A 72,089-nucleotide genomic window follows, 5' to 3' on the forward strand; every position below is an offset into this window, starting at 1 on the left:
TAGAACTAGAAAGAATGACACATAAGGACCACAGCTGCACAGGGCTAGTCTGATTAGCACACCTATAACACAGAGAATCTGAAATGCAGCGCAGGTTGCCCTTTCGGGATGTGCGCTGAAATTTAGGATCTCTTAACAGTACCTGCGCTGGGCCAGAAACGAGACTCTATCCAGGTTCCAGGTCACAGTTTGCAGTTCAGTATTTGGTTTTTGGCCGAGTAAAAGCAATCAGTAATTCAACAATCAGGGGTAGATCTAAGGAGGATCTAAGAGCTATCACAAGGGCAATCAGATAGTTTGTGAATCAGTTGTTTAAATCGTAAACAGATCTAGTGAATGGATTGAAGCAGCAGATGTCTACTTTGCATTTGTTATGGAAAATGCAGTTCGAATGCCACTTATAAGTTTATGAAACAAACAAACAAAGAATGATAAACAAACAAACTAATTAGCTCCCCAGTGGAGTCGCCATTTTGTTACAGGGAAAAGTGTTTATTTAGAACTGCTCTATCCCACTAAGGTGTGACAGCTGCCTTAGAAACAAACAGAGAAAAACTACTTTTGTATTTCCTTTATGAACTATAGATAGAGAGGAATAGAAAGAACCAACCTGTGTCTTGCGCTAGTCCTTTGATCCAATCCTTCTCTTCTTTGATAGTCTCCAGCTACCTGCTCCCTTACTTGCCCAGCTTCACAAAGTACCTGTAAGATCACAGAAGAATAAAACTATACAAAGACATGGATCTATATTCATAAACAACTTAGGATCAGATTTAAGTTAACCATACAAATGTAACAAGCATCAATGATACAAAAGCATGGAGGAAAACTCAAATAGCTTTTATTGATAAACAAGAAAAGATCCAGGAGGAGTTACAACTAGTGGTTCCTGACCCAGCATCAACCTCCCAGCAAAGAAGCCCCTCTTCACCTGAAACAAAGCATAGATCACCCAACAATCTGATGTTTGTCTCAAAAAACCAACAGCAATTCCTTACAATATGCCAAATTCCCGCCCCCGAATCTCTGGGATGAGGGATCCATATATAGATATCTGTAAGGAGGATGAGTCAGCTTGCGATTTGATTAGTGTCTTCTCTCTGTCAGTTCTTGCTTCCACTTGGAGACTGAAGGCCTCTTACTCATCCTTGGTCGAATTCAGTGAGGCAAGTGTCACTGGAGAAGATTCTGGAAGCTTCCATTGTCTCTCCACCTCATGGAATGACACTGCCATTTGTCATTTCTTTCCATCGCACCCCACAGAAGGGACTTTTGAAATGCAACGCACCCTCACAGTGTATTTAGGTGCAATGCAATGCACCTAGCCAATGGAGCAGCTGAAATGATCCTGTTTTGACTTATTCTGAGCAGTTTCTGGTGGAGAACTTCTCGGAGAAGCTGTAATCTGTTGACCTTGTTCCTTTAGGGGTTAGAACAACACTTTTAGGGACTTAGGAGCCCTTGGTTTATGGACATTTCATGCTTGGAGTTGTAGGGCACAAAAATGTCTATAACATTCATGGTAGACCATAGGCACCCTAAAAACCCATTCCAACCTTCATCCACCTTTTTCACCCACTCTCACACCCTCAAAATAGTGAAAACTGCTCTCGGCCTCTTATAGAACACTGTTTTTCCTCCTGTTTCTTGTGTCGTCCTCTAGATTTTCATCTAGGCTTTCTTTTGAAGGCTGAGTGTGGGAAAAGCCTCCAGAAGGCCACTTGAGACCTCCTAGGATCCATCCACACCATCCTACATCCTCTCAATTACTAAAACCGCCCTCCAATGCTACCTATTCACTGCCACACTCACACACAATAAATTACAAGCATGTCAATTTCACATAAAAAAACATAAAATCCAAAAATATGTTCTTTTCTTATTTACTTCCATAAATAGCATAGTTAGATGTTGTTTACTTCTTTGAGTAGGTAATGGCATTTCTTTCATGGTTTTCATATTCCTTTCTGCAAAAGTAGAATTAGTTGGTTGATTAGGGTTTTCTAGGCTTGCTTTACATTTCAATATTTCTCCTTTCTGCAGTTAGAATAGCACCTGTAGAGTAATCTTTCTTTCCTTCCATCACATATAGAGCTTCTTCTGGAATCCATAGAAGTTGGCTTGAGCTCCTAGTGATCTCGCACTGGTTGACCAAGTGACAACCTGCAGTGAGAAGTAGTACTTGTGCATACAACACCGATGCTTCCAAGTTTGTTATGAATTATTGGGTTGATAAGAGTAAAGTAGGCAGCCCAGGAGTTGCAAGATTATTGCTGCAATACTAGTGCTCACCATAACTTTCAAGGGGATTGAGATTTTTCACTCTTCCCTTGTGTGTACGTCCAATCTGCGACTTCCCCCCAGGTTAAAATTTCTTAAGTGGCAACCTTAGAGACCATAATATTAGGGCTATTACCCAAGGTGACAGTGGAGGGGAAGTCTCTATTGTACCTGAAATGATGTTGGCTAGATTCAGTTAGACCTTTTTAGAGGTATTCTTCAATGAAGATGGCATAAGTGAAATTACCTACACTAGGTCATGTACATTAAGCAGGTTGTCAAGGTAATTGGTTCCACCTGCTCTATTATTTACTTTTCACATTGATCTCTGTGACGTTGGATTTCATCACTAACTAGTGATCTTGTTGTGAAATGTTTGTTTGCATGGTTTGATTCCTTAAATTTACTAGTGTGTGTTATTTTCTTGTTTTTACTTTTTACAGACCTTAGGTGTGGATTGTGAATATTATTTGAATTCTTAATAAAAATTCATCATGGTTGATTCACTGAGGCATTCACGTAGAATGCAGGGTTTATCCCCTGAGTATATGCCTAGTCAATTTGAAAAGATTAAAACTAAGAAGTCAAAATCAATAGGATCTAGGACCTCAGATCAACCTGAGACATCGTATCTAATATAGTAGAAACTGAAGCGATTCAACCTCAAGAAGTAGAATCAATCTTGGTTCAATATGGGCAAGAAGTTACTGAAGTTATTCAAAGAGAATATGATACTAGAGAAATTTCAGACACAGAACTAACTGAACCAAAAGTTGAAGAACCTAAATCTAATATTTATAAACCTGAATCACCTTGAGCTATTATAATCCCTACTCCTGCACCACCTTTACCTCGAAGGAGGCTCATAATTACATCTGGTCTACCTCCTAGTCTTATTAGTATTAAAGGTATTACTGGAAGAGAGGAGGAAGAATCACCATGTACTCCTGTTACTACTGATGAACCAACAATTTTTCTAAGGCTTCCTTTTGATCCTTTCTTACCAAATATTTGGTATTCCATCCCCTTGGACCTTTTAGGTCAAGGTCTTCCATGTTATCACACTCCTTTCTACTTTTCACCAAGATGAAACATGTAAAAAATTCTTCCTAGGAGTCAACTTATTGATACCTCTATGTATACTAGGTCTTAAGAGTCATTATTGTATGGTGGTCCTTCAGTTCCTGCTAGGTACTAGTCACTTACTAGAAATTTTTCATGAGTCACTCCTTCCCTCAAGTTTCCACTTGGTCATCTAGTTTATCTACCTCTACTGTTCAAAGTATGACTTCCATGCCTGAAGTACCTTTGGCATCAGACCAATATGTTAACATGGTATCTAGTAATTTAGGTAATCCTTAAGTAACCCCACTTGGTGTTTGTTATTCACTTGGGGGAAACTACCTTATCCCCCTCTTAGAGGACAACCTATTGTCAGGTCATATCCTACGATTGGAGGACAAACGTTTTCCAAAAATTATGCAAATTTTGGTTAGGTACCTTAGGTCAGTCCAATTCAACCTGTTGTGTCTCAACCCTTGATTGGTGCTCCTTACCATGGGATGAATACTATTTGGAACCTCTCTTTTGCTCGACAACCTATTCAAGTTGATCCACAAGTTCTAGTTTATAAACCTGTTCATCCTATTGGATAATCTTTCCACAAATACCTATTCAAAGTATTTTAGTACTATCCAAAAACCTGTCAAGGCGATTCCGCAAACACCTATCCAATAGCCTATCCAGAGAATTTTGCAACCGTTTTTTCAATAAATAGTTCAACAACCTATTCATATTCATCCTTAAACACCTATTTGGTCTACTATTCAAACATATTTTCAACAACTGGTTCCAATTTCATCTCAAACACTTATCCTGGGAGTATCACAAATGATTGTCCAAGTTACGCCTCATATACTAGTTCAACAACCTACATAGGCTATCCCTCAAGCATATGCTTGTCAAATTGGTCCTACTTTCCAGTATGCAACACCGATTCCTATCAGAAAATGTAATATGGGATAATGCAAACACCGTATCAAGGTCAATCTTTTCAAAGCCAACCTTTTCAAGGTCAAGCTTTTCAAAGACAACCTTTTCAAGGCCAAGCTTTTCAAGGTCAAGCTTTTCAAAGCAAACCTTTACAAGGTCAATTTTTAAAAGGATAACCTTTTCAAAGTCAAATTTTTCAAGGTCAACCTTTGCAAAGTAAAACTTCATAGGAGCAATACTACTTGGGCTAAATGGTTCAAATTCCACCTTTTTAGAGTCAACCATACCCTAGTCATACTTCTCAAATTCCATTTCAACTGTAGCCTGGTATGGGTCACCCTGGCTACCCTGGAGGAATGAAAATACCAACTGCACAAGCTACTATAAGATGTCATGGGTATCCTCCTCCAAAGTTTGGAATTAACCCTCAAAGTTATCAAAATATATAACAAGATTTCAACTGACAGTTACTGTTCATCGCAACCTTAGATTTTCTAGATTTATCCTAGCTGACAAATGATCCTATCTATTATTATCCATGTTGGCTGAAAATTCCTACTAAGTTTCCAACTAATATATCGACGTTTAAAGGTAAATTAGAAGAGGACCCCTCAAATCACGTTATGACATATCATCTTTGGTGTGTGTCGAATTCATTGATCAATGATTCTATCAGATTATGCCTTTTCCAATGAACTTTAACCGGTTCAACAACAAAATGGTACATTGAGTTACCACATGCCTCTTTTCATAATTTCAACTCTTTAGCAACAACATTTTTGGACACATTTTCAACTACCAATTCGATATGACATTGGTACTAAACTTTTGACTTTCGTAGAACAATCGACCTCTACTTACATTTCATATCACATACATGAATGGAGACGTTGGTGTCGTTTAGTCAAAGTTTATATTCCAAATCAAATGGTTCAAAAAATCATTAGTTCCTGAAATTACCAAGGATGTTTCTAAAGGAGGTTTTGTAAAAAAAGAGTAGGTAATTGCTCGTGCCTAGTACCTAGACCTTGTCTATACACAATCTGACTCTTTGTACAAAAAAATCCCAAATCTACCTCACCCAGCAATTTCAGATCAACTAGACTCAACTCCTATAGGATCTCACACTGTTGATGGTGTAATTAGTTCCATTAGCCATTAGTCTAAGGGTAAAAATAAGAATTCTAAAAACAATAAGAATTTCGCTATACAAGATTCACTTAGTGAAATTTTTTTCTCTAGATACTACTTCTGAAATTAATGTCGTAGGATCATCTATTGGAAAGAATCAACCATATGGAAGTAAAAAGAATGGGAAAGTTAAAACAAAGAAAGATTCTTCTTAGAAAGAGAAACCAACCAAAAAATGAACCTTCTGATGAGAAAAAGAAACCTCGCTATCCCTATTTGATCTATAATGAAGTTCATTATACAAAGGAATGCCCAAATCGAGTAGAGGTTAGTAAATTCATAAAAGGTTATCCAACTCTTGTTGTTTTTAAGGATCCTTTCCCCTCTCAAGAAAGTAAAATGACATAATCCATCTTCTTCTTCCACATCTGAAGATATCATGATGATGTATTCGTAAGTTATGGTAGCAACAAGATCTAAAAGTTATGGATCTAAGGGTCCTATAGTAAATGGAAATGATGCTATTCCATCTAATCAACCTTCCAATTCAATTCCTTGTCCTTTTGAACCATTACAGATTGAGAAACCAAACTATGACATGGTGATTCGACCGTCTCCCAAAGGTGTTGTTCGAAAATCAACTTTCAATCCACATGCTAGAGTTTCTCAGAACTACAACATTGTTGAATATTTGGCAATGTCTCCTTCAACAATTTTATCTCTTGAAGTGTTGCAAACATGTCCAACACAAAGAAAGTTACTTTTGTCAGCTATTGGAGCAATTGATCCTCAATATTCTAATCTTATCATCTTTGATCTTGAAATTCATATACCTAGGCTCCCACATCATCTGACATTCCAAATACCGGTTTTTTTCAAAACCAAACGAGTATTTCGTACAGTAATTGATGAAGGAGCCTCTACATGTATCATGTCTATTGCTTGTTGGAAAGCTTTGGGTTCTCCAACTATCAATAAATATCCTACCACTCTGAAAGCCTTTGATGGAAGAGGTTTTTATCCTTACGTGATATTAAATGATATACCATTAATGTTAGAAGGTAATACGTCACAATTGAGGTTGAAGTTGTTGATTCCAAAATCAATTACAACCTTTTGCTAGATCGAAGTTGGACTTACTCTACGTTTGCAGTGGTCTCATCAATTTTCTGCATGATACATTTTCCTCATCAAGGGAAGTAAAAGTAAACCAATTATATTATTATCATCCCGACCCTAAATCTACAGATAATGTACCTTTTGTGGGGAAAACAATTACTCCCTATGAGGATATTGGTGTTGGTTTGCTTAAAGATTCATCACTGAAGGGAAATTTTGCACTCCTTCCACCAAAATTTCCTTCTAATATTTCCTAGGTTAACATGATCTCATCAAGAACTATGGAATCTTCTAATGTTTGGATTGTGCCTTTAGAATATGAATTGACCTCATATGGAAACAGGATTCCTTTAAGCCCATTCGAATTATCTTATTAGGTATTTCAAATGTTTTTCAATACACCACCCTATGAAATTGATCAAGTGAATGTGATCACTAATTATTATTCTCAATTATCCTAGTTAGAACCAATATCATTCCCCGATCCTTTCGACAATACATTTCCAACTGATGAAAGTATTATGGAAATTATGACTTTGGATGAAATGCCATGGGACGACTATCATCATCGTTCATATTTTCTTCCTAACCTTGATAAAATCGAGAATTAATTTTCTACCATATTTTCACCTAAGATCATAGATAATCCTGAATGTCCTATGTCAATTCTTCAATATGAATATGAAAATAACTTAGGAAATATATCTACAACCATTCCAATTAATATCTCAGTCAAATCTGGAATTATCAAGAACATTCACATAGGTGCTTCGTGCTCACTTGAAGAAATTCAAATGTACAAAGCCCTATTTCAAGAATTTTGTGACATTTTTGCCTGGTCTTATGAGGAAATGCTAGGAATTGACCCGAGTATTGTTGTTCATTAAATTAAGACTTACCCATATGTTAAACCTATTAGGAAAATATTACGTCCAGTGCATCCATGAAAAGTTGTTGCTATCAAAGTTGAGGTTGAAAAACTACTTAAAGCAGGTTTTATCTATCCTATTCCCTTGACTGATTGGGTTTCCAATATTGTTCATGTTAACAAAAAGCAAGGGACCATTAGAGTATGTGTAGATTATAGGGATATTAATAAGGATTTTTCCAAATACAACTATCCTAGTCCCTATATTGACCAAATCATTGACGAGTGTGCTAATAACGAAATCTTTTATTTTATGGAAGGTTTTTAAGGATAAAACCAAATCAATAATCTCCCTCTTGATAATAATAAAACCGCGTTCATTTGTCCATGGGTAACTTTTTATTATTGAAAAATACAATTTGGATTAAAGAATGCTGACACAACCTTTTAAAGGGCCATGTCTTAAAACCCTATTTGGATGATTTACCAGCTCATTCACTGAAATAGAAAGATCATCCAAAGCATTTGAGAGATATTTTTATCAGGCATTGACACTACAATATACACTTGAATCCTCACAAATGTGTTTTTTGTGTACAATCTGGACAATTACTAGGATTTTTTGTATCAAAAGAAGGCATTCATGACGATCCACTTAAGGTAGAGGCCATTCTGAATTTTCCTCCTTCCAGCTTTCACCAACTCCAAAATTTGCAAGGGAACGCAAATTTTTTACATCGATTCATCTTGAACTATGTTGAGCTCACTAAAGATTTTACTCAACTATTAAAAAATGACATCTCATTTACATGGGATGAAGTTTCTTAAAAAGCTTTTGATGCGCTCAAACATGCATTGACTCATACATCGTTGTTACATCTACTTGATTATCATCGATATTACTCTTTGTATTTAGTTGCATCCGATGTCACGATTGGCATGGTTTTAGTTCAAGAATATGAGTTAAACAATGAACGTGTGATATATTATTTGAGTAGAAATATTTCGAAAGCTGATATAAAATACACACATGTGGAAAAACTGGTCATGGCAGTCGTTCAAGCTGTCCAAATATTTCGTCACTACATTTTATTATGTAAAACAACAATGATTTCAAATTGCAAACCTATGGTTTACATTTTTACGAGGAAGTTTCTAGGGGAAAAATATCCTAAATGGATAGTTATTGATGAGCCCCAAAAATGGGTAACTATATGGGCTCATTCTCCCTATTATTTTCATTTAATCCACCATTCTCAATAGTTTTGTGCATGTTTTTGAATATATTTATGTCAATAGAGTGAATGGGGATAGTCACTTTGCCATGTAGTCTAATGAATGTTTATTGCAGAATTTTTGGACAATTTTGGACAAAGACAAGGAAATTATAAGCAAATGGTAGCCAAACTCAAGGGAAGAAAGGAAGAGGACTTATAGGAGGGGTGTGTCCTTCATTAATGACTCCTTCCTTGAATTCTCCATTAGCAACTCGGAGTACAAAAGGCCCACATTGATGATTCCAAGGGGTAACTGAGCAAGTCAAGTAGGGTTGCTGTTATCTTCAGTTCTAGGAAGTCAAGTTCCTTAATTTTAGGAGGAGTGTTGGGAGTCCCCACTTGTATAAATAAGAAGGCTTTGAGCCTCAGTAGGTTAGCCAGTTCTTAGTATATTTTCACACTTTTGTGCAGCATTGTACTCAACTCATTTTCAAGCTCTTTTTGAGACAGTTTTTATGTGATGTAACTGCTATTTTTGATAATGAAGATGAATGAAGTTTTGAGCCAGCACTGATCTTTTTTTCAGAGGGTTGAAGCTCTTGGGTTAGGGCCTAACCCAAGTTTCCCAACACCTCCTTTGTGTACTTATATGTTTTTTTTTTCATTCATGGGTTAATTTCTGTTGCATATACTCATTTTACTTCATTGGATTAGGTTGCTTTTGATGGTTAGAATAGTTGTCTTTGATTCAAGTTGCTTAAGTAAGTTGCTATAGTGACAGAAAAAGATCCAAAAAGGCTACTAGCAGGTCTTGATCTCCTTTCTCCCTCCTTGGGACCATGATCTGAGGTCAAGGCACTACTGCTGCCACCAAAAACACAGTTTTTGCTCTTTCATGCAACTGCTAGTGTGATACTTTGACTTGGAAAAGTTAAGATTTGTTTAGATTTCATTGCTAGATCATTTTATGCCTTTTTACCATAGTTATCTCGCATGCTTTTCTGTTCATAAAGTACTGTTCAACATTTTTCTGGTTTTAGGTCAGAATTTAGGTTAAAATAGACAAAACTCTGTTTTTTGGTTCTTGCTCTGGTCAGTTTTGAGAAGTAAGTATGCAGATATCTTGTAGAAAATTCCAGCTCATCATTCCTCCATAAAACATTTAGCACCATCTCACCTCTCATCTATCCCCTAGCTCATCCGCCACATTTCGCCAATCTGTCCTAATTTCTGCATTTTTTCCATAAAGTTGTTTTCTTACCATTTGAACAAATCCAACCATCTCCTTCGTCCCTGATCTTCCTTGACAAGTTATAGACCCCTTAAAACCTTCATCCAGCCTTCATTTCCCCTTTTCCATCATTTTTCCACCTTCAAACCTCCAAAAACCACTTTTGGCCTCCTCCTATAGATCCTCCTGAAGAACCTCCTGTAGATCCCCTGCAGCCTCCTGTAGAACTTCCTGTGAGTGATTTTTTGAAGTCTGATCACAATGGAAGTATTTAGAAGGGTACTAGGGGCTTCTTAGAACCTCTCCACACCTTTATCACCATCTGCAAAAGCCAACTCCATCTTCATTCACCACCAAACCTCTGCACAATCGCAACCAGTCAAATCACAAGCATAATAATTCCACATAAGAATACTCAAAAGTAAAAAAAGATGATTTCTTCTCATTTCTCTTCAGAAGTAGTTTGAATAAATGAAATTTACCTTTTCAATAGTCAATGGCACCCATTTCAGTAGTTTCCATCTCTTTTCTTACAAAAGTAGGGTTAGTAGGTAAACTAGGGTTTGCTAGGGTTTGCGTTTCATTTCAATTTCCATTCTCTTTCTACAAGTAGAATAGCCCTTGTAGAGTTAGTTTCATTTTATCATAGTTAAATATTCTTCTGAGAACTCATAGAATTTGGCTTAAGATCCTAGCGAACTTGCGCCAACTGATCAAGTGACAGCCTGCAATAAGAGCTAGTACTTGTGCATACAGCACCGTCGCTTCCAACTTTGTTACGAAATACTGGTTTGATAAAAGTAAAGAAGGAAGCCCCAGGAGTTGCAGCATTATTGCTGCAATACTAGAGCTCACTAGTTATTCTGCAAGAATTTGATTTAGAATTCATAAAATCTAAGTCTAAGAAATCATAGATGTTTGCTGAAATTTTATGTGACTTTCCGTATTCTGAGACAGGAACCGCGGTAAAGGATTCTCTTCCAGATGAATCATTCTTTATTATCAGTACTTTATAACCTTGGTATGGCGATACTATAGTATATCTTTAAACTCATACTTTTTGGCCAGAATTAACTCGAACCGACCATCACCATATTCGGTACCAATCCCAACAATACACTATTATTGGCAATACACTTTATCGTCGTGGGCTGATTCCATCTTTAGACATTGTTTGACTCATGAAGAAGCCGAAAAAACTTTGAATGACTGTCATTATGGAGCTTGTGGCGGTCGTATGTTAGGGTTTGCCACTGCCCAAAAAAATCTTGCGTGCTGGGTATTTCTGCCCTTCGATGTTTCAAGATTATATAACCGCGATTTAGGAATGCTACAATTGCCAAATTTATGATTGCAGAATATGTCCACCTCCAAATCCTCTTCACCCAATCATTGTTTTTGGTCCTTTTTCAAAATGGGGCATCGATTTCCTTACATGTAACCCTCACTCTACTAGGGGAAATGGGTATATTATCCTAGCAGTGGATTATTTTACAAAATGGGCCGAGGCGATGCCTACATATAAGGATGATGGCGAAACAAAAAATATTTTCATATTCGATCATCTGATTTCTAGGTTTGGTGTTGCACAAGCCATAATCATGGACCATGGTAGCCATTTTTGAAATCTTATGATGATCGAACTTACTGCGAAACTAGGCTTGTGTCATGAGAGTTCTACTCCATATTATTCACAAGCAAATGGCCAAGTAGACTCTGTAAAAAATGTTTTGACTACCATGATTAAACGGATTGTCAAAATTCATAAATGAAATTGGCATGTGATACTTTTTCCAGCCTTGTGGGCATATTGTACCTCAGCAAAAAATTCAACTAGTTTTACTCCCTTCCAATTGGTTTACGGTTTGGAAGCAGTATTGCCTATTGAATGTGAAATCCTGTCATTAAAAATGGCAATCAAATTATCACCAGCCACTTCTGCAGAGGAGGAACATTTTTTATACTTAGTATGATTAGAGACTCGTCATAATGCTGGATTAGCTAGTGAGACTCATAAGAAATGAGTTAAGGAACATTTTGATCAAAATGTAAATGCTCACTCATACTCAAAAGGTGACCTAGTCTTGGTTTATGATCAAAAGCATGATAAATTAGGTGCCGATAAATTCGAGCCCATGTGTGATCCAGGTGGATATTTGCGTCCACCTACCTATTCCACGTGGACCCCCACCATTATTTCTTTCAGTTTTTTAGTTTCCTTAATTGTAGTACAATTTACTATTTTTGGCAATTTTTTGGGTCCTGAACATTCGGAGCCATTTTGAGGTCCTAAATGACGTTTTTTTGGCAATATTTCCCAAAGAAATTATACTGAAATCATGTTTTTATTTTTATGCCTTAGAGAGATATTTCCAATGAGGTATCATGCACATCAAACGGATATAATATGACCAAGTTATGGCCCCAGGAAGTTCGCTGCCCAACTAACCCCAATGGGGCCCATAAACTCTTGGTGTTACATCTCCTTGGGTTAGGGTTTTGGTTTTTTAGGGTTTTCTCTTATTGTTCAATAATAAAAAGGCCCTTGGGCATCATTATAACTCATTTAAGAGGCATGTAGCTGCCACATCTCTTCTCAGAGATAAGCTACCATCACCCAAGCTAGTCTCATGTCCATTCTATTTGTAAGCATATTTCATTGTTTGATATTAATGAAAGATAATGTTATTTCTACTGCATCTCTATATTTATGGTTCTATTTGTAATTTATTATGTTCCTATTCAAATTTGGATCAATGGTATCAGAGCGGTCTCCTCTTTCTATGTTTTTCTTTGCATGTCCCCAACGAGGTCAGGATATAAGGAGTCAGGGCTTGAACTGGTCGAACCTTTGCAAGACTAGCCTCGGAAATCCTGAAGAACTCCCATGGGGGAAGAAAAGAAAGATGAGGGAGCATGAGATCCTATCAAAATATTGCTCGAGGAGGCCCTCGAGAAACAAAGGAATGTGATGATGGATAACTTTGCCCAGATCCTTCAATGGTTGCCCACCAGTGGCGCATCCACATCCAACAACCACTTTGGAGGCTCCACACCTTTTAAGGTACAAGTAAAATTTGACATTCCCATATTTGAGGGCCAAATAGATGCAGACGTAGTAGATAAATGGTTGAATCTACTAGAAGGATATTTTTTCTGTTCATGATTTTTCCAGCCGAGAAAAGATTACTTTTTCTCTTCTCAAAGCCGCCCCCCACGTCAAGGACTAGTGGGAAACCTATTGTGAGCAGAAGGATGAAAGTACAACCTCACTGTTTTCAGCTGCTTCCACTTGGAATTCATTCTGGGATGCCATCAAGGAGTAGTACTACCTTATCAGGAGCTACAAGGATAAATACATAAATTGGACCACGCTGTGGCAGAGAAGGGACCAAGATGTGCCAGAGTTTACCAATGTTTTTCATACCCATCGCATGAAGTTGGGTATCAAGGATTATGAGAAAAATTTGGTACTCAAGTACCATGGATACCTACATAGATACATCCTAGATGAGATGGAGTTCCTGGATATCTCCTCATGTGTACCTATATGCCGTCAAGATCGAGCATAATTTTAAACATAAGAAGTGAGAATTTTGATCTGTGAATCTGAAGCAAGGGAAAGGTACCACCAAACTGCAAAAAAAATGACAAATCCAAGGCGGGATAATCAAGGACAACCCACCAAGGCCACAAGCAAAGGACAACACTACGAAGCCGAAGAAGGACACAGGAAAGTGGTGTGAGTTACATAAGAGATCCACCCACAACATAAGTAAATGTCAGGCCAAGTGGATCGAGCTGAAGGCTTCAAAATTAGATGCATGTTTTGACTCTGAGTTAGAACTTAACAAAGGGAATGACAAAGGGAAGTAGATTATTAATGCAGAGCTCAATGTCACCATCACCATCACAAAGATCCAAAAGGAGGAACCCAAAGATCTAGAGGAGGAGGAGCGTCTCTTCCACTCCCAGATTTGGGTAAAGGGTTCCCCACTATAGTTCATTATCGACAGAAGGTGCTAAAAGAACCTCATTGTAGTAGAGGTTGTGAAGTGGCTTAGCTTACCAACCACATCACACCCACAACCATACACCATCCGGTGGCTTCACTAAGGACGAGATCTGAGCGTGAGCCAATAATGTCGCTTTCCATACAACATCGAGCCCTTCACGGATGAGGTATTATGTGATGTTTCTCCCCTTGACGTTTGTGATGTATTATTAGGCTAACCATACTAGTGGAAGCAACATGTTGTGTATGAGTCAAGGCCTCATGCTATTATTGTTACGTTGGGAAATGAGTTGTACAGGATACTAGAGGTAGCACCACCTACAGCCATCTCTCTGGTTACTGCAAAACAATGCAGTAAGCTCATTTAAAAAACTTGGAAATTTGTTTTCCTGATGATACACCCTCAAGGAAAGAAGAAGACGATGGCCACAACCTTTAGACAGGGCCCCTTTACACGATAACAACAGATGGAAAAGGTCATAGAGGAGTACGAGGACATCTTCACCTCCCTCAAGGGGTGCCTTTGCACTATCAGGTCATGCACTCCATCGATCTGACCCCAGGTGCACCATTACCCAATGGACCAATCTATCGACGCTCTATTCTAGAGAATGATGAAATCAAGAGGAAAATTTTGGAGATGCTATAGAAAGGTCACATTCGACCAAGTTCATCGCCCTGTGGGAGCTCGATCATGTTGGTACAGAAGAAGGATGAGACTTGGAGACTCTGTATTGACTATCAGGTGCTGAACAAGATCACTGTCCGAAATAGGTACCCAATCCCACGGATTGATGACCTTCTGGACCAACTCAAGGGGGAAGATATTTCAACAAGATCAACTTGAAGTTTGAATATCACCAGGTACTAATCGAACCCTCCGATGTGTGGAAGACTACCTTCAAAGCCAAGGAGGACCTTTTCAAATGGTTGGTTATGCCTTTCAGGTTGACATATGCTCATGCAACATTCATGAGGCTTATGGATGACATCTTGAGACCATTCACCAACTCATTTGTAGTGGTATACTTGGATGACATCCTGATCTTTAGCCAGAGTTGGGAAGAGCACCTCCACCACATCCGACAAGTTCTCCAAACACTGCGGAAACACAAGTTGTGTGCCAATTTGGAGAAATGCACTTTTGGCATGACCTAGGTTCAGTATTTGGGATACATTATTGATGAATTAGGGATGCATGTGGATCCAGCTAAGATCCAAGTCATTCGGGATTGGCCATCCCCAACCACTTTGATGGAGCTCCGCATGTTTTTGGGTCTTTCCAATTTCTACCGCAGGTTCGTGTTGGGTTTCCCTCATATCACTTGGCCCTTGAGTCAAGTCACCAAAGGAGGAGTGAAAGAAAAATTATTTTGGTATGAATCTCAATAGAAGGCATTCATAGTGTTGAAACATATCCTTTGCTCTGCACTAGTGCTCACATTACCAGACTTGCGAAAACCATTTGAGATCAAGATAGATGCCTCTGACTATGCTATTGGGGCAATCCTTACTCAATAGGGGCATCTAGTGGAATATCACAATGAGACACTTTCAAACACAGTCTGGAAGTATCCCAGTTATGATAAAGAGATGTGTTCCATTGTGTAGGCCTATCGACAATGGAAGCATTACATTTTGGGGAAGGAAATGGTCATCCACATAGACCACCGATCCTTGTAGTTCATACAGATGCAAGGGAAGTTGTAGAATGATTACCATCAGAAGTGGTCCACATACCTAAAATAGTTTCATTTGAATATCAAGTATAAGAAGGGAAACAAAAATAATGTTGCAGACTGCCTTAGCCAACCACCGATCATGGCGTTAACCACCGTGCTCAACTCTTGTGGGCACAAGACTTCTGATTGGCCACTTCTTTACAAAAGCGATTCAGAATTCGGCCACAGATACCATACACTCTTGAAGGGTTAGCAAGTTCCAAATTTTCACCTTTAAGATGCTTTATTATGCCACATGGGACACCTTTGTGTTCCTTCAAGCGAGCGTGTGGAGATGATTTGGGAAGCGCACTACAGTTGGGCCGCTGACCATTTCAGGGTCAAGAAAACTATGGCAGTGGTGCAAAAGTATTTCTATTGGCTGAATCTTTGATAAGATGTCGGGAAGTACATCAGATCCTACACTACCTGTGCCATTTCCAAACCAACCATCAAGAAGCAAGGTCTCTATACTCTACTGCCTACCCCTAGTCGACCTTGGGAATCCATATCCATGGATTACATGTCAGGCCTTCCTTCTACTAAGCATGGCAATGACTGTGTTTTTGTGGTCATCGACAGATTCTCGAATATGGCCATTATGGAGACTTGAAAGAAGAGTATCACAGCAGAATCCATTGCTAAAATCTTCTTTGAACAAGTGTGGGTACACTTTGGGATCCCACAGTCTATCATCTCAGATCGGGACAACGGGTTCCTCAGTACATTTTGGTCCAGTATCTAGTTAATGCTGGACACCAATGTAGTGTCCTGCTCTAGTTGACTGACAGTGATATGACATTAACATTTATTTAGACCTAAGGCTCGCACTTTATTCTTTGAGGACCTTAGGTTGAGGATCCATACAAATGAATCTATTATTAAAGGTTGTGATGTTTATGTATGTTCTCCATTGATATTACGATGATAATAACATTAATGGTTATGTATGTTCTCTATTGGTATTTTGATGATTGTAGCATTAATGGTTATGCATGTTCTCTATTGATATTATGATGACTATAGCATAAATGGTTATGTTTATTCTCTATTGAAATTATGATGATAATAGCAGTAAAGGATATGTATGCTCTCTATTGATATCATGATGATGATAGCTTTGATGGATAGGTATGTTTTCTATTGATGTTATGATGATGATAGCTTTGATGGATATATATGTTCCAATTATGTTATGATGATGATAGCCATGATGGATGTGTCCCCTATGTTAGCTACTTACATTAGTTCTAGTTCACAATGAACAATGATGCAAATGACTAGGTGATGTTGATGATGCTATTATGGAAATGACTAACAATGAGAAACTTTGTTATTGATGATTATTGAGTATGACAGGAAACCACCAAAGGCACTCGCATATGATGAGTCGATGACACTTGGTTTGATGGAAATTAATATTTTGTCTTTGAAATTCTAAGTCAATTTTGAAACCTGCTATATATATACATATATATTCTGATGATATTTTAGTGGTTGCAGGTACAAATTAGTTGCTTGGCTGAATGAATCACATATGGGTGATGGGGTTGTACAATTGGATGGAATTGCATGGGAGGGGTGGGACAGTGTCCCTAATCGCACCTGCTAGCACTCCTGTCGTGACTTGGGCTGGAAAGGTTGAAACACCTTTGCTTTGAAGATCACGATGTCATGGGGGTAGGTCTCAAATTTGGGTCAATCATGAGGATTTTACTGGGGGTGCGCATCAAGGTGGATTCCTTGATCCCTGACACCATTAGTCTCACTATGGCAGACAACATAAGAGATGATAGTGGTTTGCATCATTGCACCTATACTTTCCCCTCGTAGCCACTGGATGCTTGAAGGGCAAGTGGCATGGAACCCTTGGAACTTCAAGGGAATTTCTTGAAGGGCATGACCAACTTAGCACCCTTGGCATCACAAATAAACTGTTAGGTGTGGCACCCTTGGAACTTCAAGGGAAGTTCTTGAAGGGCATGACCAACTTGGCACCCTTGGAATCATTAAAAATAAATAAATTAATAAATATAATCAAGATATGAAAACCTTATAAATTCACATCAAGTGGTAATTGATGTTAGAACTGAGGTAATTAAATCAAGAATAAAATTTGGGTTAAGGGGATCATAGGAAGAAATAAAATATTTTACCTTGAAAATTCTACCTTTCCCATGTTGGAAAATATTAGGTAGATAATGTACATAAGTAACTTAATTAGGTAAAAGGGGGAAAGAGGGACATAGATGTAAGTATAAATATTTATCCTAAAATAGTTAAACCTAATTAAGAGAAGAGGGTGGTGAATTAAAATAAGATTAATAAATTAAATTTTAGAGGAATTTAGAGAACCTCCATGTGGCAACAACCAACATAAGAATATCCATCTAACAGGAAAATTGAGTTAAGTTAGGAAGTAGTTAGGGGATCAAATCTATGACTTATCAATTAACTTTAGTAATGAACACAATATAAGGAGTAGAATAGGGGGATCAAGAGACAACTAGGAGAAGAAATAGGAAGTTTCGTTTGTGGGGGGGGGGGGGATATAATTCTAAATTAAAATTTAAGTAAATAATTTTGGAGATCCTTGGTGAGAGAGTGACACATGGGTGGGTGAATAATCAAACTATTGGATTAACAAAAATAATTAATTATGCATGAAATGTCAAATGTCACCTATGAAGACTCCTATAAAAGAAGGGGCAAGCCATGGGAGAGAGGACTTTCCTTTTACCCTATTGTTGGATGGATGAGACTATGTCAGAGTACTGACTATGAGCTATATTGAGTTTGGTGAGGTAGAGGACTTTAGAGAAGGGACTCTTAAGCCAAAGAGTGCTCTCCTCTACCAACTAATACATTTCCTCCATTATACAATCCCATTGCAGCTCGGGGGTCTGCGGGGAAGGAGAGTACCCAAGGAATAGGCTGGGAGGTCAACCGGTGGGTCACTGCATTCAGATTAAGCACGTCAACATTCACACTTAGAGGTGATAGACAACAAAGGAGTGCATGTAGTGGAAAGTCAAGATTGAATCTCGTCTCCTGGTGAAAAATACCTATGTTATTATAACGTTATTTCATATGACTTCATCATGACTAGGTTAATAATATGTAAAATAGATGATATGTGTAATGCAATGAAATTCATGGATGTCTTATATAATTGCTTAATATTTTTGAGTTCCCAATGCTAGTTTCTTATGGTTGTATTCTTAGTTTTAAAAATAATATATATATATATATATATATATATATATATATATATATATATATATATATATATATATATATATATAGAGAGAGATAGATAGATAGATAGATAGATAGATAGGGTTAGTCCCTACAAACAAGCTCCCTAAGTCCATGACTTTCCATCCCCAAACTGATGGCCAGATAGAGGTCATCAATAGGATGATCGTACGCATTCTGCGCATGTACAAATCAAAACCTCCACTCACATGGGATGAGAGCCTCCCCTATGTCCAACAAAACTACAACTAGGATATCCATAGCTCGACTGGCCACTACCCTTTTCAGGTGGGTTTGGGATTCCAGCCACTATGTCCCATTGATGTGGCCATACCATTTGCAGCGACTCACGTAGATTCGACTCATGTCTAGTTCGAAGTTGACAAGGAAAATAACTTCATTGAGCACATTGAAAACATCCTCCAATAGGTCCATGACATATTGGACAAAGCTAATGCTAAGTACAAGTAGTGGCATGATCAGCATCAGGTGCCACACAAGCTCTGAGTGGGCAACAAAGTTTGGCTACATTTGCAGAAGGAACGCCTCGCTAGGCCCCACCGCAAGATTCACCCGCTTAGATATGGGCCATACACCATCACCAAATTTGTGGGAGATAGTGCTTTTGAGCTCAGCATTCCCCCATCCCTTGGCCTGCACCTAGTGTTCAATGTGGATCACCTTCGGCCATACTTTCCATCATTACTGGACACATACGACATTGCAGAACAACTCACACCAATAGAGTTAAATCCATACTGCATGGAACAAGCTGCAACTGATCGAATCATGGACACACAGATCAAAAACACTCGCCAACAGAAGATCCAACTGTATAAAGTTGTCAAAGTCGGTTAACTCCTACACCAAGGAAAATGTCTTACTAGGGACAAAGTCCAACAGAAGGTTCCTCATCTCCTGGAGGAACTCAATGCAATGGATACCATTGATTCCTAAGGGGGGAGGGATGATCTAGGTGGATATTGGTGGCCACCTGCCTATTCTGCGTGGACCCCAAACATTGTTTCTTTCATTTTTTTTGGTTTCCTTAATTGTAGCACAATTTACTATTTTTGGCAGTTTTTCAGGTCGTGAACTTTCAGAGCCATTTTGGGACCCTAAACAATATTTTTTTGGCAATATTTCTCCAAGCGCTTTCAATGAAATCATGTTTTCAGTTGTATTCCTTAGAAAGATATTTCCAATGAGGTATCATGTGCGTCAATTGGAGATAATATGGCCAAGTTACAACCTAGGGAAGTTGGCTGCCCAACTATCCCCAACGGGGCCCATAAACTCTTGGTGTTACATCTCCTCGGGTTAGGGTTTTGGTTGTTTAGGGTTTTCTCTTATTGTTAAATAATAAAAAGGCCCTTGAGCCTCATTTTAACTTAGTTTAGAGACATGTAGCCGCCACATCTCTTCTTAGAGATAAGCTACCATTGCTCGAGCTAGTGTCATGTCCATTTTGTTTGTAAGCATATTTCATTATTTGATATTAATGAAAGATAGTGTTTTTGTCGCATCTCTGTATTTATGGTTATATCTATAATTTTTTTTGTTCTTGTTTAAATTTATATCAATGTGTCATGATCCTTATATTGTAAAACACGTACTGGAAAAAGGGGCTTATGAGCTAGTTAATTATGACAACATTTATTTAAGAAAGCCCAAAAATGTTCTTTATTCGAAGAAATACTATGCTTAATTCACTCCGTGAAGACTTTGCACATTTCTTTATCATATTTTTATGTGCATGTGGCAATTTTACCATATTTTTATGGTTTTCTGATACTTCTCCTACTTAGCTTGTGTTACACTTGATTTGCATATGTCGACGCTTCTTCAAACTTACATTGGATTTGCCAATGGCCCTAGTCATAGTACTCAGATTTTTTCTTTTGTAGCTTGGGCTATTTATTCACCCACTAATGAGTTAGTTAGTATTCATAGAATATTCTTTGGTTGAACAACGAATAACATCGTATAATATAGTGCAATTATTGAGCTATTGTCTGACACCATTTCATTTGGTATTCATTGATTGATCATTAGGTTAGATTCTCAACTCATAGTATTACATTTAAACGATGTCTATTCAATAAGAATTTCCACAATGTTAAGAATTTTTTTGTAGGTTCATTTTTTGGAGAGAGAATTTGATTACATTGAATATCAACACATTCCAAGACATTTAAACACATTAACTGATGCATTGGCTAATTATGTGTTAAATTGACATTTGTAACATCTGTAAGAAAGAAAAACAATATCCATCCACATATTGTACAAGATAAACTGAGATAATAGTAGTAGTTTCCATTAATCAAAATGTTTGTAAAAAGTGTGGCTTTACAAAATGTCATCCAAGACATATGAGATCTCGTGGCCTTTATTATCTAAACATGCTGATATATCAAAAAAAAAAATCTAGCCCTAGGACTAGTAGCTAAGCATAGTGATCATGGTAGCAGATGACGACATGAGATACTTGTCGTAGCAAGTGACTAATTGACCCAGGAACTCCCATGTATGCCTTTGGTAATGGAGAGGAAAATCATCGATCCCAACATCTGGGATATCTAGAGTCAACCTCTCTAGGTTGTGCTCAAGCTCAGTTAAAGCCTCTGCTGCATCAGGGTTCTGTACCACAAGAGTTGTTGGATGCTCGCCACATTTGTCAAATAAACGTAATGTTGTTGGTATGATCGAGACTACATCTGCATGATTATTTTAGATAGTTTTGGATGTCAAAAAAAAAATCGAAAAACACAAAACAACCAAAATGTGAAATTTTTACCTATGTCACCACCCTACACTCCTCCATGAACGGGGATATATGGATCACCAGTTTAATCCATGATGACATATAGAAATTCCTTGTTCATGATGACCTAGCATTCCAACCACCCAAAAAAAGTCAGGAGTGCATCTCACACTTTGGCCATCACTACCTCTGTGGTGTGCCATCAACGAAACCCACTTTAGCATACAAGCATCTCGAGGTCCTCCTACATATATAGATACCTGTGGGGCAAGAAGAGGAATCCTTTATAGATAAAATGAAACCACGATGGCACCATATCCAAACTTTTTTAGTTTTCCAATCTTTACTCTAGCCAATTTTCCTTTGAGATTGGCAACAACCCCTTCACACCAAGTGAAAATTGTAGGCTGCAAACACTCCACATAAATATGCATTTGAGCCTTAGTGAGAAAATGATCAGGTGATCAAAATTCAAAGTTTCTGGATCAACATCGAACCTAAATGACCGCATAAATCTCATCTTCTTGATTTGGGTGCAACTCATTTCACGAAAAATGGGCATCATATGCTCCCGGAAACGAGTTCTGTTTGTTTTCCCAAATGGGAAAATTTGGTAAGAAAAGGTATAGGTTTCCCAGTCAGTAGTCCATACAAATGCCTAGCCATGTTTATTGGGCATGGTTGACTGGGCTTCATTGGGCCAATCATGTCTCGCCACTTGTCCAAATATCATTAGCGTTGATTTCAGTGATTTTCATTGGTGGGTTGGTGGGCAACCACAGGCTGCCACATGGCCCAACCAGAGGCTGCTATGTGGCAGCATGGGCCCACTTGTTGGATTAAGGGGGCGTGACCAAAGTTTAGAGTTATTCATGTCATGCCAACCAAAAAAACCCTAAATGGTGGCCCTTTCGGCAACAACCTACGTAGCGTAGGCTGCAGTCTCACCTGAAGTAGTATTAGGGGATGCTAGAACTAGGTTTTTGCATCTAGAGGCTTGTGTCATGGTCTTCCAAAAGTTATTATAGCTTAGATCCACCTTTGTGTAGACATATTCCTTCCACCTACCTACTACTTCAATTCTATCGAACATACATTCAGACCTTCACGAAGGTTTTCACTTGTATTTACCAGCATAAAAGAGACAATGTTACTACTTTTGCGCAATAAACTAGGTATTTTGTAGCCCTTACAATCTAGATATGCATGTTGTGTGAATCTACTTTTTTTGAACAGTTAACCTCAAAAAATATATCTTATGTCTTCCCTATCTTCACGAAGGGGGTTAATTATACTTATTATGCATAAACATTACAGATCTATCCTTTTTGTGCATAAATAAAGCATTAAGTCACATAAAGTAGATCATAGAGTGAAGATTCATAAACTTAAACAGAAGTAATTAAACAAGGAATAGATGCACAAAATTGCTCAAAAATAGTAGTTATTAAGATATAACATTTAGATACAAACTTCTTATCCCTACACACTCAGCTGCAGGGGCCCACACACTCAACTGCGAACTTACCAAGGTCTCTGCGCACTCAGCTGCAGGAGCCTTCCCCTTTTGCCTAAGTACAGGAAACAAACCTTTCCTGCCTTAGCAACTTTCCCTTACAATGATTCTCTATCAAAAATTATTCTCCAAAACTCGCTAAGACTCAACCATATATAGCCTTTTCATTATAATACCATGTCCTGCGGACTATGGGTGAGTCTCAAAACTGACCTATCACCTACCCATACAAGGGACTAATGCCTCTTTGACTCTTACTTAGCTTCACGCTTCGCTTCCTCATTTTGAGGAGACTTTATATTCTTTTACAAAAACTATTACAAAACTTGACTTTACTGACAAAATTTGACCCTAGGGATCCCATCCCAACAAGCCCCCAACACAAATATGGTGACTCGCCCTCAAGTCACTCAGTTGGCTTCTCCACTTTGTGGTGGAGTTCATTGAACTCCATCTTCAAGACTTCAAGGTCTGCTATGCTCTGTACGATGGCCTACTGCACTTCTTCGACCAACTTCTCTGTAGTTGGCCCCTCCATCGCGAGGCGCATGGTCCTCTATGTCTGCTGGAAAGTCTTCAAATTCTCTTGGATAGCTAGAGTAACCTGGCTCACTTCCTCTATCCATGGTTGAACTTGAGTCTTCAAAACTTGTTCTTTGTGCTGCATCTACTCAATCTGTGCCTATAGCACCTTCATTTCCTGTAAGCGCATGGAGCGTTGGATTTGCACCAAAGTGAGCATTGTCACCCTGATCTCATCGACTTTCTATTGCGCCTCTTTAACCTCTGTACCCAATCTCTGTAAGTTTGAGTCCTCCTGCAAAGTGGTCCATAGCTCGATTTCATGTTCAAATATAGAATTGCAGCTTGTTACTAGACTATCCAAGGTAGTCATATGTTCCCTGATGGTTGTGCCGCACTGCTCCTTGACCTTTGGTGGAGTAGTCAACTGCAGTTCCAATTGCAGTTCCGAGATCTTCATCTGAAAATCAAAAGTCACTCATCCTACCTTTTCTTTGGATTGTCATAGTGCAACCGCCAATTTTTGAACCTTTTTTGACGTAGCCACATCCTCTGGAATGTGTAGCTCTGGTATTGAGTTACACACTTATGTAATTGCTCCTTCTAGGCTCTAACTTTGCATTGCAAGCTCTTCTTTTTCCTTAAGAGCTTGAACCTTCTCGGAGAAGATCTATTCATTGTTCTTTCTAACTTCTATTATCACTGATAGCACACTGTTCTCTGATCCGAAGCTCATCTGAGACCCCCTGTTGAAGTGCGTGGAGGGCCCAAAGTGGTAGCGCGTCTAAATTCATACCTACTCCTATGATTTTTCCAAGCTGGGTGTTGTCTTCCTCTGACTCTGTGCACAATGTTCTTTCTGTCAAGGAAATGACTCTGAGGTCTAGCGTCTGTTCTGGTTCCATGACGCTCGCACTCGCTTGTTGCAGGCTCACTTGAACCCCGCTCACTTGTGCAACACTCGCCTGAATTCTGCCTGTCCAAATCTGAAAATTGCGCAGATCCTTCTGGACTGTCCCCAGTGTCTACATGTACTATTTCTCAAACTTTGGCCACAATTCCATTGTTGTATCTCAAACCTTCTCCCTAATCTCATCCAAGTCCCCTTCAGTGAGGACCATTGGATCTGCGTGTGCCTATTTGTCTGATTTTTGCTTCTTCCTTGGTCCAGAAATTGTCTCCTTTTGGCGCTTTGACAACCTGAAAGGAGTTCTCTGCGTGTCACCCCCGCCTCCTTCCTACTCAGACTTTTGTTGCTCTTTAGTATGCTGGGAAGCTGATGCTTCAACTTCAACTGTGGTTTATTTTGCAGCACGCTCTTTATTGACAGCTGCCTTAGCAACAACTTCTTTCTTCTTCTACTCAGCCAATTCCTGCTCCACTGCCTATGATGCTTCTTTCCATTTCTACGCAGTTTTCATTTGTGTGAAATAGATTTATCTACCTCTATTGGTACCTATGCCAACATCCGTGGGTTGTCACCACTTTGCTTGCTAACTCCCCACAATATCATGTACATCCATCTCCGAAACTAGGTATGGCAGCTTGTGCAAGATCTTCTTAGGGTCTCACCTTGTGCAGATGGATACATTGTGAAAGTCAACCTTAAATTCCGTGAAGGCTGACAACTACTCAAACAAGGTTGGAGACAACCTTAGCCTCTGACTTATCACTGTGCAGAGGTCCATCTCGACCAATATCTAGAAAACTTTGGACTCCATGATCCTCTCTAGATCCTTTGTCGCCCATAGCGAAGCGAACTTCGCTACCTCCAGTAAATATTATTCCAGCGGAGGGAACTGAATATCCTCTAGTAGCAACTAGTACAATCAGCAGCAGGAGCCAGGCATAGTGAAATGCCTTGCTTTCCTCCTGTGCTTCGTGGCAGTTTGCTAAGAACTCCTTGTTAGAAAATTATATATTATAGAGCAATGGAACAAATAAAATATTGCATAAATATAAACACAAAAAATGCATAAAACAAGAGAGACACAGATATACGTGATTCACCCAATTTGGGCTACGTCCACGGAGAAACAGCCAATCCTTCTTTTTTTATATATTATCCAGCAAACTGAAGAGATACAACCTATAGCAGATCCGCTGTAACTCCCTATTCACTTTAAATCTCCTCTCTCTTCCTCACTCAGAATACAGATATGCATAGACGTAATACAATTCCCTCATATATAGTGAGGGGTTGCCTTCTAGGGAAAAAAACCATAAACTAAACATAACTTCTACCATTAGATCATCTGCCTAATGAACGGCCCAGATTGACTAGAAAATTACTAGACTTTTACAGGGAAATTTTACATCTATTTTTAGCTTCGGGGGCACTGCCCTCAAACCCCCGCTGGGGGACTACTGGCCCCTGGACCCCCTAGCCGGGGGGGATTGTCCCCCTCGAACCCCCGCGGGGGGGACAAGTCCCCCTCGCACCCCCCCGCGTGGAGGGGTGTACAATCTTCCTGGGGTATACATCCGGTTGAGACCTTTGAATATAGAAGATAATCAGGCTCCACACCCAACAATCTCCCACTTGGATACTGGTTATAGCAACTCCATCGCTGCTTCATTTGCTAGACAATGACTCCACTTTGGACCTAGTTCTTTCTCATCTTCTTCATCATACTTGAAGACCAATTGAAACTGAGCAGATTCTCAGTTTCTCCCTGGTTACAACTTTTGTTAACATATCTGCAGGATTCTGGCTAGTGTGTATCTTTTCCAGCGTCAACTGTCCATCTTCCAATGCTGACCGTATGAAATGGTACTTGAGTTGTATATGCTTAGTCTTGGAATGAAATGAATGAAATGCAGAGTTCTTTGCAAGATGTATGGCACTATGGCTGTCACTGTATAACCTACCCAACTCCTACTTCTTACCCAATTCATCCAAAAACCTTTGTAACCAAATCATTTTTTTACTAGCCTCTGTAGCAGCAACATACTCTGCTTCTGTTGTTGAAAGTGCAACAACACTTTGGATTTTTGAAACCCAACTGACAATTGTTCCACCTACAATAAATACATATCCTGTAGTGCTCCTCTTGTTATCTCTATCACTTGCCATATTTGCATCAATATATCCCTGTAGAGCAATGTTTGAACCACCAAAGCATATTGCTTGATTTGTGGTACCTCTCAAATACCTGAGAATCCACTTCACTGCCATCCAATGTTCTTTTCCTGGATTGTTCATGTACTTTCTTACAACTCCCACTGCATGTGAAATATCAGGCCTTGTGCAGACCATTTCATACATTAAGCTTCCAACTGCTGATGCATATGGAACTTTAGACATATGAGCCATTTCTTCCTGAGTCTTGGGACATGCCTTCTTACTTAATTTGAAATGGCTAGCCAAAGGTATACCAACTAGTTTTGCATTCTACATATTAAACCTTTTCAACACCTTTTCTATGTACTCACTTTGAGACAATGTTAATTTGCAATTCTTCCTGTCTCTAGTTATTCTCATACCAAGGATTTGTTTTGTAGCACCCAAATCCTTCATTGCAAATGAGTTTGCCAATTTTCTTTTGAGCACATTTATCTCTTGCATGTTAGAACCTACAAAAAGCATGTCATCTACATACAATAACAATATAATATAGCTTCCATCATTTTTCCTTTTGAGATAAACACAATGATCAGAGTGACATCTAGTATAACCTTGTTCAGACATAAACCTATCAAATTTTAAATACCACTGCCTTGGAGCCTGTTTTAAGCCATACAAGCTCTTCTTTAACCTACACACTAGTTTCTCCTTCCCTTTTACCTCATATCCTTGTGGCTGCTGCATATATATCTCTTCCTCAAAATCCCCATGGAGAAAGGTTGTCTTTACATCTAACTTCTCAAGATGAAAATCTTCAGCTGCTACTAGACTTAGAATAGTTCTGATTGAAGTCATTTTCACAATAGGAGAAAATATCTTATCAAAGTCTATACCCTTTTTCTGTGCAAACCCTTTTACCACAAGTCTAGCTTTATACATTTTTCTACCTCCATCTTCTTCCTTCAACTTGTAAACCCATTTATTTTGCAATGCTGTTTTACTTGCAGGTAACCTGACTAAGTCCCAAGTCTGGTTATGTGCTAAGGAATCCATCTCTTCTTTCTGTTAGAGTCGGTCTAGTTATCCCTCCATCAGAGATCAAAGCTCTTTTGCATTTCATGATTAGGTGTCCCACCAGTTTTGATCAGTTGCATTTCGTTAGGCATGCCATAACTCTGATGGAGTGGGTTGTGTCATTCATTCCCCCGTGCTTGGCACTGCTGGTTCAGGCCTGTTTATTAAAATAAATCTTCAAAGGTCATTTACAATCATGTTTTGAATCTTTAGGTCTTAGGTCTAGGGTTGAGTCAATTTTGTCTTGAAAAGTATTAGAAGACCAGCAGGCCAGAGGGATGACTTTGATAGATCATCACTTCAATAATTTTCATCATTGTACAGCTGAATTAGGACTTCTCTTCAAAACTCTGTTTTGAAGATAAGTCGCCATCTCATTTTTGTAAAAATTGTCAAAATTTTCAGTTCTCCAATCGTTCAAAGTGCAGCCTTGGTCTCCTTTGCCAGAGCATATCAGAGCTATCCCTGCAAAAAATTATCAGAGAAAATCATTATTTCAACCAATTTTAAAGGGGAAATCAAAAAAGTCAAAGCCTATTAATTTTCAAAAAGTGTCAACAGCCAAACATAAGAAAATGGGTTTTGGGTTAAGCAAAAATCAACAAGGAGTCTATATGAAGATATTTCTCCTCATTTGCAACCCATTCTACATTCCAAAAGCAAAGAGCATTGTGTTAAGGTGATTTTGTGAATTTGAGGGCAAATCGGGCTGTTTCCAGGGCGCGCTACGCATCAGGTTGGGCGCGCTACGCATCGGTGGCGCGCTACGCATCAGGCCGAAATTCTCAGTGTGATTTTGCACGGGCGCTACGCATCAGGGGCGCGTGGCATGTTGGGTGAGGCGCGCTACGCATTGAAGTGTATGCCCAGAAACTTGGCCAAACTGTTGGAAATAATACTGAGAGGGGGGGGTGAATCAGTATTATCTAATTCTTTTAATGAACCTTCCTTATTTGATCTTTGAATTATATTTGCATGTCAGTACCATAAAATAATGTGCTTGAACAAAGAAAACAGATAGTCACACCAAAGAACACAAGATGTAAGGTCGAAACCCAATGTGGGTGAAAACCACCTGCTGCAATATGTCTCTATCTTCTTTCAAATTAGAAACTTCTTTTACAATGGTTTTGTACTGGTGCAGTCCTTTACCAGTACGCAGGCTGCAACCTGCAGAGAGCTACAACTCTCTCTCGTTTTCCAGTCTCTCCTGGAAGGGAGCTACAACCCCCTACTTCTTTTCTTACAAGGACCACTTTTCATAAATTTTCAAACTGGATCCATAAGCATCAATTGATCATCAAGTATGAGAGAATCACCCAATCAACTGTAGTAACTAGATCAACAGTAATAGGACCAAACCCAGAACACAACAATGATAAACAAAGATTTTAAGAGAAGGAAGCACCCTGCTCCACTGCTAGCCTGCTTCCAGACTCACCCTGCTCAACTGCTAGCCTGCTTCCCGGACTCACCCTGCTCAACTGCTAGCCTGCGTCTCGGACGCACCCTGCTCAACTGCTAGCCTGCGTCCCTCGCTCTGAGTCTATTGAATTGCCTGCGTCCCGACGCACCTGAACCCTTCTGCGCCTGCGTCCCGACGCACCTGAACCCTTCTGCACTTGCGTCCCAACACACCTGAACCCTTCTGCGCCTGCGTCCCGACGCACCTGAACCCTTACTGCACCTGCGTCCCTCCGGGCATAGATGATTTCAAGACTTCAGAAGTAACCCAGACAGTCAGATCTATAGATCTGAACATGCGCCGAAGAGATCTCGGTCCATCAGTAGATTCGCCTTGTTTAGATCTAGACCAGATCTAGCCCTCATAAGATATTCAACCAAAACCATGCTTAAACCAAATGATCTCCTTTGCTTTATATAGGCAAGCTCCTCCTCAAATCATGGAACAATACCACGAGCCGACACCATAATAACACAATACCGTCGGCTAGATGCCAAGAGTAAAACACAAGAAACCCCCACGTGAGCTTTTCTCTGCCTTGAAATGTGTGCACTGGGTGGACGCACCTCCTGAATGGCTGGCCTGCGTCTCTGGATGCGGTCCCTGCAAGGTGTACCTGCGGGTACGCACCTTCTGAACAGATATCCTGCGTCCTTCTTATTTTTCAATAAAATGAGAGCCTTGTCATGGGAGTTGCCATCAAGTACAACATCTGTAACATATAGCCATACCAGAGAACATAATGCCAACAATCTCCCCCTTTGGACTTGATGGCAACCTTACAATCTTCAGCTTCATTCTCCCCCTTTGACATCAAGGGCAAAGGGGTATGCTCCCCCTAAGATCATGCTCCTCCTGAAAATGAACCAGATCTGCAACAAAGAACCATAATCCACCATGAAAGAGATAGAGACATATTGCAGCAAGATCTCCTTCTGACCATCCTCCATAATGCCAACAATGCATTATATGCTCCCCCTGAACCTGTGAGCCAACCATGACTGAACCATTTCCTGAGTCTGTTCTGCTCCCCCTAAGCCTGAGCCAACCATGACTGAACCTGAGTCTGTTCTGCTGCCCTTTCTTCATATACGTGACTTTGCAGCCTGTAACTCGCGTATATACGCGACTTGTCTTCATTATATCAGCGTATGCAAGATGGAATACTGAATTTCATCACTTTCAGATTCCCCTGTGTCTGTTATGTCCGCTGTTTGAATTATGCCACACCTTTCTGTCTCTGTCTTCTTCAATTCCTGCAACTGTGATGATGTATGGTCCTTTTGTTTTGAATTTTGAAATCTGCTCCTGCATTCCCTTGCTTTATGCCCATAGTTGTTGCATGTATAACATCTTACATTTTTCATGTTCCTTCTATCACAATCAATTGCTTTGTGTCCATATGCATTGCAGGCAAAACAATATCCTCTGAAATACCTGGGATGCGATGATCTGTCTTGAACCATTCTACTTCTACATCTAGCTGCAACATGTCCAAGATTATGACATACATAACATTCAACATTTTTTAGTGGAGGAAATAATCGTCTATCATAGTTAGGAGTAAAGGATCTTCCTTGAGGAATTTCTTTCCTTGGTTGTTCCTTGTTGAGCATTTCAGATTTCTCATTAGAGTTTCTTGCCTCACCTTGTGAACTAGATTCACCTTCAACATATTCATGAAAACCAAGACCAGTCTTGATAGCAGGAGACCTTTGACTATTAAGAATATCATCCAAGACTTTAGTACTATCTTGAAATCGTAAAAGCTTATCCTTTTCTTCTATTTTACCTTTCAAGATATTTACCTCAACTTGATGTTGTTCTTCCTTTTTCAGATATTGATTCCTTAGGTCTTCTTCAGCCTTTCTTCCTTCTTCCACTTGTCGCTTTAGTTTGATCACTTCATGTTCTTGATCTTCAAGATCTTCTTTGTTCTGTTCTCTTGATTTTTTAAGATCTTCTTTTAGAGAGAGGATCCTTGATTTAAATTTCTAAATAGTTGTACTCTGATCCTTTACTATATCGTGCAATTGCTCCCTTACCCTAATTTCTGTCTCCAATTGTTCTTTTAATTTGGCAACTTCTTCAGTTTCTGCATTCTTCTCTTCATGTGCCATGAGACTTTTAATATCTTCGCTATTATTGGATGAAGCATTCTTCTTCTTATGTTCCATGAGACTTCTAATATCTTCACTATCATTGAATGAAATTTTAATATGGGTATAATAGCTTCTACCATCTTCTTCAGATATATTTCCTTTGTTTTGAGGACATCTAGCAGCATAGTGACCAACTCTACCACATAGAAAACATTTGAAAGGTAGCTTACCTTTGAACCGTCCAGTTCCCCGTTCAAGATTCTTGACAAAATTTACCTCATCTTCTTCCTCTGACACTTCGAATGCGGCCTCTGGTGGTACCTCTTGTCGCATTTCAAAAGCAGTTAAGATCCCATGAAGTTGTGACATGGTGATTTTCTGCACATTTTCTTTTTCTTCTATGGCAGATACTTTAGAGTCAAATTTAGCAGACAGAGATCTCAAAACTTTTTCAACTAAGACAACTTCCTCAAATTCTTCACCCAGATCCCTCATACAATTCACAATCTCATCCATACGCAGGAAATAATTAGCTATGCTTTCATTATTACGCATCTTAAGAGTTTCATACCGTATTCTGAGAGTTTGAAGCTTTGCTCTTTTTACCTGATCATCTCCTTCGTAGCTTGTGACGATTTTGTCCCATATTTCCTTAGCTGATTTGAAATGCATGATCTTCATAAATTCTGATTGAGTCAAACTACTCAATAGGACAGTAACAGCTTTGGCATTGAGCTCATATTGCTTTTTCTCTGCTGGATCTGTAGGAGTTGCTGATGGGAATTTGTATCCTCCTTCTATGATTCCCCAAACTTCTGCTCCAAGTGATTGTAGATATGCAGTGGTTCTTATCTTCCAGTGAGTAAAATTGTTCCCGTCAAAGACTGGTGGCCTGATGTGTGCCTCTCTTTCTGGATTAGCCATTCTGATGGATCTTTTCCTTCAAGCGATCAAGCTTCCTCAGAAGGACCTGCTCTGATACCAATTGTTGGAAATAATACTGAGAGGGGGGGGGGTGAATCAGTATTATCTAATTCTTTTAATGAACCTTCCTTATTTGATCTTTGAATTATATTTGCATGTCAGTACCATAAAATAATGTGCATGAACAAAGAAAACAGATAGTCACACCAAAGAACACAAGATGTAAGGTCGAAACCCAATGTGGGTGAAAACCACCTGCTGCAATAGGTCTCTATCTTCTTTCAAATTAGAAACTTCTTTTACAATGGTTTTGTACTGGTGCAGTCCTTTACCAGTACGCAGGCTGCAACCTGCAGAGAGCTACAACTCTCTCTCGTTTTCCAGTCTCTCCTGGAAGGGAGCTACAACCCCCTACTTCTTTTCTTACAAGGACCACTTTTCATAAATTTTCAAACTGGATCCATAAGCATCAATTGATCATCAAGTATGAGAGAATCACCCAATCAACTGTAGTAACTAGATCAACAGTAATAGGACCAAACCCAGAACACAACAATGATAAACAAAGATTTTAAGAGAAGGAAGCACCCTGCTCCACTGCTAGCCTGCTTCCGGACTCACCCTGCTCAACTGCTAGCCTGCTTCCCAGACTCACCCTGCTCAACTGCTAGCCTGCGTCCCGGACGCACCCTGCTCAACTGCTAGCCTGCGTCCCTCGCTCTGAGTCTATTGAACTGCCTGCGTCCCGACGCACCTGAACCCTTCTGCGCCTGCGTCCCGACGCACCTGAACCCTTCTGCGCCTGCGTCCCGACGCACCTGAACCCTTACTGCACCTGCGTCCCTCCGGGCATAGATGATTTCAAGACTTCAGAAGTAACCCAGACAGTCAGATCTATAGATCTGAACATGCGCCGAAGAGATCTCGGTCCATCAGTAGATTCCCCTTGTTTAGATCTAGACCAGATCTAGCCCTCATAAGATATTCAACCAAAACCATGCTTAAACCAAATGATCTCCTTTGCTTTATATAGGCAAGCTCCTCCTCAAATCATGGAACAATACCACGAGCCGACACCATAATAACACAATACCGTCGGCTAGATACCAAGAGTAAAACACAAGAAACCCCCACGTGAGCTTTTCTCTGCCTTGAAATGTGTGCACTGGGTGGACGCACCTCCTGAATGGCTGGCCTGCGTCTCTGGACGCGGTCCCTGCAAGGTGTACCTGCGGGTACGCACCTTCTGAACAGATATCCTGCGTCCTTCTTATTTTTCAATAAAATGAGAGCCTTGTCATGGGAGTTGCCATCAAGTACAACATCTGTAACATATAGCCATACCAGAGAACATAATGCCAACACAAACATCACTAAAACGCCTCTTCTCAAGCATCAAATCATAGGTAGGCTTACATTCACGGCTTGTTCTTGGTTTTTGGACGGTTTATGTAAGAGATTATGATATATGTGCCATGGAAAACCAAGTATAAAAACCCTCCTTGTTCATTAATTTGCTATAAAGATTTGAATGCCAAGATTGTTGTAGGGTTTCAAAAGTAAACCAAGGTTCTCATTTTCCCATTTCCTTTTGATTCCCCATCCCCTATATTTACCAATATTTTCCCCAATAATTCCTCCTAAACCCCTCCCTTCTACTACAAACATATTTTCATACCCTACCTCATCCCAAACCCTAAAACTTCAAGATTTTCATGTCCCTTCCCTTCCCTAAATTCCTTGTTTTATTTCCATTGTCCCCCATTTCCCTAATGTTTCCCCTTTCCTAACAATTCCCTTGTATATTTGTGTCCCCTTGGTAACAACATTTTGAGGAAAAGGAAAAGTCTTCAGTCAAATTTTGCACACAGTTGTATATCAGCATATATAACATGTCAGAGACCGAGTCAGCTTATGAGTAGGATTATGATAGTGATTCTACACGAGAGGTAAGCGTGCCAAGGAGGTATCACAAAGGTGGCAAAGGTGGTCGGCATGTCAGGGAGGAGCCCACCTCTTTGGCTCAATTGCAAGCTTGTCCACTTGCAATGGACTGTTTTCGGTATCTATCATGTTTTGAATACTGTGAGCGGATCTCACAGATCCAGCATCATCGGGAACTAGTCCGTTTATTTGTTCTATATTTGCAGGATGGTCATGTAAACCTTGCCAGAGTGAATTTCACCTTGTCACCCGAGACTATTGCTCAGACCACTGGGATACCAAATGTAGGGGAGGAATGGAATAAACGCCAGCAGTTAGACATATTTCACTATGAGCCATATATTAAGCCCAGATGTGTAAGACACTTGACTGCAGTTTTTCCTTTCAGATTCCTAAGGGATGAGTATGCACCATTGATGAAACTCATCATTTGATATTTCAGTTGCGAGGGAAGATTTTCACATCTCTACGCGTACCATGTCCGTTTGTTGATGCATTTTACAAGGGTACGTATGATGAACATTCCATTTTTCATGTGTCGCAACATAGAGAGGATGGTGCCTTTAGTACAAAGGAAGAGCCCAACACATCAACATAAAAGCATATATCATTATGCATTGATCAAAATCATAGTGATGCATCAGTTGGCACAGCAGGACATTACTTGGGAGGATTTTATTTCTCGTGACCTTTTCACAGTGCCACAGCCACCCCCTGAGATTGTTCATGACGAGGGAGGGCCTTCACGTCAGTTTGATATTCCTGAGATAGAGCATGTCAGCGCTCCAGCATGTGTGACATATCAGTGAGGACATAGGGCCTTATTTGCATCTACACGACGAGTACTATCTCCACCCGGGGTGGAAGGGGTCTCGTTGACTTCATCAGCACAGCGAGTGTTATCTCCACCTCGTGTGGAAGGGGCCTCGCTTTCGACATCAGCACCGCAGGTACAGGATAAGGGAAAGAAGCCCAAGCATGAGGAAGGGCCTTCAGGTGAGCCATCAAGTTTTGTTACTAGTCATGATGAGACATCTTCATATATCAGGTATCTAGAGCAGCACAATAAATAGTTAGAGGACGAGCACACACTTATAGAGCTGCAACGAATCCGTGAAGACCATAGGTTGGCCCGTAAAAGACCGGGTGACTTGACACCTGTGGCGCGGAAATTTATGCTTGAGAAGGTCAACTAACACTTGGAGGGGTTGTTGGTGAAAGCCAATAGAGACAAAGACTTGCTTCGTCATATGAAGAATCATTACGGGGCCCGCATGCATGTTTGCAAAGCAAAAATTAAGATCCTTAAGAGGCGATTGAGCAAGGCACTAAAACGGCGAAAAAGGCCCGATCCACTCCAAATTTTGGCCGAAGCCTCTTTGACTGAGCATAATACTTGATTAGGGACCCCCAGCCCAAATTTCAAGAAATTTGGGAAAAATTGTGTCAATTTTGAAATTTTAATGTAAAAACAGGTTTTTGGGCTCAACGCGTAGCGCGCCGCGCACTACCCTGAAGATGGGGAGGTCTAAATCATGAAAGGTTTGAATTTTTGGATTTTTCATGATGAAATACATCTGCTCAGCCACTGCCAAGGCATTTCATCAAGGTTTGGGTCCCCAAAAGGTCAAAAAACATGCAAAAAATGACCTCACTGCCCCTTTTTGGACACACAGGTAGCAGCCTTGGGAGAATGCACTTTTGGAGGGGAAAATGGACATCAAATTGGAAAATTCCACTTGGGTTGGAAAGTAGACATCTAGGGCTTTCCAACAAGCCAACCTGAGCTCAATTTGGATGCTAGGAAGTTCCCCAAAAGCAGGTGGAAAGGTGCACTACGCGTAGGGCTCAGGCGCGCTACGCATCAGGATTTTTTGCACATTTTTCACCTTCCAGCTCAGGAATTCGCCCAGTTTTGACCAGTTTTGACTTGTGATGGGATTTTTCACCCTCCTTGATGTAATTAATGTAATTTTATGTTGAATTGACACTTATTTACCTATTCTAGATGATTCATTCATGAAATAGCAAACATTTAATGAATGAATTGGTTTCCTAGCTTATAGAGGCAAGTTGTTTTGACTGCCTAGATTGTAGTGCTTTGTTTAGAATTGGTTGAAACAGCTCCTAGGATGATGAGCTCGACCCTTAGAGGCAAGGGAATGTGTTAGCTTGCCTATATTATATATTTTCTTAGTCATTTTCAGGGTTGGACTCTTTGGGAAGAGGCTTTGAGACTTTATTGTACATTTTACTTCAGCATTTTGGCAAAGGGAAGACCAGGGATTTGCAGCACTATTTGGAATTCTTGTGGCTTTATGTCTTGATGGTGTGCTTCTTTCAGTACTTGTAAGTTTTTTATGTGTATCATTTTCCCTCTCTCATCTTCTGCAATTGAACAAATGAAGTGTTAAGGTAGAATCCATAAATTTGCTATGCTCTACCTTTAAATTTGTTTAATTTTCCATGTTTTCTTCAGTTTAAGGAGAACCCTTGCACTTGCTTGCTCTCCTTAGCTCCTCACCTGTCTGATCTATTCACCTCACCACTTTAAAAGCATCAAAACAATTGCCTACCTTGCTCCAATCAGACCTCTGCAGAAACTGTGTCTCATCCCCGCACCCAAAATTACTTTTCCCTTTGATTCAACAAAAATCCCAAAAAATCACCTTTAAACCTCTGCATTTAATATCTATCCTAAGATCAGTATTCCTTATTGGTCATCTCAGCCCCTTTGAAAACCTTTTGCCGAGATAGACCCGGAGAGAGCCCTCTCCTATCCTCGTAGGGCTAGCTACAAGGCTGAGCGTGGTATGATGTTGCCTTGAGTTTTGCCTTCCTCAGCCTGAGGCAGATTTGAGTGCTAACACTTTCATGGCTTGCTCCTGCTTCTTCCTAGTTTCTACCTGCACTACTTCTTCATAACATTCTGGTTCACCAGAATCAGTCAACAATACATAAGATAATGAAGGAGAGTATCATTCAGGGGGTCTACTCATCCTGGTAGATCTTCTAACACCACTTTCAAGTGTTTGAAGTGCTTGTTGCTATTGTGGTTGTTGTTTTGGCTATTGATCATTATGATTTTTAGGCACCATCACTTCTTCTGTGATCTCGTCAAGCATTGTGTATTCTTTGTTTTCTTTTTTTTTTTGTTTCTTTTCTTGCAGCTAATACTTATACAAAACCTTTTCATTGAATATGACATCTCTGCTCCTAATGATTTTATATTTTTCATAACCATAAAAGCGATAACCAAAATCATTAACACCATATCCAATAAAGGTACATTTCTTTGATTTTGTCTCAAGCTTTGTTTTATTTTATTTGTTAATGTGGACAAAGGATTCACAACCAAAAGTCTTTAAAAAAGAGTAGTTTACCTTTTTACCTGTCCATGCCTCCTCTGGAATACCACCATCCAAGGAACTTGAAGGCTCTCTGTTTATTAGATAAACAATAGTATCTACAACATCTACCCAAAATTGTAAAGGAAATCCTGCATGCAATCTCATGCACCTTGCACGCTCCATGATTGTCCTGTTCATCCTTTCTGACATGCCATTTTCTTGTGGTGTTCCTGGAACTGTCTTCTCTCTACTAATTCCATTCTTTGAACAGTATTGATCAAACTCTTTTCTACAATATTCACCTCCATTATCTGATTTGAGACACTTCAACCTTTTCCCTGTCTCATTTTCAACCAAAGCTTTCCATTTTTTGAAAGTATCAAATACATCAAATTTATTTCGAATACAATAAATCCAGGTTTTTCTGGTTGCATCATCAATAAAAGTAACATAATAACGAGAGCCACCAAGAGATGATACCTGAGCAGGTCCCCATACATTTGTATGCACAAGCTCAATTTTTTCGCTCTTCTTTTCTTTCCCAACTCTAAGGAATTTGAGTCTCTTCTATTTTCCATAAACACAATTCTCACAGAATTTTAAATCAACATGCTTCAAACCTGGAAACAACTTTCTTGAGTGAAGAATCTACATCCCCTTCTCACTCATGTTCCCGAGCCTATGATGCCATAATGCCGTATCTTCTCCCGTAGAGGTTAAAACATTAACAAAATTAGAAATACCATTGCATAAATACAATGTACCAACCTTTCCTCCTTTCGCTATTACCAGGGATCCTTTAGTGACCTTCCAAGTTTTGTCTGTGAAAGTAGTTACGCAACCTTCACCTCCCAACTTCCCTGTTGAAATCATATTTTTCTTCAGATCTGGAACATGCCTTATCTCCTTCAATAGCCATTGATTTCCATTCTGTTGTTTTATAAAAACTGTACCCATTCCAATGATTTTACACAGTTTATCACCACCCAATAAAACCTGTCCAAAATCTCCTTGAACATAATCATGAAAATGATTCTTATTAGCTGTGGCCTGGAATGAGGCCCCTGAATCTACCACCTAGGCATCAATAATATTTTCTAATGAAAGAATCAAAGCATCTTACAACACATCACCTGTTACATTCACTTCATGATTAGTTTCTTGCTGCGCGTCTCCTTCTTTTCCCTTCTGAGACTTGCAATCTTTCTTCAGGTGTCCTTTCTTCCTGCATTTCTAGCACACTATCCCCAATCTGGACTTGGATCTGCCTTTTCTTGACTACTGCTCTATCTTGGGCTCTTTCCTCTTTCCATTTTTCTTCCCCTAGTATCTACAGTCAAAGCATTACCTGATGTCTCACCGGAGCTTTTCCATCGCATTTCCTCACTAAGGATTGCACCGACAACATCATCAAACTTTAAGGTACTGGATCCAGAGATAGAGTTACTAATGGCCATAACTAAACCATTCCAACTTTCTGGCAATGAGCATAGAAATAACAGAGCCCTAACTTCATCATCAAAATTTACCTCTACAGAACTTAACTGACTTGTAACTATATTAAATTCATTTAAATGATCTGCAACAAATCCACCTTCTGACATCTTCATATTAAATAAATGCTTCATAAGAAATACCTTATTTGAGGTCAAAGGTTTTTCATATAGTTTGGCCAATGTCGACATTAAACCCTCTGTTGTCATTTGCTTTGAAATATTAAATGCCACCAACACCGCTAGGCACAGCCGTATTGTTCCAAGTGCCTTTCTGTCGAGAATATTCCATTCTGTGTCTGTCATACTTATCGACTTCTTTGTCTTTCCGCTCAATGGTAGGTACAAATCTCTCTGATACAGATAATCCTCCATCTACATCTTCCATAGCTGGTAGTTTTGGCTGTTGAATTTTTTGACCCACCTACCATCTTCTACCATTGCTCCCACTCGAACCGGGAACCCTTCTCTCCTGTGAGTTTATCAGCCAAATAGACCTTTAGCTCCGATACCAGTTGTTAGAAAATTATATATTACAGAGCAATGGAACACATAAAATATTGCAGAAATATAAACACAAAAAACACATAAAATAAGGGAGACATAGATATACGTGATGCACCTAGTTTGGGCTATGTCCATAGAGAAATAGCCAGTCCTTCTTTTCTTATATATTTTCCAGCAAACTGAAGAGATACAACCTACAATAGATCTACTGTAACTCCCTCTTCGCTCTCAATCTCCTCTCTCTTCCTCACTCAAAATACAGATATGCATAGACGCAATACGATTACCTCATATATAGTGAGGGGTTGCCTTCTAGGGAAAAAAACCCTAAACTAAACATAAATTCTACCATCAGATCATTCGCCTAATGAATGGCCCAGATTGACTAGAAAATTACTTGACTTTTACAAGGCAATTTTATATCTATTTTTAGCTTCAGGGGCACTGCCCCCGAACCCCTGCTGAGGGACCGCTAGCCCCCAAACCCCCCAGCTAGGGGGGATTGGCCCCCCCCGAACCCCCACGGAGGGAAACATCCCCCTCGCACCCCCCCGCGTGGAGGGGTGTACAATCTTCCTGGGGTATACATTCGACTGAGACCTTTGAATACAGAAGATAATCAGGCTCCACACCCAACACTCCTTGTAAAGTTACTATGCCCAGTTGTACTGCACTCCCTTTGCACACTATGTAACCAACAAAATTACTGGCGTCGGAACCTCATCCGCGCAACATTTTCTCATGATCTTTCCTACCAAAATTTGAGCAGAAAATTGCACCGCTTGGTCTATGATAGAGTGGATAGAGTATTTGCGCGACTTCTTGATTAGCCCAAACTCGGTTTTCATTTTATATGCAAGCTCCTTCTCCTTGCTTTTGCCTCCAAATTCCTTAGTTGGATCCACCCCTTTATAGGGAAACTTTGTAATTCTATGGATCAACATGTCTGTTATGGGCATGGGTTCGCCTAAACACAAACAACCATCATGCACTAGCACAAGCAATTGGCGCAAATAGACAATATTGATAATTGACTTGTGAAAATGTGGCACACACAACATATGCAGCAATCCGGCATGCTCAATGTCTTTTACCCATTTCATCGGTTCTAGCCTTGTCACCCCAATCTCTTCATAGTAAATTTTGGTCATGTATTTATTGGTGGCCAAGTGAGGAAATTTCTCATGGTCGACGAGATCCCATTCCTCCAATTTTAACACTGGGATATGCGCTAAGAGCACACCTTCAAATACCACTTCTTCTGGCAGTAGCAGCATAGATACCATGAATTTTCCCGAACCTGGGTCCTTGGTTACCTTTGATTTCCCTTTCCACGGAGGGATATATGCCGAGAGCCTCGTGATTAGCTCACCCTAATCAACATACAACTCCTCAACTCCATCGTGGATACCTTCTGCTTCCAAATCCACTGGCTCCTTTGGCTTCTTTGCCTTGTCCTTCCTCTCTTTCTGTCTAACCTCCAGGTTCTTCCTCGGTGACTGCCTCACCAGTACAGGTTGTTGTTTCTTTTTCTTCTCCTTAACAACCATTTTCTTTGGCCTAGATGACCTCGGCACCATAGGCACAGATGGCGTAGCTTCGAGGGATACAACTTTAGGGGCTTCTGCTTGAGAAACAACGACTTCAGAACTTATAGGCTCAACCATCTGTTCAAGGATAAGCTCTTGGTTCTCCTCAGGGAGTTTTGCAAATGCTGAGCTTGCAATGAAATTATCCCAAGTCTTCTGATTCACAGAGTGAAGATGATAGTGCTCATATGCAATTCTCAGAAGGAAAAGTGTTCTTCAATAGACGAACATTCTAGATTTATAGGTGATTTTGAATTCAAATCTGACCATTCCCTCCATTTTCAGACCATAAATGCATCTTTGGTGGCAGATCTCCAAATATTTTCACCATAAATGTCATCTACCCACTCCTCCTAATGGGATTTTCGCTATCCAATGATGAACAGTGGTTTCAACGACTAGTTTTGGGCCCTGTTGTGTGGCACCAATCCCCATGGCGCAACTCATCCATCGCAGCTTCTTCTGTTGCAACTTCTTTTTTCATACTTTTTTCATCCATTGCGCAGCCCCTTACTATAGTTTCCTCTTCTTGAGGCAGTGTAGTTTATAGTCCCGCTCCCCCTTGCAGCCGCCTAGAGCTCTAAGATTGTCCTGCTACCATATAGTCATGGCGCAGGGGTAGGATCCCCTATATACAACTTCAAGTTATTTCCATTGTTACAAATCCATCTGGGCACATCAAGTCCCAACATTTAGATCAGTGTTTGAGGGCTCATCAAACCCTAAATTTAGTTTTTTCATGCCCTAAACAAGTCAACCCTTTGAATGCCTCCTTCCCAGACAATTTCCTGACTTGAGGACATCTAGAAATTGCCTCTAGAGGGAGCAACACAGGTAAGCCCTTATGAAGGTGTGCTACAGAGTAGTTAAGTCCACTGCAGGGTGCTCTATAGAGCACTTAGGCTTCCTTTCACTTGCACTGGATGAGAATGAGAAAAATTCACATAGGGTTTGGGGAATATTCTTATCTTTTGGAGTCATCTAGAAGTTTCCCTATCTTATCAACTCCTATGAGCTCGAAAATGGATGAGGAATGAGTTAAGGATCATCCTATCCTCTCATCCCTTCCTCCATGGAACTAATTCTAAGTATGGAAGGCCATTCAATGTCACCATTAATGACAAAACCTCCTTCATCTTCCTATAAATTGACCACTCATCTAAGTGATTAGGGGTTGGATTATGTTGAATTGTAAGGAGATAATTCTTCTATGAGACTTGACTTTGGAGCAAATGATGTGATCCCACAAGCTTGTTTCACTTTTGATGTGATGTGGATGGGATCCAAGCTGGAGGAGTAACTTTGAATCAAACACTGATGGTTGTAATTTCTTCTTCTATATAATAAAGTGTTTGAACCCTTTTCCATATGTTGTGTTCTTTGATAATGCTTATATGTATGAATTTCTTCTGATTCCTTTCATTTATATCCAATGGATCGTATTGTTTGATCGGTTTTCATCTTGTGTTGTGTTTATAGAGTACTTTTCAAGAGGATTAAGTATGGGAAGGAGCAGCAGAATCTATACAAGGGAGATGAGAGGAAAGTGGAACTACAGGTAGGCCTTCTATCCTCTCTTCTTATCTATTGCTTATAGGAAAAGTCTAAAACACTTTAAACCATTTTTCTAGACACAACTACTTGTCTAGTGAATTAGTGTTTATCCATAGATGCTAATTTCTCCAAAACAAATTAGCGACCACAGTGGGAGACTTTTCACGTTTCCTAGTAGCTTATTCACCTCATAAGACATTCTTGTAGACCCTACCTGTGTTCATTGACTGTATTTCAACTCTTTTGCATTTAATTTTGGTAAAAAATTGAGGTTAGATGACTCTTGAGTGGCCTATCAGAAATCAACACAGGCTTAGTCAGGGAACAGTGCTCTGCAGAGCACCCTTGAGTGAGAGACAATGCTTTGTAGCACAGTTATGTCCTCTTTGACCTGCGATGGTCAACCTTAGGTCAAATTCCCACCTTTGGAAAGTGTTTTTGCCAATTGTTTTTTGTTTTTTTGCTTGCTGGTTGATCAATGAATGTCATGTCTCAGAGAACAAATTTTTATCTCCTTGTCTAGCCCTACTTTGATTTGATTGATTAATGTTTCTTTAATGTTTTCTTTGTCATTATCAGTCTATAGTCAAAGTTAGAATATAGTTGATTAATCTTCATTTGAAAGAAAGTGTTGTAAAGTCTTCTCTTCCTTCAAATTTGAATTGGCGTAAAAGTCTTCATTCATATGAAAGATTGATTGATTTTATGTGCATATTTCCTTTTTGTTCATCATAACATTAAGGTATTTGAAAAGAAAAACTTGCATCGTTCATATTGTAGTTTGTGAATGACTGAAAGGAATAGCTAGGGAAATTGCATTAGATGTGTTCGTTGCTCTTTGTCAAAGATCTAATTGCTCTATCCCTACTAGCTAAGGATTTTCATTGTTAAATTGAATGGAAAGAATTCTTATCATATTAGTTGCATTTTAGGAATTGCAAACATACATCATGTGGTGAAACTTGAAAGGAAAATTCTAAAGAAGATCAACTTAAAATTTATATGAATTTACCTAATGGAGCATTGTCACCTAACAAAAAACATTTAGAGGTCTAGGCTAGAGACGTGTTCCCGCGTTGCAAAACGCAGTAGCTGTCACTAACTTGTCTGCAATACATCCTGAGTGTGATACCTCATTCCATGTACGTGAGTATATCATAGCTCGTGCATGTACCTTCGGGTATATAGGGCCATGTTACAGTACATAAAGTATATGGGAATGCTCTCACTATGCGGTTTTGCATTAGACGACGCTTATATGGATTGGGCCTCCACGTAATTTCGGGTATATATGGGAGGAAAACACTAGGTTGCTATCCATCCTTAGGTAACCGAGTTGGTCACATTGTACACTATGATACACAGAGCACAACATTCGGGGAGATTGCCTACCCATACTTCTTGGCTTGCCAGGAGGTATTCTGCAGTTCACAGTTGCTTGGTAAACCTTTTACCTAGATTATCCCTCTTTTGTTTTGTTATGTTACTTTGATTAAAATAAAATTAATTGACCATGGATAACATCCTCCATGCTCGCTCCTTAGTTTATCTTAGGTTGAAACATATGGCGACAAATCTAGAGTCCATCGATCAAGGAATTCCTTTTGATGGGAATCCTAGTCCTTTTCCTCCTTTTGGAAATATTGGTGCTCCATATATGGCTACATTGTCCCTTCCTGTATTTACCATTGTCTTTCCAGTATGGTTGTTTTCAACCTCCTTGGTTCAAAATGTCGTGATTTCTTCACAATCAAGTACACCTCCAATTGGACAAAATCAACCTCTAGTTGATCCTAAAGTTGACCCTTTGCCTTCTTCCTCGGTAGTTTTTTCCTCCCCTTCTTCCTCTTCACTTGGTGAAAGTATTGGTACTAGTAACCAGGTGGCTAAGAAGAAGGGAAGAAGATGAAGAAGAAGCTGTTGAAAATAATACTGAGAGGGGGGGGGGTGAATCAGTATTATCAAATTCTTTTTCAATTGCAGATCTGACTAATGAAACTTGTGTATACTTCCCAGACTTATAATTTAATTTATTCTTCAGATGTTGATTATTAATCTGTGTGTCAGAATCATATAACAGTGAGTAGGAACAGAAAAGTAGAGCAGACAGTCACACAAAAGAACACCAGATATAAGGTGGAAACCCAATGTGGGTGAAAACAACCTGCTGCAATATGTCTCTATCTTCTTTAAATTAGAAACTTCTTTATACAATGATCATGTACTGGTGTAGTCTCATACCAACACATAGGCTTCAACATGTAGAAGGCTACAACCTTCTCTCATTCTCTACACTCTTCTGGAAGGGAGCTACAACCCCCTTAGCTCTTGTACTAGTTGAGGTACTAGTATGTAGGTGCTAACATATAGAAGACTTCTCTTTTCTTCCAGGGACCACGTTTCATAAATTTTCAAAGTGGTTCCATGAATATCAATCGAACATCAAATAGATATGAAATCAACCAACTTCCTTGTACAAATACTGAATCAATAACTTCACATAACACAGTACCAGTAACCAGACACCAATTCAGAACCCTAAACACTGCAGTAATAGACAAAAGCAGCTAAAACATATTTCAAGAAAAAGTCCACAACTTCACCAATAGAAACCTACGTAAGTCCGTAGTATTCAGTTCTTTGTCCTGCGGGTATCCACACCTCCACTGTGTCGAACCTACGGGTATCCGCACCAGCGCTGTGTCAAGCCTGCGAGTATCCGCGCCTGCACTGTTTCGAGCCTGTGGGTATCCACGCCTGTGCTCTGTCAAACCTACGGGTATCTGCGCCTGCGTTGTGTCGAGCCTGCGGGTATCCGCGCCTGCGCTATGTCGCACCTGCGAGTATAGATAATTTATCAGACTTTACTTATACCCCAGATTATCAGATTTATAGATCTGATCATGCGCCCAAGAGATCTCGACCCATCAGTAGATCCGTCTTGTAATGCTCAGGTTTCTCCTTGATTCAGGTCTAGCTATAACTCACCAACCGATCACCAGTATTTCAGATCTTTCTCATCTCAAGATATTCAGCACATTAGTTTCCCCAGCCAAATGATCTCCTTTCCTTTTTATAGTCTAGGCCTTACTCAAACCATGGTCCAAAACCATAGAGATCCAATACAAGGGACCCAAAACCTGGGTTCAATACTTTAGATGCAAACACCATGGACCAAAACCATAGGATCAAAAATGTCGGACTAAATACCATGGACCAACCATAAGACTTCCCACGTGTGTGCTTTTCTCTGCATGAAAGTGTGTGTACTTTACATCCACAATTTTTCTTCAGAGCACCTGCATACATGTCCGCAGCTTTTGTTCGACGCACCTGCGTATGTCTGCGACTTTGTGAATAGGAACCTGCGGGTATCCTATTTTCAGCTATTTTGAGAGCCTAAACTTGTGATCTGCTATTTGAGTGAGCTTCCATCAAGGACAACACTTATGTCATCGAGCCAAACCTGTGTCATAATGCCAACAATCTCCCCCTTTGGACTTGTTGGCAACCCAAGGTCACTCAATGTCTTTTCTCCCCCTTTCACATCAAGGGCAAAGGGTTATGCTCCCCCTGAGTACATGCTGAAATCTCTGCTCTGTTGTGCTATCCAACCTCCCCCTGACATATAGGCAATATCTGCAAGAAGATGTTCTACCAAAGAAATATGACTTTATACATCATAACTGACCTTCCTATCACCAAAGACTCATACATACGACTCCCAACCAAGTGGGGATACATGATATAATAAGCATATTACATTATCCATCCCAGGCATAGTGGGGCAACCAAGATAGGCCATTACATGACCTTGACAAAAGAAATATAGAGACAAAATATTAGCAGCATCTGTCAATCATTATTCAGATCAGTATCCATGTTCTCCTTTTGCACTTGCTCCTCTTGAAATCAAAACAACTGAAGAATTGAACCAAGATCTTCTATGATAATTCCAACAATGCATTATTAGACGAATATATGCTCCCCCTCAACCTGTGCCAAATGGTCTCTGACAGACCCATATCGGACTCTTCTCATCCTTGCTCTTCTTCAAGTCGACTGTACCCACTTAAACCAGCGTATGTATGCATATACCCCATATGAAATTTGCATACAACCAACAATCTTTGAAACAAACAATATTCAACAGTAAGATGATGCATTAACTACCCCCAACTTTTGTTTGAGGTATTCAAAGGTCTCCCTGGGTAGTGGTTTGGTGAGAATATCAGCAACTTGTTCCTTAGAGGGAACATACTCCAATTTGACCTTTTGTTCAAGCACTTGTTCTCAGAGAAAATGATACTTGATCGGTATGTGCTTAGTCTTTGAATGCATGACAAGATTCTTTGAAATACTGATTGTGCTTGTATTATCATAGAAAATGGAGATAGGTGGAGTACAAGTGATTTGAAGATCTTGCAAAGTTTGCATCATCCAAAGGAGTTGTGTGCAGCAAGATGCAACATCTACATATTCTGCTTCAGCTGTAGATAATGCAATAGAGATTTTTTTCTTGCTGAACTAGGATACTAATCTAGGACCCATGAAGAATGCACCACCACTAGTGCTTTTCTTGTCATCCACGCTTCCTGCCCAATCTACATCGGTGTATGCATGAAGTGTGAGATCTGTACCTCTAGGATACCATAAGCCATAGTTTTGAGTTCCTTGAAGATACTTGAAGATTCTCTTAACTGCCTGAAGATGAGTTTCCTTTGGATTTTCCTAAAACCTTCCAACTATTCCTACTGCATGCATAATGTCTGGTCGGGTACCTGTTAGATAGAGTAGACTACCAATCATGGATTTGTAGGTTGGTTGATGTACAGCTGCCGATTCATCATTTGTGCTGAGGCTGCATCCTTTCACCATAGGGGTACATACTGGTTTCTAATCCTCCATCCCATATTTCTTCAAGATCTGCTTAAGATATTTGGTTTGTGATAGAAAAATGTTGTCTTTGTTTTGTTGGACTTGTAAACCAAGAAAATATGTGAGCTCACCAAGCATGGACATTTCAAACTCTTTCTGCATCACCAAGGCAAAATTTTGACTCATGTCTTGTTCATTGCTACCAAAGATGATATCATCAACATAGACAACAAGTATCAACAACTTATCATTGTCAATTTTTATATATAGATTGCTATCAGTCGATCCTTTTATAAAACCTTGTTGATGGAGGTACTTATCCAACCGATAATACCATGCCCTTGGAGCCTGTTTAAGGCCATAGAGATCCTTTTTGAGTCTGCATACAAGTTTTGGATCATTTCCAAGAATAAACCCATCTGGTTGTTCAATATATACTTCTTCATTTAAGTCTCCATTCAGAAAGGCAGATTTTACGTCCATCTAAAATACTTTGAACTTTTGAAAGCTAGAGAGAGCAAGGAACATTCTTATAGCCTCAAGTCTAGCAACTGGAGCAAAAGTTTCTTCAAAGGCTATTCCTTCTTGTTGCGCATATCCTTTACAAACAAGTCTTGCCTTGTTTCTAACCACATCCCCATTTTCATTTAGCTAATTTTTGAAAATCCATTTTGTCTCTATGACATTATTATCTTTTGGTCTAGGAACCAACTCCCAAGTGTTATTATTTTCAATCTTCTCGAGTTCTTATTCCATGGCCTTGACCCAACATTCATCTTTGTAAGCCTCTCTTACATTCTTCGGTTTAGTGGAGGAGAGCAATGCTAGATAGCTTGAAGCTTCTGAAATGGTTCTTCTTGTTTGTACACCTGCCTCTTTTTGCCCCAAAATTTGAGATTCTGGATTATTCTTGTGAACGTATCTAGATGGAGTCTTTTCTTCTATCCTTATCTGTTCTTCTGGTGCCTCATGGGTTTCTTATTAATCATGAATCTGATTTGATGTTGACGGATAGTCTTCGCCATCTTCGAAATCTTCAGATTTTACCTACCTAGGAGTGTTTCCTTCTTCATCAACCACTACATCAATACTTTCAACAATTTTACCAAGTCTTTTATTGTAACATTTGTAAGCTTTGTTGTGGGGAGAGAATCCAAGTAAAATGCCTTCATCTGCTCTAGGTTCAAACTTGCCAAGATTTTTATCAGTCCTTTTAATGTAGCATTTGCTTCCAAAAATTTTGAAGTATTTTACCGTGGGAGTCTTACCGTACCAAAGTTCATGAGGAGTCTGAGTGTTGTTTACCCGGATGTTTGTCTTGTTGAGAATAGTAACAGCGGCAAATGCGGCTTCACCCCAGAAGGTTGCAGGAGTTCCAGACTCATCAAGCATAGCACGAGCCATTTGTTGAACCGTTCTGTTCATCCTTTCCACTACTCCATTTTGCTGAGGAGTCCTTGCAGCAGAAAATTCCCTTCTTATTCCATGTTCTTCACAAAAATCAAAAAATTCATCTGAGGTAAATTCCCCTCCTCGATCAGATCTGAGGCATTTGATTTTGTGATCTAATTGGTTTTCAACCAAAGCTTTGAATGACTTGAACTTTTTGAAAGCTTCATCTTTATACTTCATGAGTCCTATCCAACAGATCCTTGAAAAGTCATCAATGAACAATATGAAATACTCTTCTCCTTGAGGTGACTTCTTCCTAGTTGGACCACATATATCGGTGTGGACAAGTTCAAGTGGCCTGCTAGCTGATCCTTCCTTCTCAAGGAAATTAGTTTTGGTTTGCTTACCAAATTGACATGATTTGCATATTATATTGTCTAGAATTTTGATGTCAGGAAGATCACGAACTGCCTGATATTTGCATGCTTTCCTTATTTGAGAGAATTAAGATGCCCTAGTCTTCTGTGCCATAGCCAGTGTTCATCATTCATGCTTAAATAGCATTGTTGTTGTTCTCTCTTGAGTACGTATAAGTTATTTGGAGTTCTTATGCCTCTAATCACTGTCTTTCCTGTATCAAGCTCACAAACAATACATCCATTTGATCGAAATATTACGTCAGTTCCTTGATCACACATCTGAATGACACTCAATAGATTATGCTTTAAGCCATCAACATACAAAACATTACTAGCCTTGACCTTTTCTTTCAAACGAACAGAGCCTTTACCTTTTATGAAGACAGGATGTCATTTCCAAATGAGACCTTCGTTTCCTTTTCTAAGGCACTACATGGCTGAAGTTTTTCTTTATTACCTGTTATATGTTTTGAGCATCCACTGTCGATGTACCATTGATTTTCCTATCCTTTCGCATATAAGGCTATCCCACATCTTTCTGGTTGTGTTTCTTTCTTTTTCCATGTTTTGGAACTCAATGAAGCTTGCTCCTTCTAAGTTGTTTACTGAAACCTGCTTCTACATTCAGAATCTTCATGACTGAAGTTGTTACAGATAGAAAATTCTATTTCATTTTCAAGAGTAGAGAAGTTATTGTAGGTTCTTTTCATGATTCTTGTCATACTCCTTTGTTTTTGAGCTTCCCTAGTCATGATGGTCTTGTAGGCAACACATTGAGCAGCTTTATGACCAAAGTTATGACAAGAGAAACATTGGCCATTGAAGAAATTCCTGTGATTATCAAATCTACCAACCATATGATTGTAGTTTCCATCCATTCTTGAGCCAAATTGAGAATGATTTACCTGTGGTTAGTTGAGGCTTCTGTTCATCCTTGACGTAGATTGCCCTCAATTTACTTGATAATTTTTGATGATTCTTGAAGCAAATTGTCCTTGATTTACCTGGTGATCTGCATTATGCTTTTGCTGTCGATTTTCAACTTGTTCACTTCTCCTTGCTGCATCAAGATAACTTTTGGAGGTGGATGGCTTCTGCGCTTGCTTCTGAGCTTGAGATGCTTCTTCAAAATATCTGAGACCAGTCTTGATTAGAGGAGAATGCTGCACTTTGATAATCTCATCTAGAGTTTTAGATCCTTTAGCAAATCTGAGATTAAGGGCTTTTGTTTTCTCAATTTCTTTTCTAAGTCCCACAATTTCACATTCTAACTCTTCATTATGTTTATCTTTTTCAGCAAGTTGGAATGTTAGAGTATCTATAATCATATTCTTTTCCTCTAAACAAACTTTAAGTTTAGAAATTTCTTCATAAAGACCTTCTTCATTTATAGCATCCAAGAAATCATCATCTTCAAAAGCCATCAAAATTCTATCATCATTACCTTGTTCATATCCATCACTGTCTTGATGTGTGTAATAGCTCTTCTTATTTACATTCTATTTTATGTTCCATCTAACAGGTTCCTTACCTTTGTCTAGTTTATCTTTATGAGGAAATTTTGCAGCATAATGACCGACTCTACCACAAGCAAAGCATTTGAAAGGCAGCTTACCTCTGAATCTTCCAGTTCCCCGTTGAAGGTTCTTGACAAAATTTGATTCTTCCTCTTCTTCTGACATATGTCCTGACTCATAGTAATCTCCTTTTCCTGAAGCCTTGAATGCAACTTCTCTCCTGTCTAATGGTCCTCCTTTTCTCATTTCGTAAGCAGTTAGAATTCCGTGCAGCTATGACATGGTAAGGCTCTGTAGATTTTGATTTTCTTCTATGGCAGAAACTTTTGAATCAAACTTAGGAGACAAAGATCTTAGAACCTTTTCAACCAAAAAAACTTCTTTTATTTCTTCACCCAAGTTTTTCATACAATTTAAGATCGCATCTATAAGTAGGAAATAGCTAGCCACACTTTCATCATTATGCATTCTGAGACTTTCATATTGAATTCTAAGAGTTTGTAATTTTGCTCATTTTACTTGTTCATCTCCTTCATAGCTCAGAGCTATCTTGTCCCATATTTCTTTTGCGCTTTTGAGCTGCATAACCTTGACGAATTTTGATTGAGATAGACTTCCTAATAGAGTATTGATAGCTTTTGTATTTGTTTCATACTGCTTCTTACCAGCTCCATCTGTAGGAGTTGCTGATGGAAATGTGTATCTTATTTCCACAATATCCAGAACTTCTGTACCAAGAGATTGAAGATAGGTAGTGATTCTTACCTTCCAATAGACGAAGTTGCTCCCATAAAAAATCGATGGCCTGATAGATGCTTCCTTTTCGTAGTTGCTCATGATGATAGATCTTCCTTCAAGCGATCAAGCTTTTCCTGAAGGACCTGCTTTGATACCAATTGTTGAAAATAATACTGAGAGGCGGGGGGTGAATGAGTATTATCAAATTCTTTTTCAATTGCAGATCTGACTAATGAAACTTGCGTATACTTCCCAGACTTATAATTTAATTTATTCTTCATATGTTGGTTATTAATCTGTGTGTCAGAATCATATAACAGTGAGCAGGAATAGAAAAGTAGAGCAGACAGTCTCATAAAAGAACACCAGATATAAGGTGGAAACCCAATGTGGGTGAAAACCACCTACTGCAATATGTCTCTATCTTCTTTAAATTAGAAACTTCTTTTTACAATGATCCTGTACTGGTGCAGTCTCATACCAGCATGCAGGCTTCAACCTGTAGAAGGCTACAACCTTCTCTCGTTCTCTAGACTCTTCTGGAAGGGAGCTACAACCCCCTTAGCTCTTGTACTAGCTGAGGTACTAGTACATAGGTGCTGACCTACAGAAGACTTCTCTTTTCTTCCAGGGACCACGTTTCATAAATTTTCAAATTGGATCCATGAATAACAATCAGACATCAAATAGATCTGAAATCAACCAACTTCCTTGTACAAATACCGAATCAATAACTTCTCAGAACATAGTACCAGTAACCAGACACCAATTCAAAACCCTGGACACTGTAGTAATAGACAAAAGTAGTTAAAACATATTTCAAGAAAAAGTCCGCAACTTCACCAATAGAAACCTGCGTACATCTGCAGTATTCAGTTCTGTGTCCTACAGGTATCCCCACCTCCGCTATGTCAAACTTGCGGGTATCCGCACCTGTGCTGTGTCGAGCCTGCGGGTATTCGTGCCTGCATTGTGTCGAGCCTGCGGGTATCCGCGCCTGTGCTCTGTCAAACCTGTGGGTATCCGTGCCTGCGCTGTGTCGAGCCTGCGGGTATCTGCGCCTGCGCTGTGTCGCACCTGTGGGTATATATAATTTATCAAACTTTACTTATACCCCAGATTATCAGATTTATAGATCTGATCATGCGCCAAAGAGATCTTGACCCATCAGTAGATCCGTCTTGTAATGCTTAGGATTCTCCTTGATTCAGGTCCAGCTATAACTCCCCAACCAATCACCAGTATTTCAGATCTTGCTCATCTCAAGATATTCAACACATTAGTTGCCCTAGCCAAATGATCTCCTTTACTTTTTATAGTCTAGGCCTTACTGAAACCATGGTCCAAAACCATAGAGATCCAATACAAGGGACCCAAAACTTGGGTTCAATACTTTAGATACAAACACCACGGACCAAAACCATAGGATCAAAAATGTCGGACTAAATACCATGGACCAACCATAAGATTTCCCACATGCGCGCTTTTCTCTGCATGAAAGTGCGTGTAATTTACGTCCGCACTTTTTTTTTGGAGCACATGCGTACATGTATGCAACTTTTGTTCGGCGCACCTGCGTATGTCCGTGACTTTGTGAACAGGAACCTGTGGGTATCTTATTTTCAACTATTTTGAGAGTCTAAACTTGTGATATGCTATTTGAGTGAGTTTCCATCAAGGACAACACTTATGTCATCGAGCCAAACCTATGTCATAATGCCAACAGAAGAAAATTCAGCAGAGGGGCAACCAAGCAACTATTGCTTTGAATGCAACATATGATGGGAAACCATCCATCAAGCCTCACAAAGTTCGATATCCATGCAAACTTTGTTCGGGAGACCATATTCTTCAAAATTGTTCTAGTATTCCTCAGATCCTAGAAGAATGGTCTTCCCATTCACATCATCCTGTGTCATCAACTTCTGGAGATCATGTTGGTGACACACTATCGACTAGTGGTAGTAAATTTCATGGAAATAAGGGTAAAGTTAAGTTTCCATGTAGGTTATGTGAAAGGAATTAGAAGCAATTCATACATATAAGCATTATGAAAGAACACAACATATGGAAAAAGGTTCAAACACTTTATTAGATAGAAGAAGGAATTACAACCATCAGTGTCTGATTCAAAGTCATTCCTCCAGCTTGGATCCCATCCACATCACATGAAAAGCAAGACAAGCTTGTGGCATCACATCATTTGCTCCAAAGTCAAGTCTCATAGCAGCATTATCTCCTTAAACTTCAACATAATCTAGCCCCTGATAACTTATATGAGTGGTCAATTTATAGGAAGATGAAGGAGGTTTTGTCAATAATGGTGACATTGAATGGTTTTCCATACTTATAATTAGTTCCATGGAGGAAGGGATGAGAGGATAGGACGCTCCTTAACTCATTCCTCATCCATTTTTGAGCTCATAGGAGTTGATAAGATAGGGAAACTTCTAGATGACTCCAAAATATAAGAATATTCCCCAAACGCTATGTGAATTTCGCTCATTCTCGCCAAGCGCATGTGAAAGGAAGCCTAAGTGCTTTGCAGAGCACCCTGGTAGTGGACTCAACTACTCTGTAGTGCACCTTCATAAGGGATTACTTCCGTTGGTTCCTCTAGAAGCAATTTCTGGATGTCTTCAAGTCATGAAATTGTCTGGGAAGGAGGCATTCAAAGGGTTGACTTGTTTAGGGCATGAAACAACTGAATTTAGGGTTTAATGAGCCCTAAAACATTGATCTAAATGTTGGGATTTGATGTGCCCAGATGGATTTGTAACAATTTCCCCCTAAAGCATGAAATCAGAAAAATGCCAATGTCGAATGAAATGCTTTACGATGTGATGAGGAGGTATCAAAATGGAAGGTGACCTGCATCAATTACAATACATATATCATGATATTTGATTTTACATGAATTTCTGAGGGAAGGTATACCCATGCTCAACTTATAAACTTTCATTACATGTACATAAACAATCGTCTACAGATATAGACACATGATTGGAATAATTATCAATGTAAACCCATTGTACATATGATTTAGTACTCCTGATATCACAACCCGAATGGATGAAAATAGATCCGGGATCTTCAATCTCATTCAATCGTTTTCTCAAGTACGAATCTAACCATGTGAATATGTGATCTAAATTCGAACATGGGAAGACACCATCTGGTTACCAGCTGATGATGTAAGCTGTTAACAGATGCGAGAGAAATCACCGATAATGATAATGATCCTCAAGGTACTTCAGTACATTCTACATGGTGTGAATGGATGATTTGATGTCGAACACAATACAAAGTCTTTTGGTTGAAGGCCATTGCTGTATACCTATTGCCGAAAGCAAGAAACCTGCCATTGATGCATGCAAGCCTCAAGGTACTGAATGGGTGTTTCTAAGTCAACTTCTTGGATAATGAGTTGATGTCGACAAGAAGTGACCCGTCGTAGGAGGGCCTTGATGTATCCCACATCAATGACATGAAACGAGTGTAGTGATTTTAGAGATAGAATTTGACTGACGACACAAGGTTAAAGAATGGCGGTCATGAAAATGAAGGTTTATGGTATTGCAAAAGATGGATTTTGACTTAATGACTTCTCTTGAACATGTCGACGACACTAAAGTGAATTGGTAGCATTGACCCAAAACAAAGCAATGGGTGGTATGATAGACCAATGGTATGATAACCATCAAGCTAATAACCAACCCAAATAGTCACGATGATGGAGTGGAAGTGTCATGTTCAAGAGTGACCTGGTACCATAAAGTGGTTTTCCCCTTTTTCCATTTTCCCCAGTCATTGCTGACCATTACCTCTTTATTTTTATCAAGCTTGAGGAGGATAACATATCCTTGTTGTATAATTTAACCCTTCGGGCAAATCCATTGCTATTTGACGTTTTAAAAAGTCTAGCAAAGGTGAAACTCAGTCTTGTCTAGATGGAAAAGTTTGTCGCTATTTGATGTTTTTAACAAGTTTAACGACAAAGATAACTCTGTCCTTTTCATGTTTAAAGAGTTTGAAAAGCTATAAAAAGAAAACTCCACAAGTTATTTTTCGTAAATTAATTTCTCAAGCCTGAAAAAGCATAAAATAATAAAATAGAGATATTGTTTCCAATCCATTAACGAGTTGGAAAGGACAAGCACTCGACAATATTTTCATGTTTAGAGAGTCTGAAAAAAGCTTAAAGAGGACTTCACTTTGAGGAATGAGTGTTGTCTAGGATAGAAATTGGTTTCGGTGATGTTGGAACTTCTCAAAACATATTGATTTATGTGAAGAGGCTGGCTAATAAGACCACTTATTGAAACTGTTCCTCAAAAAAGGTAGAACAACCAAGTGAAAGCGTATGATACGCCGAAGGGATGGTGGCAATGGGACAAAAACAACCAAGGCTCATATGATGAAAGAGGCTAATAGAATGGAAATCACGAGGGTTAAAATGGAAATGGGTTCATTTTTACACAAGATTGAACCACAGAGAACTATGCTTGGATTCAGTTTCATGTTTACACAAGCTTGAAATGAAAACTATGCTTGGATTCAGTTTCATTTTTACACAAGCTTGAAATGAAAACTATGCTTGAGATCGGTTTACATGCCCCCAACATGATGAAAGGGAGAGTCTCCTGTAACCATATGGAAGTCACTGCGGTGAAGTAGGACAGTTATCCAACACCTTTTTGGCTTTGTCCAGATAGGGACAAAGGTGAATCGGGTGATTCTCTTCACATAACCTACATGGAAACTTAAATTTACCATTGGGTGCATGCCCTCCAAGCTTCACCCCATTCACCTTTGTCCCTATCTGGATGAATCCAAAAAGGTGTTGGATAACTGTCTTGCTTCATTGTAGTGTCTTCCATCTAGTTATAGGAGACTCTCCCTTAATCCTTGACTAGTTGATGAATTTATTGACAAAAAACAACCGTTGGTCAAACCCACTCTCTCTGAAAGTGAATCCTATGAGTCTATACTCGACCTAAGTCAACAGGTTGGGGTAATAGTTGACCCAGTTTCATCTTCAGCTAACTGTACCTTTCCCGAAGAGAGTGAATATGACACCCCTCAAGTTCTTTTTTTTATTCAGATTCTAATGAGCTTGGGGGCAGTGCTCATGTTCCATCAAGACAGGAGGAAAATCCTCCATTTCGCGTAACTTAAGGGGTTAATTCTCTCGTTTCTATGGTACCTTCTCCAAGTAGTATAGTCACTTCCTTTGATTGGAATCGACTGACATGATTCTACCTTCCTTCTTAAGTGCCTTTCTAGACCATAGTACAAGTTTGTAATATGATTGTATCTAGAACTATTATAGATGAAGGTGCATCCGTGAGTATCCTTTCCTCAACTGCTTGGCAAGCGCTCAGTTCACTGCCACTTGTGCCTGTTGCCCAGAATCTGTTGGCTTTTCACAGAGGAACCATTCAACCATTAGGGATCCTCCCTCAGTTACTATTGAGCCTCAAACCTGCACCTTCCTATACACCCTCTCAACCTTCTTTTTCCACTTACTTCATCCATCAAGCTGTTAAATCATTGCATTATAGTCTAAAAAGAGCTTCTGACATGGTTTTCTAACTATGCTTATGACTGTTGTTTGGTTTAGATTTTTGTTCAGGCAGCTGCAGAAACTTGTCAGTTTCCGCAGCCAGCACAGGTTTCCGCAGCCAGCACAGGATTCCGCAGCCATTTTGTTAAAGGCTATGCTACAGGTGTCCTATGAAGAAACGAGCCACATGGGCAAGCTACAGGTGACGGGTACATGGAACGTGTCCCTTCAGATCAGCCAAATCATCCATAGAAGGTCACGGTCAACAAGGGTCAAAGGCAAAGCCAACCAAGGAATTTAGCGGTGGCACGTCTCTGTTTTGAGCACGTGAAAGTTTACGTGGCACAGTCCTCAGCCCACGGAGACATTGGCACACCTGGAGATCATCCCCGTAACTTGAATCCAACAGCTACCACTCCGAAGATTTAACAGACATGATGAACGTTACGCTAGATCTCAGCTGAGGAGATCTACCTGTCTCTGGCAACGCAGTTAATAGCATAGGATTCAGTTAGTTAGTTTCAACACTTTTTCATTATAAATAACGCGTTGATGAACGCTGTGTAGAAGCTTTTTGGCGATGTAATTTTTGAACTGTTGCTATTATCACCCCACTGTACTCTGTTTTATATATTTTGTTGCTGCTTTAATACATGAGAAGACTACTTTCCTGAGTTCATTCTTGTGACTGTTCGTTGACTGGCTGAGGTGGCAGAGGGCCCCTACGCACTAAAGCCCTGTATAGTTTTCATTTGATTTTATTATGTTTCTGTTTTCATAATCATTAGCTTGTATATAACATGTTGTTTTGATGTTTTTAATTCACTGTTGTTTACATTTTCACTTCTGTTTTCTTATAGCTGTCAGCTGATCAATGCTTTTCTACAGGTTTTCTTAGGCAGCCCGGGCGAATTTTTCATCTTTTTGATAACTATTGACATATGAGATCATCTTTTCCTTCCTGCTAATTTTCATTTTCTGAAGTTTAATTCCAGCACTGTCCTTTTTTTTAAATTGTTTTTTGCTTATTTATTTTCTGTTACTTAGACATCATACTACTCATTTGTTTATGGTTTCTTTCTATAGTCAAGTGACTCTATTAGTAAGGAATCAGAATATTATTTATTGCAGTGTGATTTAGATATCATATTGCTTAAACTTGTTCATGATTGCTTCCCACAAGGTAGATTGAACTGAAGGGTAAAGGATCAGAAGAGTTGAAGTAGTGTGATTAGTTTCCTTTATGCAATTTAATTTCTTGCCATTTAGATATCATATTACTTAACTTGTTCATGATTGCTTACCACAAGGTAGATTGAGCTGAAGGGTAAAGGATCAGAAGAGTTGAAGTAGTGTGAATTAGTTGCTTTGCTTTTAGTTTGAGTTGCTTTAAGTTCAGTTTTTTTTTTTCATTCAGCAGCAAGGATACTGGGCCATTGTCATTAGTTCACTGTTTGATACATTTACTTCCTCTTAAGAATTGATTTCATTACAGTTGTTTTAAAGCTTTCTTTTTGAACACTTTTAAGTTTGGAAAAATCACTGTAGAAATCACCATCCATACTTAACTTTCATTTTCGCCATCACACATTAGGAAAAGATAAATCCAAAAACAAACTAAAAAAAAAACTCAAAAACGACAAAAGACTAAGGAAATGGTTATCTTGTACATATAGTACACTTCACTTCGTCAGTTTACGAATCCCGGATTGACATTTTAAATAGCAATTTAGAACACACTAAATTGACCAAACAGTTACCTATTACTTTAGGAGGAAAAATCATTTATCTAAATGTGATGGTAGTCCCAGGCCCTTTAGATTACAATTTACTTCTTGGGTGCGACTATGTTTATGACATGGGAGCTATTGTTTTAACACTCTTTCGAGTGATTTGTTTCTCGCATGAAGGAAGAATTGTCACCATTGACCAACTTTCATTTCCCAGTAAAAATATGGCTTCTATTCAACCATCTCCCTAATTGGTCCTTTTGTACCAACGGTATCATCCCCGCCATGGGTTATGTAGGAATTTACAGGGTAAGTTCCTCAGACAGAACACCAAAAGGACACTGCTCACAACCAGATTGCAGATCAATACACCAGTATTTTGACGTGGTTAAAACCCTCAAAGAGGGAAACAGTCCACGGCCTGAGCCAACGCGGCCACTTCAGGCAATTTATTAATAAAAGAATGAAAATTTACATATGTTTCTCTCATGCACGGATTACCCTACAAATGACCCTCCATGCGCTTTAAATAGAATTCATGGACCAATCAGGTGTCAAGCCACGGATCAAGTGTCGGTAATATCGAGGAGATAATGAACCGTCGGATCACTACATATCGTGACCGTCGGATTGTAAGTTACAAAATGTACAACGGTAAAGAAACACACTTTACCTAACTCTATACCTAACTCTACACTAGACCAAGTTGTACTTAACTATTTCCTATGTGTCGGAATATCCTAACATCCCCCCTTAAGAACAACTTGGGATAGGATTGAAGGATTTACAAATATGACACAATAGGAGAAGGAAGGAGGCACTAGAGCCTATCCCCCCTTAGTGACAACTTCCTGAACTCCAACCATAAATCGAAGTTTAGTGAACTTCGCCTCTATGAGAGCCTTTGTGAAGATGTCTACAACTTGATCATCTGTTGAACAATATTGCACTTCAAGAACATGGTCGTGAATGAGCTTTCTGATGAAGTGCATGTGCAGTTCAATGTGTTTGTTGCGCTGATGTTGGACTGGATCTTTGTATAGTTGAATGGAACTTTGATTATCACACCAAAGTGTAGTCGGATGCTGCTGCTGAAAGCCAAACTCTGACAGGATCTGACGAAGCCACAAGGCTTCCTTACTAGCTTCTACGGCACCACAATACTCTGCTTCTGCTGATGAAAGAGAAATGGCACCTTGTTTCTTACAATCCCATGTAATAGGTCCTGAACCAAGAGTGAACACATAACCGGCAGTAGACTTCCGATCATCAGGGTCACCAGCCCAATCGGAATCAGTGAAACCAACCAATAGAGGAGATGCTTCGGCACTGTAATGAATCCCAAACTGAATTGTACCTCGAACATAACGAAGTATTCTTTTAGCTGCTTTCCAATGACTTTCACGGGGGTTTTGCATGAACCGAGCAACAAGGCCAACAACAAAGGAAAGGTCAGGACGAGTATGAGTTAGATACAAGATTTTTCCTACAAGTTGACAGTATAATGTAGCATCAACTTCAGGAGAAGTACAAGTGACTGAAAGTTTGACTCCATACTGAAAGGGAGAAGCGGCTGGCTTACAGTATTCCATGTGAAAATGACGTATAATATCACAAGCATACTTGGACTGGGAAAGGGAAATACCCTCCTTGGATTGCAAGACTTGAAGACTGAGAAAATAGTGTAAGTGTCCTAAGTCTGTCATTTCAAATTTCCTTTTAAGGCTAGACTTCACATGGTTTATAAGGTTGGGATCACTACCAGTAAGGATAATATCATCAACATAAAGAACAAGGATGATAAGAGAGTTGCCCACTTTCTTGGTGTAGACAGTATTGTCAGAATGACACCTAGAAAAGCCAGATTCTAAAAGAAAGCTATCCATTTTGGCATACCAAGCCCAAGGAGCTTGCTTGAGACCATAAAGGGATTTCTTAAGTCGACATACAAGGCTGGAGTCTGTTTGTATGAAGCCAATGGGTTGTTCCATATAGATTTATTCATGCAAGTCCCCATGCAAGAAGGCAGATTTAACATCCATCTGATGGACTTCCCATTTGAAAGAGGCAGCAAGGGAAAGAACAAGGCGGATAGAGTTCATTTTGGCAACAGGGGAGAAGGTTTCAGTGTAGTCAATTCCTTCAACCTGTGAAAAACCTTTAGCAACAAGACGAGCTTTATGTTTATCAAATTTCCCATCTGGTCCATACTTGGTTCTGTAAACCCATTTGCATCTGACAAGTTTTCGTCCCTTTGGTAGAGGAACAAGATCCCATGTATCATTTACCAATAATGAATGATATTCTTCATTCATAGCTGCTTCCCAATCTGGATGGCCTGAAGCCTCTGCAAAGGTGTCAGGATCATAATTTACTGGAGCTTGAGCCAGTAAAGAAGAGGCTCTCTCGAACTGAGAACGTGTACGTCGCTGATCTGTAGGATCACCGGCAAGATCACCTGCTGCATCTCGAGTAGCACGAACCCATTTTGGAAGCTCAGGAGCTGAAGGAGGATCCTGAGATGGTGGGGGAGGATTGTCATCCTCACTTTCATCATCTGAAGAAGAAATGTTTTCAAAAGTAGAAGAGATAGGGAGAGGTGGCACAACTGCCGGACTAGGCTCGCAGGCCGATATATTTTCATCAAATTTTACATCTCTTCTAATGATAACATTTTTGGACTTAAATGGAATAAGTCTATAGCCTTTGACATCTTCAGAATATCCAACAAAAGTACATTTTTCACTCTTAGGTTCTAAAGCTTTATGCTTTTCATCTGGAATATGGGCCCACGCTTCACTTCCAAAAACACGAAAGTGACTTACATCTGGTTTGATTGAGCTTCATGCTTCTTCTGGAGTGATATTCTTTAAAGCCTTAGTAGTAGTGTGATTTATTATGTAATTTGCACAGTTAATTGCTTCTGCCCAAAAACTAAGACCAAGTCCTTTAAATTGTAGCATACAATTAGCCATTTCCTTTAAGGTGCGATTCTTCCTTTCAGCTACACCATTTTGTTGTGGAGTATATGGAACAGTATGTTGCATTTGAATTCCATTCTCAGTGCAATAGTTGATGAATGTGTTTTTAACATATTCTCCGCCATTATCAGATCTTAACTTAAGAATTTGATGTCCAGATTGTTTTTCAACAAAGGCCTTGAAGGCCAAAAAAGTGTTAAATACTTCACTCTTGAGTTTTAAGAAGTATACCCAAGTGCGTCTGGAGAAATCATCAATGAAAGTTAAGAAATACTTGCAGCCAGAGAATGAAACAACTGGAAGTGGACCACATAAATCACTATGCACAAGCTGTAAAGGGGCTGAGGCGTGCCAAGAGGCACGTTTTTCAAAACTGTTCCGATGATGTTTTCCGAGTACACATCCGGAACAAACACCATCTCTGCAAGATACCATAGGAAGACCTGTCACCATATTTTCTTTACATAGATGCTGAAGGGAGCGATAGTTTAAGTGACCAAATCGCTCATGCCAAAGTTTGCTCACTTCATCGTTATGAGCAACAAATACTGAGGGAAGATTTGATGACCCAAAGTTGTGAAATTTATACAACCTTGTGGAATCATCAGCAATGCCAGTAGCCAAAATCTGTTTAGGATCTCTTAAGTCCTTGATTACAACATCATGAGGTGAAAATTCAACGATTTTACCTTCACCTGAATGAGTTATCTGATATACAGATAGAATGTTGCAGGATAAGGTTGGAACACATAATACATCATTAAACTGACCATTGTCTAGATGAACGGTTCCAGTCCCTACAACATTAAGAGATCTATCATCACCAACATATATATTTTTGGTGTTACAATCATTTAAAGAAGAAAACATGGCTTTGTTTTTGGCCATGTGATAAGAAGCTCCAGAATCAATGAGCCACTCATGAGAATGAGAAGAAGAAGATACATTTAATGCATAGCCAGAACGAGATGCTTGAAAACCACATGCAGAAAGTGCCATTCCTGAAGATGAAGTTGAAGTTGAAGATTGCCCCAAATGAATGTTATGCTTCTTCATTGCTGCTTCCAAGGCTTCCATCTTCTTAAAGCATTTTGATTCTAAGTGGCCATCTCGATTACAAAAATTGCAATGTCTATCAGTCTTCTTCCCTTTGTTTTTATTTGTCTTATCATTTTGTTGAAATGATTTTTCATTTTGGGGCTGAAATTGCTTAGGACCCCTGTTTGGTTTAGGACCATTCTTTTTAGGATATGACTTCTTGGGATTCTTTGAATTTGGTTGCTGCTGGGCGGCTAACGCTTTCTTAGAAGAGTTTCCAAGATTAAGAAGACCAAGGTGTAAGAGTTTTTCTTGTTCTCTTATTAAAGAATCACAAAAAGAGTCAAAGGAAGGGGACTTGTAGTCTGTTCCTTGAGAAATGAAGGCTTCTCTTGTAGAATGGAAGGTGGAAACAAACACAGAGTAGGCTGGTCCCAACTTTGTAAGAATGGAATAGATAAGATTACTATCTTCTTTCTTAACTTTAACACCTTCCAAAAGATATCTAAGGGTCTTGAACTTGGACAAGAAATCTTCAATGCAAGAAAAATTATTAGGGTCCAATGTAAGCAACTCATTTTCAAGTTGATGGGCTCTAATTTCATTTTTAATGCCAAAAACTTTATTGATTTGTTTCATTGCTTCATCAGGGGAATCAATTTCTGCAATATGGAATCTAAGATCTGGAGAAATAGACATCCCTATCAATCCACGTGCTTGATCTTGCCTATTTTCCCATTTAGCAGCCTTATCTTCATCCTTCGGTTTCTTTTCTTGGCCTAAGGCTATTCTGAAGAGACCTTTACTTCTAAGTAAATCCTTAATGTAAGCCAACCATTGGAAGTAGTTGGTGCTGTCAAGGGTAACTTGGTATTGACTTTCCATTGCAATGAAAACTGAAGTGAAAGATGCTAAAAATAAGTGTTCCAATGGATAGATCTCGAAAAATTAGGCTGGTTAAAAAAAAAAACGGCTTCCGGATGAAGAAGTTATGGCTTTTTGAAAAAAAGTTGTTGAAGTTGCTGACGAAGTGCGAGAATGTGCGGAAATGAAAAAAGTCCGCCCCCACAAAATGGAGACTTGAACCCAAGACCTCTACTCTCTTAAAATAGCTTTGAACCGATTGATCTATACAAAAAAATTGAGAGAGAGAGAGAGGGGGGGGGGTGCTTTGGGTTGCGTGCTTGCCTTGAGAAAGCTCTTTTTCCCTACAAAACACAAAACACAAAACCCAACACGGACATGCAAAGAAAACGAACCTTATGGCTCGAAGTTAGCTTTAGCAGAAAAACTAAATATTTTCAAAAATGAACCTTGCGGCTCAAAGTTAGCTTTGGCCGGAAACTAAATATTTTTCTCAATGTTTCTGATTTTCCGAGATCACCCTAAGGCATAGGGAAAAGAGCATACGCATGAGAAAAATCCTTCCTTTCTGTTTCTGATTTTCCCAGATCGCACAGAGTCGTAGGGCAAAGAGCATACGCAGAAATGAAAGGTATAGATCAGGTAATAAAAAGGCTAAATAAACCGAAACCGAAATAAACAGAGAGAAAATAACAGTAAACTGCAAATAAACATTGTATACCTCCAGATCTTAAAAATGACGCAGCTAGGGCTACCGGAAACCTTTTCGCGTGAAACGAAAGGCGTTCCTCACTGGAACAGATGCTCTGAACACAACAGAGCATTCCTCTTGGCCTGAAAGCAGTCAGAAACAACAGATCTAGGAAACGACAGTCGGATGCAGTTCTACCAGCTTCAGATTTGGATCACCAACGGACGCGGCCCTCAAATAGCTCTGATACCATGTAGGAATTTACAGGGTAAGTTCCTCAGACAGAACACCAAAAGGACACCACTCACAACCAGATCGCAGATCAATACACCAGTATTTTGACGTGGTTACAACCCTCAAAGAGGGAAACAGTCCACTGCCTGAGCCAACGCGGCCACTTCAGGCAATTTATTAATAAAAGAATGAAAATTTACATATGTTTCTCTCATGCATGGATTACCCTACAAATGACCCTCCATGCGCTTTAAATAGAATTCATGGACCAATCGGGTGTCAAGCCACGGATCAAGTGTCGGTAATACCGAGGAGAGAATGAACCGTCGGATCACTACATATCGTGACCGTCGGATTATAAGTTACAAAATGTACAATGGTAAAGAAACACACTTTACCTAACTCTATACCTAACTCTACACTAGACCAAGTTGTACTTAACTATTTCCTATGTGTCGGAATATCCTAACAGGTTAATTATGTGGCAACCCGTTCCATACCTACGTCAACTGACGATCAATTCAGTGATGTTGTACATCATGTACTGGGGGCATTGGAACCAGATCTCTCCTTCATGACCTATTATGAGTTGTGACAAAGGATATGAGGATAGTTCCTTATCTTGTGTCAACCTCATTAAAAAATGAAACCAAGGATATGAAGATAGTTCCTTGTCTTGTGTCAACCTCATTAAAAAATGAAACCAACGATATGAGGATAGTTCCTTGTCTTGTGTCAACCTCATTAAAAAATAAAACCAAGGATATGAGGATAGTTCTTTTACTGTGTCAACCTCATTAAAAAATGAAACAACTCCATGAGGATAGCTCTTTTACTGTGTCAACCTCATTAAAAAATGAAATATCTCCCATGAGGATAGTTCCTTGTCTTGTGTCAACCTCGTTAAAAAAAGAAACCAAGGATATGAGGATGGTTCTTTTACTGTTTCAACCTCGGTAAAAAACGAAACAACTCCCACGAGGATAGTTCTTTTACTGTGTCAACCTCATTAAAAAATGTAACAGGAGTATGAGAATAGTTCCTTGTCCTATGTTAAGTTGATTTAAAAAATTAAACAAGGAATTTGAGAAGAGTTCTTTGTCTTGTGTCAAGCTCATTAAAAAAATGAAACAAGGTCCCTTGGATCAAAGTTCCAATTCAAGTCTTTGATTAGATCTCGTAAAATCCCATTCAAGTCTTTCACTTGATCTCATAAAAAAACCTTCATTCCATCCACCTGATAGCCACAAGTAGTCTACTTAGGTGAATGTAATGAAGCTTGGGGGAAATGCACCTAATGGTAAAGTTAAGTTTCCTTGTAGGTTATGTGAAGGGAATCACCCCATTCACCTTTGTCCCTATTTGGACGAATCCAAAAAGGTGTTGGATAACTGTCCTACTTCACTGTAGTGACTTCCATCTGGTTACAAGAGACTCCCCATTTCATCACGCTGGGGGCATGTAAACCAATCTCAAGCATAGTTTTCATTTCAAGCTTATGTAAAAATGAAACTAAATCCAAGCATAGTTTTTGTTTCAAGCTTGAGTAAACATGAAATTGAATCCAAGCATAGTTCTCTATGGTTCAAGCTTTTGTAAAAATGAACCCGTTTCCATTTTAACCCTCGTGATTTCCATTCTATCAGCCTCTTTCATTAGATGAGCCTTGGTTGTTTTCGTCCCATCGCCACCATCCCTTTGGCTGATCATACACTTTCACTTGGTTGTTTTACCTTTTTTGAGGAACAGTTGCAATGAGTGGTCTTATTAGCCAAATTCTTCACATAAATCAACATGTTTTGAGAAGTTCCAACATCACCAGAACCAATTGCTATCCTAGACGCCACTCGTTCCTCAAAGTAGAGTCCTCTTTAAGATCTTTTCAGGCTCTCTAAACATGAAAAGATTGTCGAGCACTTGTCCTTTCCAGCTCGTTAACGGATTGGAAATGATATCTCTCTTGTATTATTTTATGCTTTTTCGAGCTTGAGAGATTAATTTATGAAAAATAACTTGTGGAGTTTTCTTTCTGTACCTTTTCAAACTCTCTAAACATGAAAAGGAATGAGTTATCTTTTTCATTAAATTCGTTAAAAACATCAAATAACGACAAACTTGTCCATCTAGACAAGACCAAGTTTCACCTTCGCTAGACTCATTAAAGCTTGTCTTGCTTTTGATGTGATGTGGATGGGATCCAAGCTAGAGGAATGACTTTGAATCAGAGACTGATGGTTGTAATTCATTCTTCTATCTAATAAAGTGTTTGAACCTTTTTCCATATGTTGTGTTCTTTCATAATGCTTATATGTATGAATTGCTTCTGGTTCCTTTCATTTATATTCAATGGATTGTATGCTTTGATTGGTTTTCATCTTTTGTTGTGTTTACAAAGTAATTTTCAAGTGGATTAAGTATGGGAAGGAGCGGCGGAATCAATAAAAGGTAGACGAGAGGAAAGCAGAACTACATGTAGGCCTTCTATCCTCTCTTCTTATCTATTGCTTATAGGAAGAGTCTAAAACACTTTAAAATGTTGTTCTAGACACAACTACTTATCTAGTGAATTAGTGTTTATCTGTAGATGCTAAATTCTCCAAAACAACCATTCATCCTTCCCAGAAATGTTTGGCCATTCAACTTTGCGAGCTGAATTGTGCCACCATTCGTGATTTCCTTAACTACATAGGGTCCCAACTAGTGCATTTGAAATTTACTCAGAAACTTTGTGAACTTACTATCATAGAGCATAACCAAATCATTCACCTTAAACATGTGAAGCTTAATACGCCTATCATGTCAAGCCTTCTCACATTCCTTTTGCACTTGCTGGTGAAATCCTGCAAGAAATCAGTCTTCTTCCTACCCCATCAACTGCGTGAGCCGTTCCTCCACGGTCTCACGATCCATCATCTCTGTCAAAGCTGCAATGCGTGAGCTCAGAAAAATATATTCCCTAGGCATCACCGCCTCGATCCCATAGACCAACCTAAATGGAGTTTGGTCTGTCAACTTCTTGCATGTTGTCCTATATGCCCATAGAACCACTAGGATGCATACATCCCAATCATTTCTCTTCGCATTACAAACCTTTGTCAACACATTCTCTAGAATCTTATTGAATGCTTCCACTATACCATTGGATTGGGGATGATAGGGCGTACTCTTTTGATGGTATACCTGGAATTCTTTGAGCATCACGCTGATTGTTTCATTCAGGAAATGCATACCCCTATCACTCATCAATACCTTAGGGCACCCAAACCATGTTAATACGTATTCAAATAGGAACTTCGCAGTGGTAGCAACAATACAATATTTCACTGGTTGCGCTTCTGCCCATCTAGTTAAGTACTCCGTCGTAGTAATAATGTACTGCGTGCTTGTCTTCCTTCTTGGTGGTTGTATTGGACCTACAAAATCAATTGCCCATTTGTCAAATACTTGTAACGAAACATGAGGTTTAAGGGAATTTCATCTCTTTGGGAAATCTTTACTGTCCTTTGACAAGCATCACATGCTTTACAAAATTCCTTAGAGTCTTTATGCACTATCGGCCACAATAACCCTTCACGCAAAATATTCTGCACAGTCACTCTACCTGCATAGTGTCCTCCCACCACTCCTCCATGTGCCTCGGTGAGGATACTAGCGCACTCAAACTTCGGAACATATCAGCACAATATTTTATCTATTCCCATCTTATACAAGTGTCCCACTATCACAAAAAAATTAGCAACATGGACGACCAATTCCTTATTTTGTTGAGTGGAATATCCTTCCGGAGCTGTTCTAGTGGTTAAAAAATAAATAATGTTTGCAAAATGATCATCTGCAACATGCACAACAAAGAGCTACGCATCCATCAACCCCTAATCTAATTAGTTGGTTCCTCTCCTGTTTCAATCCTGGAAAGATGATCTGGCCCTGCATTCAACCATCTGGGCTTCATATTAACTTCAAAATCATATTCTTGGAATAGTAACAACCACCTAAAAATATTCCCCCCCAACATAGGCTTACTGACCAACTATATGAGAGCGGAGTGATCTGTATAAATCTTGAAATGTGTGCCCAACAAATAATGTTGAAATTTCTACAGCACGTAGACCATCACCAACCCATCTCACTCTGTAGTGGAATAGTCCTTTTCGGATTTTGACATTTTACTACTTGCAAATGCTATTGGATGATCAATATTACCTTCGTCGAGCTGGGTCAATATCACACCCAACGCAATACATGAGGCATTTACATGCACATGGAACTCTTTCTTCCAATCCGGAAATGCTAAGATGGGCGTAGTTACCATCTTGTCCTTTAACACATCAACACTCTATTGACACTACTCGTCCCAACAAAAAGTCACATCCTTCTTTAATAGTTTCTCCATCGGTGTAATTATTTGGGAATATGACTTGATAAACTTCCTATAGTAGCTTGTATGGCCCAGCGTTGAGCGCAACTACTTACCATTATTAGGATCTTCTAAATTCACGATCACTGCTATCTTTGTAGGGTCCACCATCAATCCTTGCTTGCATACTACATGGCCTAGCAAAATTCCAAAAGGCAAATATAATATACATTTCTTCAAGTTCAACGCGATCTGGTGTCTATGACACGTATCCAACATGAGGTGCAAAGTTGAAACATTGCGCTTTATCAATCCAAACACAATCCAGTCATCAAAATATACCTCCAAGAATTTATGAATAAACTCCTTAAACACAATGATTACTACCCTAGAGAATATTGCGGTTGAATTCTTCGGCCCGAATGGCATTACCATATACTGAAAGCAACCCAACTCTATAGTGAAGGTTGTCTTGTTGCCATCCTCCAGCGCAATCTTAATATGATGGTATCCTGAGAACCCATCAGTGAATGAATAAGCCTCCTGTTTGCCAACATTCTCTAACACTTCATCTGTAAACGGTGTTGGGAACAGATCATGCACACATGCATCATTCAACTTTCCCAAATCTATGCATATTCTAATTTCACCTTGCTATTTCTCTTCCTGGACAACCATTTGGCTCACCCAATCGAATTCTTTTACTGGTTCAATAATTCCAGCCTCCAACATCTTATCAAGCTCTTTGTGTACCTTTTCTTTATACTTCATATTAAGACGATAAGGTCTCTTCTTGATGGGATTTGCATAAGGTTTTAAAGTAATTTTCATTACACCCAAATCTCCTACAATACCTTTCATATCCGAGATCTTCGTTGGGAATAAATCTTGGTATTCCTGCAGCAGTTCAACCACCTTATCAACTATATCTTTGTCCCAATAGTATCCTATCTTCGCGAACTTAGGTTTTGCATCGGATCCAATATTTACTTGACGAGTTTTCAATGGCTCTGTTACATCAAGGTTCTCTGTCTTAGGTCCTTCAACCTCACATTGTCCCTCAATCTCTGGAATATTGATTTTTCTTGGGTCATCTTCTTCTACTTATGTCGTCACATTATAGCATTCTAGTGTGTGGTGCAACTGTGTACTCCAGTGTGGCTGTATCTATTCCACTGAATCTTCAGGCATTCTAGATATAACAGCCTTAATCTCCTGGAGTGCTTCATCAATGCACTCAAAACCATCCTCAAAGATGAAATTTAATAAGAGGATTTCTTCAAGATATCCCATTCAGTCGTTCTGTGGCACAATTCCGTTTCCAGGTACCAATTCATAGGGATAATGTCTAAGGTATGACAGAAGATAGGCACCCCAAAATTTAGTCCACCATTCCAAATGTTCACGGAGATCATCCTTCCCACTATACTTCTCAGTAATATAGGTATTAACATAGCCAAACCTTAGCTTCATCATCCTCTTATATTCCTTCCAATTAGAGAAGCTTTCCTTATGCGTACCCCACCATCAGGCCGGTGTAGCGCGTAGTGCCAATTCAAGTGCCTGGAATCGATGTTCATTGAGCACATCCCTTTCAAATTCATCCAAAAAGAGATTAAAATCATTTACACCATCATAATGTGGAAGCTTCCTTACCTCAGTAGATATGCACTGCAGTGATTTTCTCATCATATTGCAATGCAACGTAGATACTTCATGCAATCGATTCTGCCAATGTTCGAGCTCTTCATCTGAATCTGAGGTGCAAGAGTTGTCTCTATCCCATGCAATCGATCCATCTACAGTGGGATTGATCCAATATTCATCTCGCATCGTGATATTGTATATCTGACCTAGCTCATCATCATCCTCCACAAAGTCACGAACAGGTTCAGTTTAGCGTGCTCCTTCCGCAGGGTCTAGTGGGACAATAACCCTGAGTGCCTTTCTCTCAAATGTCATCTTATGCTACTTAAAATTAATCATCGCATCCATATCAAAGGCCTAATCAATTCCTAGTAGTGCAGGATACAAATTACTATCATCTACTATTTCCATTACTTCAAAATCCGCCAGAGCACTTGATCCTTCAATATCGACAGTTACTATTATGCAACCAACTCACAAAATAGAAGGAAATATATATGAATGCCTTCAAAATCAGCCTCTTCGAGGGAGAAACCCTATTTACATTACAAAAATGAACAATTATTCGATGATTCAAATTACTAAATCTCCTTTCTATATATAGGAGTCTAAGGGGTCACAATATAATCAAAGCCGACATAATAGTAATAACATAAGGGCACAAAAATAACAATAGTGGGTTTCTGTGGGGCACACTAATAACAATATGGGGGCAATAGGGGCACAACAATAACAATAAGGGCTACAATGACAATAGTAATGGGGGAATCACTAGTATTATAGGGACCTAACATGCCCCTCTCCTTCATAAAAGTGTTGCCCTCAACACTTGATTAGTTCTGGATGCTTCTATATAAAATTCTCATCCTCCGATGTGGAATCTTCAGCAGGTAAGTTCTTCCACTTGACGAGATACTCCGAAATTGATCGATTTTGTAGCTATCGAGTTCTTTCTTCTGTGATTTCTTCAGGTTCCAATATGATTTTTCCTTCCTCGTCAAGTTCTGGCAATATTGTTTGAACTGGGATCTTGTCACCTATAACCTTCTTTAAACATGAAACATGGAAAACTGGGTGCACTCAAGAGGCTACAGGAAGCTCCAATTTGTATGCCATAGTACCAATATTTTGCAACACCTTGTATGGACCATAATACTTTGGTGATAATTTATTTTCATTCTTAGCTTGCTTGAGAGACTTTTGTTTATATGGTTGTAGCTGTAGGAATACGCAGTCATGTTACACAAAAATATCGTCACCATGATTATTTGCAGTCAGTATGGGTCTATCATCACTTGTACTGTCCTCCTAAGCAAGTCTCAAACCTCAGC

The sequence above is a fragment of the Pinus tabuliformis genome, chromosome 9 (genome assembly GCF_031772625.1).
Source record: "Pinus tabuliformis cultivar Carrire ecotype Pingquan chromosome 9, CPIR1, whole genome shotgun sequence".
NCBI classification, from domain to species: domain Eukaryota; kingdom Viridiplantae; phylum Streptophyta; class Pinopsida; order Pinales; family Pinaceae; genus Pinus; species Pinus tabuliformis.